We start from the raw sequence: 72,089 nt of genomic DNA, 5'->3' as shown, positions 1-72,089 counted from the left end.
CTCCGACCTTTAGCTCAGAGCCAACTGTGCCAGCCGAGGGCGGGTGGCTAGACCCCGCCGCGGGGGCTGCAGTCTCAACGGTGATCGAGTCGAATACCAGCCTTATCCTCTGCGAAGCCCGTGACTCCAAAGTGCCGGACTTTTCCCCGGACTCCGCGCCCCTGCCAATCGAATCCGATTGGGCGCCGATCATGGAATTCACCGCCACGGATATCTTTTAGCACTCGCCCTTCGGTGACATTCTGAATTCACTAAGGTCTTTCTCTTTGTCAGGAGAGTCCTGGCTGGATTATGACCGGCAGGATTGGGATGCAGATGACGAAGAAATTCGACGCCCACCCACCACCCACTTCGTAGCCACTGTCGATGATTTAACCGACATGCTAGACTTCGACTCCGAAGACATCGACGGTATGGACGACGATGTAGGAGACGAACAGGAACCAATGCCTATAGGGCACTGGACAGCCACCCCATCCTACGATGTATACATGGTGGACACACCCAAGGGAAACAACGACGAAGACGGGAGGACGCAACGAAGGATCGTTCCCTCGAAAAGCAGTCAAAGCGGCGGCGTAAGCGCCGCTCCAAGCCCCGCCTCGGCAGTGATAGCGGCTATACAGACCCAGCCACAGAGCAGAGCGAGCCGGCGGACGATGAACATGGCATCGAGCAACCGTCCGAACAAGGCAACTTGGATAAACAAACCGAACAACCCGTCCCTGGCGAAGATAACAGTCCGGACGACCTCACGCCGGACAAGTTCCTGGAGCAGAAGAATCTCCACAAAAGGCTCGTCGCCACTGCGCGTAGCCTGAAAAAGCAGAAGCGGAAGCTCAAAACTGCGGAAGATGCACTCAGAATCAGATGGAGCAAAGTACTCAACACCGCAGACAAATACGGCATCAGTCGCCACACAATGAGCTACCCGAAGCGAAAGCTACTACCTGAATTTGATGAGGAGGCCTTAGAGCCCCTGCAATCAAAAAAATAAGGAAGCCACCCGGTCGGATAGACGACCCCATGGCCAACATAGAGCGGCAAATGGCGCCACACACAAGTCGGCATGCGATCCACCCAAGGATTCACATAAAAAAGATGGCCCAGCCAGATCTATCTACGGGCCAAGAAAGCAAGCTCTAGTAAGCAATGCAATACAACAAATATACGAAGACCACGACACACCCAAATACCGGGGTGCCGCACCCCCCCTATGTTTCACCGATGAGGTGCTGGACCATGAATTTCCAGCGGGCTTCAAGCCGATAAACATAGAGGCATACGACGGAACAACAGACCCTAGAGTCTGGATTGAGGACTATATCCTCCATATCCGCATGGCCAGAGGAGACGACCTCCACGCCATAAAATACCTACCCCTCAAGCTCAAAGGGCCAGCCCGGCATTGGCTTAAAGGCCTTCCCGAAAACACCATTGGAAGTTGGGAAGAGCTCGAGGACGCTTTTCGGGCAAATTTTCAAGGGACCTATGTCCGACCACCGGATGCAGACGATTTAAGTCATATAACTCAACAACCCGAAGAGTCAGCCCGGAAGCTCTGGAACAGATTCCTTACTAAAAAGAACTAGATAGTTGACTGTCCGGACGCCGAAGCCTTAGCAGCTTTCAAACATAACGTTCGAGACGAATGGCTCACCAGACACCTCGGCCAAGAAAAGCCAAGAACAATGGCCGCATTAACAAGCCTCATGACCCGCTTTTGTGCGGGTGAGGACAGCTGGCTGGTAAGATGCAGCACCAACGACCCAAGTACATCCAAAGTCAGGGATGGAAACGGGAAGCCACGACGCAGCAAAGACCAACGCCGGAATAAGGGAAACAACCCGAAGAGCACGGCGGTCAACGCCGGATTCAAAAGCTCCCGGCAAGATCGGCAAAAGCTGCCCCTTAAAGACAATAGGGACGAACTGTCTATCTAAACAAAATCCTGGACATGATATGTCAAATCCACAGCACCCCAGGGAAGCCTGCAAATCATTCCCACAGAGAATGTTGGGCCTTCAAGCAATCCGGCAAACTCAATGCCGAACACAAGGGGCTGGATACACCAAGTGAGGACGATGATGAACCCCACAAACAAAGCACCGGGGAACAAAAGAAATTCCCACAAGAAGTCAAAACAGTAAACTTCCAACATGTGACAAAAGGGAGAAACAAAGTGGCGCCTACAGAGATATGCGCCATGCGGCCTATCACAAAAGAGCCTCGCCACTGGTTGTCAAAACCAATCACCTTCGACCATCAGGACTACTCCGGAAGTATCCGGCACGCAGGCTGGGCTGCCTTGGTGTTAGATCCGATAATTGACGGATTCCACTTCACACGAGTCCTGATGGACGGTGGCAGTGGTTTAAACCTGCTATATCAGGACACAGTCCGCAAAATGGGGATGGACCCAACAAAAATTAGCCATAGCAATACTTCCTTTAAAGGAGTAATGCCAGGCCCAGAAGTCCATTGCACGGGCTCCCTCCTACTAGAAGTTATGTTCGGTTCCCCCGATAACTTCCGTAGCGAAAAGCTAACCTTCCACATCGCGCCGTTTCAAAGTGGCTATCAAGCACTACTGGGGCGCGAAGCTTTCGCCCACTTCAACGCAATACCGCATTATGCGTCTCTCATGTTTAAGATGCCCGGTCCACGAGGCATCATGTCACTAAAGGGAAATATTGAGTGTTCCTCGCGCACGGAAGACTGTGCGGCTGCCTTGACAGCCACACACTAAAACGGCTTCACCAACCAAAGCACCTAACAGGTCGTTAAGACCGCGGACGCGGCTAGACGAGTCCGGCGTAAACACACAATTGATACAGGCTTAATAGCCGTGTACCCCTATACAAGGGGCTCTGCACATGTAAAACAAGCGACAATAAGGCTCAATTTTACCCATCTCGAATTATACTTTGTTTATTTAGTATAAACGTACATTTCGAACGACCTTTTTCAACGAAGTTCCTCTCTTTTACAGATGAACACCGTGCTACACCCGTCCAGGACACGACACAACGGAGACACAGGCGCAGACGTGCAGCAGGGACCCGTTCCAAGGATTCTTTTTAGATTAAGACCCTGCGTAAACCTTTTTTACTGTCTCTTGTTGATACACATCCCCCGTATTCTCAGTATAACCGAGGAGGAGGCTGGCGTCTTGGCATGTGGCCACGTCAGAGTTTGGACGTACCTGGACACCAGGGGCTTATTATCAAGGGCACCGCTCGGCCCATTTTCATAAAGACCGAATACCTTAGGGAGTGCTCGGGGTCGCGAGTTTGGCCTTATATGCATCAGCTCCGAATCATGTCTTTGGTCAAATGTTGGGTTTGCCCAGCTCCTGTGTTTTGCCGCCTTACGTTCCGCTCTATCGGCTAAGGCGGCACCAGGAGAACTACTGTGATTGTGCCCCGGTTCAGCCAGGCGAGCACCTCAGTAGAGAAAGCCGAAAACTGACTATCATGATATAGCGTGAGACTGGTCAACCACTCGATGACCTATCGGAATCTTCGGGATTCCTCCGCATTAACGAAGGGCCGTTTCCCGGCCAGGCACACACGTGCCCCGAGTTCGGGCGAGCGCGGCACCACCAGGGGCTATATAGTAGCCTCACTGTCAAACTCCTATGGCTAAGTGAAAGTGATAAAGCATTATAGTCCAATTGCCCAGTTCGCTGCGCTATCACCTCCTTCATGGACCAAGACGTTGGATCAAGTGTGAAAATGCGCCTTCTGTGAACACCCCCGCATTATATGCGTGGGGGCTGAAGCCGACGACTGCCATCTTTCAGATTATATACACATATATCTTAACGGCCGCGCAGGAGGCATTATAATTCTTGCAGGCACAAGTATAAAAAGCTTCTACAATTCATCAAAATATTGTTTTACAACAATACATGTTATTCGAACATAATATCCTTCGAGCACTGCGTCTCTATTAAACGAGCGCCTTGCAGAACTTCCTGAAAATAGTGCTCGGCAGGTACTCGGCTTCCGTCCGAGTCTTGGGATGCAACAGCGGTGGCCTCCATCTCCGCCTAGTATGTCCTGACACGGGCAAGGGCCATCCGCGCACCCTCTATGCATGCTGACCTCTTCATCCTGTTGATATACGGCACCGCACCAAGGAACTGCTGCACCAAGCTAAAATAACTGTTCGGCTTTGGCCTTTCCGGCCACAGATGACCCACGACATACTTCATGGCGAGTCCGGATAACCTATTCAGCTCGGACCATTCGGCCAAACGATCAGTTAATGGAAGCGGACACTCTGGATTGTGGAACTGTGACTAGAAGAGCTTTTCCACTACGCGATCTTTCTGATCTCGGAAGTGTTCAGCCGCATCAGCGGCACTCGCCACTAAATCCAGATATGCGTCCGCCGAACTCCACATCCGGTCCAACGGAGCATATTTAGGATCCCCGATCTTCATCCACAGCATAAAGGGCTTTCCAGCCATGATATCTCCGGCCTGGCGTAGCTCCTCCTTCATCGCTCTCATTGCAGAACGAGCATCCTTGCCCGCTGTAGTGGCCTTCTCCAGGCCTGTCGACTCTGCCCGATCTTCTTTTTCAAGAAGCTTGCAGCGGTCGGTAGCGCTCTTCAACTTCACAGCCATCTCAACCATTTCCTTCTTGCTTCGGCAGTGAGCAGCCTGTTCGGCTTTCAGCTCTTCAACCGCCTTTAAGGCAGCCGCATCGCTTTTCCTGGCTTGCTCCTTAGCTCGGGCAAGTTCCGCCCAAGGTCCTCCACGGCGGCAGCCCCATCTGCATCAAGTGCACACATCGTAAGATACTGGCATCAAGCTCCTCTTACCAGGTGTCTCCGGAGAAATTGCATACCTTGTGCCTCGTCAAGCCGCTTGTTGACAAGCGCGATGTCGGCATCTGCCACGTCAAGTTGCCGCTTTAGCTTGGCAAATTCATCAGTCCGGCTGGCCACCGAACACTTGGCCACCTACATAGGAAGGCGGAAAATTATACCTGGGATTATGATCCTTTGTGTGCCGTCGCTTTCGATAGCACACAGAGTCTCAGGGGCTACTATCTACACAGGGCGCATCTTAAATATGCAGAACTGTCAAAAGGGACATCACTTCGCGTACCTCAAAACCTGTCAGTAAACTCCTGACAGCCTCGTGCAATCCGCTCTCCGCGGACGAAATCCTTTCAATTACCGTACCCATCAACGTACGATGTTCCTCTGAGATAGACGCTCGCCCTAGCAGATCCTTCAGAACCTCCGATCATGCACCAGGCGGTGCCGGACTTGTTTGATTGCCTTTTTTAAAGGACGGTCACGGAGGGCTTTGGGGGGCCATACGACTGCCTTCCGGCCCTGTCGTATTAGGAGAAACCCTCCGCGATGATACCTCGGGGTCGCCCGCCTCGTAAGGCGGTACGACAGGGGGAGGCGTTCCGCTCTCCATCATCTTCGGAAGAAGATCCCCCGAAGACGAGCTCTGCTGAGAAGGGTTGAGATCCGAACTACAAGGTAAATTTTCGGTTATTTTCCTCAGAAATAAAACAAGGATTTCTCTCATTTTAAACCTCCCCTTTCTACTTACGACTCGGTGGAGGGCTGATCCCCTTGAGGGCGTAGTACGATCGAGGTATCCCCCGGCGCAGGACCCTCTGGCGAAGATTTCTTCCCCTGCTTTGAGACCATGATCTCCAGGTCTTCAGAGGCGGTCCTCTTCTTCCCCTGAGTAAAGGAATTTTCGATTCCTCCTTTCCTGACAGCCTCCGTCGGGGAGGCAGTAACTTCCTTGTTCCCCCCTCCGCTTTCTTCCAAAGGCACGATCTCCAGCATCCCGGCTAACACGGAATCCGGCGAGGTCTCAGGAAGGGGGGCCAGACACCTGATTAACTTTGCTTTCGCTATCCACTCCTGTTTCAAGGATAGCTCTTTTAAGGGCGATGTTGTGATAAATGTACGGATAGCGTGTCAGGGCACATGGCTACTTACTTGAGTATCCGGACGATTGCAGCTCAGACCTGCGTCCTCAGTAGAGTCCGGACACACTGCTTGTGGTCCGAAGAACAATTTGTACATCTCCGCGGGCGTCGCGCCCATAAAATGTTGGAGAGCTCGTGGTCCCTCTGGACTAAACTCCCACAGGCGGAGGGGGTGACATTTGCAGGCCAAGGTTCAGCGAATCAACATGACCTGTGTCACCACGACCAGACTGATGTCTCTTTCCAGGAGATCTTGGATGCGGCCCTGCAATAGGGGCATGTCCTTTGCTGGCCCCCAGTTCAGCCCCTTGTTAACCCATGACACTAGTTGGGGCGGGGGACCCGAGCGAAAAACAGGCGGCGCCACCCACTTGGTGCCCCTGGGAGCTGTGATATAAAACCACTCTCGTTGCCATAAGCTGGACTCCTCTTGAAAAGAGCCCTCGGGCCATGGAGCGTCGGCATTCTTGCTTATGACGGCACCTCCACACCCCGCGTGCTGTCCCTCAATCATCTTCGGCTCTACTTTAAAGGTCTTGAGCCACCGTCTGAAGTGAGGAGTAGTACGGAGGAAAGCTTTGCACACGACGATGAACAATGAGATGTGGAGGATGGACTTCAGAGCTAAGTCGTGAAATTCCAGCCCGTAATAGAACATGAGCCCCCTCACGAAGGGATCCGTCGCGAAGCCTAGCCCTCGGAGGAAGTGAGGTACGAACACCATGCTCTCACCAAGCTTGGGAGTGGGAATAACCTGCCCTTGAGCAGGCAGCCTATGCGAGATTTCACCGGTCAAATACCTGGCCTCTCTCAGCTTTAGCACGTCTTCCTCCGTGACAGAGGAAGGCATCCATCGTCCTTGAAGGTCAGAGCCGGACATCATCGAAGGTTCGAGGCGCCTAAATCTAGAGCCCTGGGTGTTGGAACTCGAGGTGAGAGGAGGATTCGATTGAGATCGAAAGAAAGGAGTAAAGCCTTGGTCTCTTTATAAGAGGTTGAATACCTAGAGCCCTCCCCGTGATTGTTTGGGACTTACCTTTGATCGAGGAGACATACCAACGGGCACGACTGGGTTACCCACACCTGTATTGATGAGAATCCCGTAAATAAAGGGGACACGATCTCTGCTTCGACAAGACGTGCCAAGGAAACCACCTCGCAAAATGCGCTAAGGTGGGACAGTAAAAACGATTCGAATAAAGGCTTGGTTGTGGCGTGATGTCACACTGCAGAATACGTCAGCATATCAGATTTGTGTAAATATTATTCTCTCTATGGCAGTATGTGGAACTTACTTTGCAGAGCCGGACACTATCCTTGTGTTCAAAATCTTCTATGAAGTATTCGGAGAAGGAACCCGCCTTGCAATGCCGAAGACAATCTGCGCGCCGGACTCATCGTCATTGAAGCCTGGTTCAGGGGCTACTGAGGGAGTCCTGGATTAGGGGGTGTCCGAATAGCTGGACTATAACCTTTGGCCAAACTCTTGGACTATGAAGATACAAGATTGAAGACTTTGTCCCGTGTCCGGATGGGACTTTCCTTGGCGTGAAAGGCAAGCTTGGCAATACGGATATGTAGATCTCCTCCCATTGTAACCGACTCTGTGTAACCCTAGCCCTCTTTGGTGTCTATATAAACCGGAGGGTTTTAGTCCGTAGGACAACAACAATCATACCATAGGCTAGCTTCTAGGGTTTAGCCTCTCTGATCTCGTGGTAGATCTACTCTTGTACTACCCATATCATCAATATTAATCAAGCAGGAGTAGGGTTTTACCTCCATCGAGAGGGCCTGAACCTGGGTAAAAACACTGTGTCCCTTGTCTCCTGTTACCATCCGCGTAGACGCACAGTTCGAGACCCCCTACCCGAGATCCGCCGGTTTTGACACCGACACTTGTCTTGAGGATCACCAGAAGGCTTGTGAACCTCATCTTCACTAAGGCAAGCCAGAACAACATTTTCATGGTGTCATTTCAATATTTATGATTTTCTTAATTGAATGAAATGATTAATCCATGCATTTAAATAACTATTATGTTATTTATATTCTGTTAAGTGTTTGTTAGTTATGATGCTTCATTTACAGAATGTTGAAAGTAGTTTAGTTGATAAAGCAAAGTTAAGATCTACTTCTGGAAATGATAAAATGATTTGTTATGCATATGAGTAATTACTTAAAGTTATTTTCTTGCACAAATAAAATAGTAAAATTTGATAGAAAATATTCTGTTAAGTGCTTGTTTAGCCATTTTACTTGACTTACAGAATGTTTGAACCTAACTTGGTTGGTAAAGAAATTAGGATTTGCTTGTGGTGATGATAGTATAATTTTTGCTATGCATATGAGAAATTAATTGAAGTTATTTTCTTGCATGAGAAAATAATAATACTTGTTACAAAATATCTTGTTAAAGTGAGAGTTACCCTGACCAGGAAATTAATATAAGTTGTTGATGTTTAGTGTGAATATGGTTGACATCAGTCATTTCCGTTAATATGTGATGCATGTGTAGTATTGCATTTCATGGCATGCTATGCCACCGGTCATTTTCAGTTTAAGTTGAACCTGAATATAACTCAACTTTAATATATCGTTGACTGGGTCATGGTGCCGCTAAATCGAGTTTTTCCCGATGCAACCACATTTGCCTTTGTGGGAAGGCCTTGATTCGGTCCATTGACATGCCTCTGGTCGGTGCCTCCAACTAGGGAAGGTTATGGCATGCTTACCCTGGCCCGGTAAGCAAGCATAATCTTGTGTGCCCGTTGTTGAGATTATGGTACCGGGTCCCCGAGTGGGATCGTTTTGGCCACGACGGTGGTTATTGTGTCTTTGGTAGACACGGGGCCACCCAGGACTAGCCCGTTGGGATTGGGTCGGAGTGGCCGGGAGAGTGTCATGGCAATGGAAGGGTTTTGTTGGAATGTCGTTGATCCATCCAAATGGGAGTGCGAGGCCATGGGTTCCGTGGTGTGGGTACAGTGTGCTACCTCTGTAGAGTGTATAATCTATCGATAGCCGAGTCCACGGTCATGGACGCCTCGTAGTAGGTCCCACCATGAGTCAATGTTTAATAAACTTGCACACTAAGTTATGAACTTTGCACTGTTGATGATGGCGGAAAGGCCATCGAGATGTTCGAGACCAAATATTGGTTGTGGTTGTGATCGCCGTAAGGATCACGAGTTACTCTGGTCAAGACCATGATGGTGGTTTGTTTGTGATCCGAGAACGATCACGGTTGGTAAGTCGGTCCCGAGGGACGTTTATCACACGAGCATGATCACAGCATGTTGGAACATTATTGCATCATTAATTGGTTAATTATCATGATATTGCTTGTCATTATGATTATGCCTGTTGTGAGCTTGCAAGTACATTCAATGTACTGACCTGGCATGTCATGCCAGATTTCAGGAAAGTCTCGTTGGAAAGGAGTGCTGCTCGAGTCTAGATCGTGTCCACATTGGTGTCCCTGTGCTATGGAGTTTCCGCTACGACGTTGTTCCGCTGCCATGTAGTTTTTATGATCGAGGCCCTTTATGTTCACTAAATAATGTACATATTGTTTAGCCACACCGTGTGTGCCGCTTGGCCTCGACCCCTATTGTAATATAAACTCCGATCCGCTAGCATCAATAAAGAGGTTGTTTTCTGTACCGGGAAGATGTTGTGTGTTCCTGAATACAATGGTCTCTGGCTGGCAATGCATGTTAAACCAGTCGCTCATTGAGCCCAGGGTGCCCAATGCTTGGTGTCAGAGCCGCGCTGCACTGTAGCCACGCTAGACTACGACGTGTTAACTGACGTTAGATACGAGTTTAAGTTGAGTGCCAGTAGCAATAGGAGCTGATTGTTGAAATTGCATGCCTTGATTTTATTTTTATGCCTAACCGCTAATGGTTTGTGGAAGTGTAGATGCTCCGGTGCGTATCCTTGCAGTTGCAGCTGAATGTCAATACACGTCCCCGAACCTCCTCGCAACGTGTGCATCGGCTGTACCCCTCGAAGCGATCCAGTTATGCGTGTTACCGGGACGTCTACTAATTCAGTGTATGAGGTATCACGCAGTGGGTGTTTACTCTGCACCAATAGTTCTATTCAGCTTCTTACACTCCGACTTTCTCGGATCGGTTACGCCTCTACCGCTTGTCAGGCTGTCCAGTTTGCTGCATTCGAGGTCCTTGTCGAGCTTCGCTACAACGAGGTCCGAATGCAAAACCACCCAGGTTTCTATTACTACCCTTCTCTGGACGACAATGGTCGTGTCCGTTTCCCTATCATTGATCCTAAGTCTGATAGTGTTGCTAGCCTCCTTGCTCGTTATGTCACTGCTAGCTATCTTATGATCCACGAGCTGACTCGAGAGCTGACTCGTGCCCGTACTGCTTTAGCCGCTGCTTTAGTCACTACTAGATCTGCCACTACTCCATCCTCTCTAGGATTTACTCCTTATATTCCAGCCAGTTCTAGTTCCCCTATTTCGCCCGTTACTCCTCCGAGTAACACGGGCGTCTTGGCCGTGAATCCTCCCAGTACTCCTGCCGAGTGGGTTTCACTTCTCATTACTCCTGTAGCTCCGATGATTCACCCTACCCCTGCCCCTGAGGGAGAGCCCTCGAGGCAGCGTCGTTGTGTTACCTTTAACCCGGAGGTTTCCGTTAACCTCGCCAGCTCAGGATCCGAGTTCGCTTCAGGGGAGGACACTGCAGCACCAGTAGAGCAGTAGTACCTCTGAGTATTTGCAGTCAGCCGGATGATGTACGGATGTAGTCGTATGAGTCATGATGTTTCGTTGCATGTATGAGAGTAGTTGAACCTGGCATGTTGATTATCTTTCATGTATGAGTCTATGTATAATTATGTTGGGACTTTATTCGCCATATTTTCTTCGCTCGGGATTTGTTGCTGGATTTCCCCCAAATTTATTCTTGGATGTTTCTCATCTCGATTGCGTTGTCTTGGAAAAAATCCACAATAGGATGACGCAGGGAGGCAGCAGTAGCAACATTCGTGAGGGAACTCCTGTTCGTCGTTCCGCACGATAGGCAGGACATTCTCCCGAGCCGTACGTTCCGCCACCTCGTCCACCGCCAAATCCGCCCTCCGCCGAGCAAATTCTGCGTATGTTTGAGGAAAGAAGGAACAATGATCTGATTGAAATATTAAGAAGTGTGCAAGCTATGGTTGGACATAATGGAAATCAGAACGGTCATTACTCAAAGCTGTCAGATTTTCAAAGGACCAAGCCACCCAGTTTCAGTCAGATTGTTGACCCATTGGATGCAGACGATTGGTTGCGTACCATTGAGAAAAAGCTTGAGATTGCTCGTACTGAAGAAAATGATAAAATTCCATTTGCAACTCATTACCTTGAAGGCGTTGCTGCCATAAGGTGGGAAAATGCAAAAGCCATGTGGCCTGTTGATGAAGAAATCACCTGGGAAAAATTTAAGGATCAATTCTGGAAATATCATATCCCTACTAGAGTTATGAAGACTAAGCAGTGTGAATTTCTTGCACTCATCCAAGGAAGTCAGTCAGTGGGTGAATATTTGCAAAAATTTAATCATCTGGACTGTTACTCCCTTTATGACGTGGCCACCGAAGAAAGGAAGATTGACAGATTTCTTGGAGGCTTAAATCCGCAACTCCGGTGTACTCTCAGTATGTTTGATTTCCCAGATTTCCAAACTCTGGTGAACAAGGCTTTCATTGCTAAACGGGAGCACAAGCTTATATCAGATAATAGGCCTGTTAACAACGAAAACAAGCGTAAGTTTGAGCCAAAGAAGGATGGACAACCAGTGCAAAAGGCTCGTACCTGGCAGCAGACTCAGGTGGAATAGAAGCCCAATTGGCAACAAAATGTTAATAAGACCACCACGCAAGTCAAGAATGTCGTGACCAACCCAGTGCACGAGGAGCGTCAGCGCAATAATTCTTGCTTTAGTTGTGGGAAGAACGGGCATTATGCCATACAGTGCCCCAAGAACAACAAGGCGAATGCCCCATTCAGACCACAAGTCAACTTTATAGAGTCATGCCCGACCCAGCAAAACTTTACTGGGCACGTGCATCATCTCTCAGCCGACGAAGCCCAAGAGAACCTGGAAGTCATCATTGGTATGTTTTCTGTTAGTGACATACCTGCCATAATTTTATTTGACTCTGGGGCTTCCCATTCTTTTATTTCTCAGAGTTTTGCTGCCCAAAACAAATTTCTTTGTTCGCTTTTGGGCAAAAATATGCTGGTACAAACCCCGGGATCTTTAATCAAGAGCAATTTGGTCTGCCGTGATCTGGAAATCAATATCAATGGAGTCTACTTTCCAACCTCTCTGATAATTATTGAGTCTGAAAAGTTGGATATTATATTGGGTATGAATTGGTTGACCCAATATCAAGTTTGCATAAACTGCACAACATAAGAAGTCACTTTGACCAGTCTGAATGGGCAGACTACCAAATTCTATGCTCGCAAGAATATACCCAAGCAAGAATTGGTTTTCACCGCTGTGGCTGAGTTGGAATTAATTCATGTGGTCAGCGAGTACCCTGATGTATTTCCAGAAGAACTGCCAGGCATGCCACCAGATCGAGAGCTGGAATTTGCAATAGATCTTGTGCCCGAAACTGCACCATTATACAAGAAGTATTACCGGATGCCCTCATCAGAATTAGTGGAGCTAAAGAAACAGCTTGATGAATTGCTCCAGAAAGGATATATTCGTCCCAGCTCTTCACCATGGGGATCACCTGCTATTTTCGTGGACAAAAAGGATGGCAGCCTCCGCATGTGCGTAGATTACCGCCAGCTGAATGAGTTCACCATCAAAAATAAATATCCGCTGCCAAGGATTGATGATCTATTTGATTAGCTCAGTGGGGCTAAAATATTCTCTAAGATCGATTTACGAACCAGATATCATCAGCTCAAGATTAAAAAGGAAGATATTCCTAAGACCGCATTCACTACTCGGTACGGTCTTTATGAATATACAGTGATGTCCTTTGGTCTCACCAATGCCCCTGCTTTCTTCATGCATATGATGAACAAAGTATTCATGGACTTGCTCGAAAAATTCGTGGTAGTCTTCATCGATGACATCCTCATTTACTCCAAGGGTGAAGAAGAGCACAAGGATCACCTCCGAGCAGTGCTACAACGACTCCGCGACCATTAGCTATACGCCAAATTCAGTAATTGTGAATTTTGGCTCAAGCAAGTTGGGTTTCTCGGTCATGTACTATCCGCCGAAGGTATAGCCGTGGACCCGAGCAAAGTAAAGGATGTGCTCGATTGGTTGCCGCCAACGACCGTGACGCAGATCAAGAGTTTTCTCAGATTAGTTGGATATTACCGTCGTTTCATTGAAGGGTTTTCCAAGATTGCTAAACCCATGACGGAGCTGCTCAAAAAGGATAAGAAGTTTGAATGGACGGAGGACTGTGAGAAAAGTTTCAATGAGCTAAAGATACGGCCGACGACCGCACCTATATTCACTCTTCCAGACATTTATAGCAATTTTGATGTGTATTGTGACGCCTCCAGGAAAGGCCTTGGTTGCGTACTTATGCAAGACAGCAAGGTAGTAGCGTATGCATCGCGATAGCTGCAACCCCATGAGGGAAATTATCCTACTCATGATTTGGAACTGGCTGCGGTGGTTCATGCGCTAAAAATTTGGAGACACTACCTCATTGGAAAAAGGTGCCAAATTTTTACCGATCACAAAAGTCTTAAATACATATTTACTCAGCCAGATTTAAATCTCCGTCAACGAAGATGGCTAGAGTTGGTCAAGGATTATGATCATGGAATAAATTACCACCCGGGTAAGGCCAACATGGTTGCCGATGCACTCAGTCGAAAGCCTGTCAGCTTAAATGTCATATTAAAATCCTTGCCTCCTGAACTCCAAGAGGAGATTGCTCAGCTCAACCTGGTCATAGTGGATGCTGGCCTCGCTAATATTTTGGAAGTCACCCCCACACTTGAGGAAGAGATCCGCAAGGCCCAGCCAGCTGACATCAAGCTTCAAAAACGTGCCAAGAGCCAGATGGCAGAGCAGACCCCAGATTTCTCCAAGGACAAATTCGGTACCCTTCGATTCCGTGGACGGATTTGTGTACCCAATCAGCCGGACTTAAAGAAGAAAATACTGTCGGAAGCACACGAATCCTCATATTCCATTCACCCGGGAGGTACGAAAATGTATGAGGACCTTAGACAAATATTCTGGTGGGATGGAATGAAGAAAGACATTGCCTATTTTGTGGCCTGTTGTGACATATGTAACAAGGTGAAGGCAGAGCATCAGAAGCCAGCCGGACTCCTCCAACCGCTGCCGGTTTCGCAATGGAAATGGGATGACGTTTGTATGGATTTCATTACGGGATTGCCTAAGACTCAGCGAGGCAAGGATACAATCTGAGTCATAGTGGACACCCTAACCAAGGTTGCTCACTTCATTCCGATCAGCACCAGATATCGAGCAAATCAACTGGCACAACTATATGTATCCAGAATAGTCAATCTGCATGGACACTATCACCTCCGACCGAGGATCCATGTTTACCTCCGCTTTTTGGTCACGTCTCCATCAAACCTTGGGGACAACACTGAAATATAGTATTGCTTATCATCCTCAGATGGATGGACAGACACAGCGGGTAAATCAAATACTCGAAGATATGTTGCGAGCCTGTGCTTTAGCCCAAGAACCTAAATGGGAAGACTGCTTGCCATATGCCGAGTTTTCATATAACAACAGTTTCCAGACCAGTCTAAAGATGTCATCGTATGAAGCTCTGTATGGCCGTAAGTGCCGCACTCCTTTAAATTGGTCTCAAACTGGAGATAGCCGTATCTTCGGAACATATCTCATGATGGAAGCTGAGAAACAAGTTAAGGAAATCAGAGACAGATTGCAATTGGCCAAATCTCGACAGAAAAGTTATTATGATGCAAAGCACCGGCAGGTTAGTTTTGAACCCGGAGAACACGTATACCTCCGAGTCACTCGTATGAAAGGAGTCAAGAGATTTCAGACTCATGGAAAGTTGGCACCTAGATTTATCAGTCCATTTCCGGTTATGTCCCGAGTGGGTACTGTTGCATATCAGTTGGAACTACCCGCTGAATTGGCAGACGTGCATAACGTGTTTCATGTTTCACAATTAAGACGTTGCATATCCCCGCCTGAGAAAAGGACTGCTATGGCTGAGGTAGAATTGGCAAATGATTTGACCTATGAAGAAAGACCGTTTAGAATTTTGGATCAGATGGAAAGGGTCACTCGCAGTAAAGTAAGAAAATTCTACAAAGTTTAGTGGGAGCATCACACAGAGTCAGAATCAACTTGGGAGCGGGAAGAATTTTTACAGTCACATTATCCAGAGTGGTTTTCCCAAGCAACCGAATCTCGAGGACAAGATTCATTCTAAGTGGGGGAGGTTTGTGACAACCTGATTTTTGCCCTCTCTTATTTGCCTGATTTTCATTTGGCTTTATTTTGAAATTTGGAGTTTTTGAATCTTTTCATATGGACTTAAACACTTGGGTACCCTTAGCTTTCACCCAAGTGCATCATTCCCCTCTCTAATCATCATTCCCCTTCTGATCCACCTCAAAATAATCTTGGGAAAAATATTCATTTTTCCTCTCTAAAACCCTAGCTAGTTCAATGAGCTCCAAAGCAACCCTAATTTTTCTTGCCCACAAAAATCCGAGAAAATTCACAAATATTCTTTGAACCCTAGGGCATCTTCCCGAGCAAAAATATTTCATCACTTTTTGGAATATTTTTGCTATAGAAAATATTTTCTGTTCTGGACAAAAATGGTGGTTTCTACAGCAACTACCATTTTACTTGCTCCATTGTGCCTGAATTTTCTTGTGCATCATCACCTTAGTAGATGATGGCTAGCCTCCAAAGCATAGCCCCCAACTCCCAGCCATTTGACCTCAGTAATCTCTCAAAGTTACTGATCAAAAACTTACCTGGCTTGTAAAACCTTCTCTACTGCATTTGGAGCCAAACCAAAGCGTGGTAATCTTCAAAACAACCACGAACAACAAGCCAGACATGATCTTTGGATGTTGGTCGGCCTGAGGGGAGAGTTCACGCCGTGACCATGCGTGTCCATGATGCCAGCATGCGTGTCGACGCGCTCTGAGTCCCGCCGAGCGCTCTGTTCGCGCGTGCTCGCTTCCCCCGTCTGCCCGAGCGTGCCAAACTTCGCCACCATCCTCGTCTCAACGCCATTAACTCCCCCCTGGCGCTTGCCGACACAGGAGCTCGCCGCAGCGAGCACTGGCGCGGTCCGGCCAACGCCACAATGCGCTTTGCACTGTGCTCGTCACCTTCCTCTTGATCCTGTGTTCGTCCCCGTTCGCCCACAGTCCCCGCGTGAGCTCCATCGCCTTCTCCCCCTCACTGACGCCGCTCGTCGCCGGGCGCAGCATCCAGGTGTCGCCGGCGGAGCCCCGATCCACCCCCGATGCTCGCCTATAAAAGGAGCAACCCCCAGCCTCCTCGAGCACCATCCTCCACTCCCACACACTCCACAAGCGTGTAGATAGCCGTAGCCTGGCCGGGCAGGTCGCGGGCCGCCGTCCCCGAGCTCGCCGGCGATCCCCTTGGGTCGTTGCGGTAGCTCCAGCCCCTCCCAGGCCAGGGCGACCCTTCCAGAGCCTCCGCCTCTCTCCGATGAAGCCATCTCGTCCCCTTGGAGCCCCTGAAGTTGCCTCTGCTCGCCGTCTTCCTCGTCTCTCACGACCACCGCCCTTTGCCTCCGCTTGCAAGGCCGATTCCGACACCGTCCGACCACCCTAGCTATGCTACGGGTACGGGCAGGTGCGCCTCCGTCCCCTCTCTAAATCCCTCCCTCTCGTTTTGGCCAAGGAGCCCTCGTCGCCGGCGAGAGCTCCGGCGAAGCCGCGACCCCCTCTGTTTCCTTCTCCCCCTCCACCTCACCTGACTAGCAGGCCCCGCTAGTCAGCCACTCTGTACGCGTGTGAAGCGGTACGAGTGGTGGCACCCTAAGGCTTTACGCCTTCGACGTCACTCCCTAGTCTGTTTTATTTAAATTCAATTTCAATTAATTTCCAGAGAGCTTCAAACAGCTATAACTCTTCAACCATAAGTCCAAATGAATTGATTCTTTTTGCATTGTGTTCTTTGCAAAGAAATCTAGGAGCTCACCAAATATGAGATTTTTCTGAGCTGTCTAGAATTTGTGGTGATTTTCAGAAGTGTTCTTGATCTTTTCTTCTTGTGCTTATATTTATTTTCAGAGGATGAGGCTTGTCTTGAGGATCACCAGAAGGCTTGTGAACCTCATCTGCACTAAGGTAAGCCACAGCAACATTTTCATGGTGTCATTTCAATATTTATGATTTTCTTACTTCAATGAAATGATTAATCCATGCATTTAAATAACTATTATGTTATTTATATTCTATTAAGTGTTTATTAGTTATTATGCTTGATTTACAGAATGTTGCAACTAGTTTAGTTGATAAAGCAAAGTTAAGATCTACTTGTGGAAATGATAAAATGATTTGTTATGCATATGAGTAATTACTTAAAGTTATTTTCTTGCATAAATAAAATAGTAAAATTTGATAGAAATATTTTGTTAAGTGCTTGTTTAGCCATTTTACTTGACTTACAGAATGTTTGAACCTAACTTGGTTGGTAAAGAAAATAGGATTTGCTTGTGGTGATGATAGTATAATTTTTGCTATGCATATGAGAAATTAATCGAAGTTATTTTCTTGCATGAGAAAATAATAATACTTGTTACAAAATATCTTGTTAAAGTGATTGTTACCCTGACCAGGAAAGTAATATAAGTTGTTGATGTTTAGTGTGAATATGGTTGACATCAGTCATTTCCGTTAATATTTGATGCATGTGTAGTATTGCATTTCATGGCATGCTATGACACCAGTCATTTTCAGTTTAAGTTCAACCTGAATATAACTCAACTTTAATATATCGTTGACTGGGTCATGGTGCCGCTGAATCGAGTTTTTCCCAGTGCAACCACATTTGCCTTTGTGGGAAGGCCTTGATTCGGTCCATTGACATGCCTCTGGTTGGTGCCTCCAACTAGGGAAGGTTATGGCATGCTTACCCTGGCCTGGTAAGCAGGCATAATCTTGTGTGCCCGTTGTTGAGATTATGGTACCGGGTCCCCGAGTGGGATTGTTTTGGCCACGACGGTGGTCATTGTGTCTTTGGTAGACATGGGGCCACCCAGGACTAGCCCGTTGGGATTGGGTCGGAGTGGCCGGGAGAGTGTCATGGCAATGGAAGGGTTTTGTCGGAATGCCATTGGTCCACCCGAATGGGAGTGCGAGGCCATGGGTTCCGTGGTGTGGGTATAGTGTGCTACCTCTGCAGAGTGTATAATCTATCGATAGCCGAGTCCACGGTCACGGACGCCTCGTAGTAGGTCCCACCATGAGTCAACGTTTAATAAACTTGCACACTAAGTTATGAACTTTGCACTATTGATGATGGCGGAAAGGCCATCGAGATGTTCGAGACCAAATATTGGTTGTGGTTGTGATCGCCGTAAGGATCACGAGTTACTCTGGTAAAGACCATGATGGTGGTTTGTTTGTGATCCGAGAACGATCACGGTTGGTAAGTCGGTCCCGAGGGACGTTTATCACAAGAGCATGATCACAGCATGTTGGAACATTATTGCATTATTAATTGGTTAATTATCATGATATTGCTTGTCATTATGATTATGCCTGTTGTGAGCTTGCAAGTACATTCAATGTACTGACCTGGCGGGTCATGCCAGATTTCAGGAAAGTCTCGTTGGAAAGGAATGTTGCTCGAGTCTAGATCGTGTCCACATCGGTGTCCCTGTGCTATGGAGTTTCCGCTATGACATTGTTCCGCTGCCGCATAGTTGTTATGGTCGAGGCCCTTTATGTTCACTAAATAATGTACATATTGTTCAGCCGCATTGTGTGTGCCGCTTGGCCTCGACCCCTGTTGTAATATAAACTCTGATCCGCTAGCATCAATAAAGCGGTTGTTTTCTGTACCAAGATGTTGTGTGTTGCCAGAAGACATGGTCTCTGAGCTGGCAATGCATGGTAAACCGGTCGCTCTAAGCCGGGGTGCCACAACACTTGGTATCAGAGCCGCGTTGACTGTAGGTCACGGTAGACTACGACATGTTAACTGGACGTTAGATACGAGTTTAAGTTGAGTGCTGGTAGCAATAGGAGCTGATTGTTGCATTGCATGCACTTGATTTATATTTTTATGCTAACCTGCTAATGGTTGTGAGTGTAGATGGCTCCGGTGCCGTAACCTTGCCAGTTGCAGCTGATGCCGTACACGTCACCACACCTCCTTCGCAATGTGTGGCGTCGGTTGTACCCCCTCGGAGACGATCCAGTCTATCGTGTGTATCGGGAGTGTCTAGCTGATTCAGTGTATGAGTATCACGCAGTGGTTAGTCTGCGCACTAGTTTCGATTCCAGCTCTTACACTCGTACTTCTCAGAGCGGTTATGCCTCTACCGCTTCTCAGGCTGTCCAGTTTGCTGCAATCGAGGTCCTTGTCAAGCTTCGCTACAACGAGGTCCGAATGCAAAACCACCCAGGTTTCTGGGTCGTGTGGGAAGGACCCCCCTATCACCCACACTCACTTGGTGGCGGTTCGAAATGCCGTCGCGGAAAAGGGTTAAAAATCGTTTGTTTAGCACGTCACTGTACCAGTGTTATTACAACTCCAGACTTTTTTTGCATTCAGTATGCACCATTAAAAGCCACATCATCAATTTTCAACCCTTTCTGACATCATTTGCTATTTTTCATGCATTTACTGATTTCTTTGAGCTAAATGACCCTAAAATTGAAAAGCACTACAAATGAACTCTGAAAAGGTTGAAACTTGGCATGGTATCATCAATTCACCCACATAGAATGAGATAAAAAGTAGAGAGGGTTATGGCAAAAACTAGATGCACTTCGTGTACAAACTGGACAATCTCTTTCGAAGTATCAGGGTTTCGGACGAAAACTCATATGTTACAAAGGCACTTCATTTTTCTAAACTTATTACAACTCCAGACTTTTTACGTTCAATATGCACCATTCGAAGCCACATCATCAATTTTCAACCCTTTCTGACATCATTTGCTATTTTTCATGCATTTACTGATTTGTTTTGAGCTAAATGACCCTGAAATTGAAAAACACTACAAATGAACTCTGAAAAGGTTGAAACTTGGCATGGTATCATCATTTCACCCACATAACATGTGCAAAAAAGTAGAGAGGGTTACGACAAAAAACTGGATGCACTTCGTGTACAAACTGGACAATCTCTTTCGAAGTATCAAGGTTTCGGACGAAAACTCATCTGTTACAAAGGCACTCCATTTTTCTAAACTTATTACAACTCCAGACTTTTTTGCGTTCAGTATGCACCATTCAAAACCACGTCATCAGCTTTCACCCCTTTCTGCCTTCATTTGGTATTTTTCATGCATTTACTGATTTTTTGAGCTAAATGACCCTGAAATTGAAAAACACTACAAATGAACTCTAAAAAGGCTAAAAGTTAGCATGGTATCATTATTTCACCCACATAGCATGTGCAAAAAAGTAGAGAGGGTTACGACAAAAACTGGATGCACTTTGTGTACAAAATGGACAATCTCTTTCGAAGTATCAGGGTTTCGGACGAAAACTCATCTGTTACAAAGGCATTTCATTTTTTGTACACGCTAAAGCAAAAATATTCACAAAGAAACTCTAAACACAGCAAAAAACAACTCAGAAATAAATAAATGAAAAATAAATAAAGTAGAAAAGAAAAAAGAAAAATAAATAAAAAAGCCAGCCTACTGGGCCACAGCGGCCTGCATACGACTAGAAACCCAACCTGTAGTTGGGCCAGGATGCAGGCCCGCAAGCCTAGTAGGCCCCATAGGGTATGCAAGCAGAGGTAGGCCTAGAAGACCTGCAATAGAGAGGAGCTCGAGACAGCTGCCGCGGCGGGGCTTATAAGCAGGTGCGGGCGTCCCTCGGCTATCGAGGTGAGACTAAACTTGCCCGCACCGCACCTGCGCCAGCCCACACCTTTAGTACCAGTTGATGGCTCCAACCGGTACTAAAGGGGGGGGGGTCTTTAGTATCGATTGCTGCAACGAACCGGTACTAAATGGGGTGCGCTTCCGGCCGCTTGGCCTGGCCAAAATAGGCCTCTAGTATCGGTTGGTGGCTCCAACCGGTACTAAAGGCCCCTCCAATAAATATAGCACTTATGAAAATTTCAGTTAGTTTCTTCTTCATCTGCTTCTTCATCGTCGCGCCCGCGTCCCCGTCACCGCCGCGCCCGTCCCCGTCGCACGCTCGTCCCCGTAGGTCGTTGTCGCGCGCCCGTCCCCGTATGTCGTTGTCGCGCGCCCATCCTTGTACATCGACTTCGCAGGCGCCGCGCCCCCGGCCTGTCCTCGTCGCCGCCCCCGTATGTCGCCGCCCCAGCTCGTGGCCGCTCCCCGTCGCCTCGCATTGCCGGCCGTCGCCCCCGCGCTGTAAGACCGCTCCCCTGTCGTGCCATGGCCGGCGGCCCTCACACACAGAAAATACACACACACTCATGTACACACAGTACACACACATAGACATATTTTTCTTAATTATTTTCTATTTTTTAGTATTTTATACTTTTAGTTTAAATGTTAGATTAATGTCAATTGTTAGATGATTATATATATAGAAATGTTAGATATTAATGTCAAATGTTAGATGGATTAGATAGCAATGTTAGATAGTAATGTCAAATGTTAGATGAATTAGATGAATTAGCTAGATATTAATGTTAGATGAGTTAGTTTTTTATACTAATTTTCGTTATAGATGAATTAGATATATTAATGTTAGATGAATTAGATATATTAAATTTAGGTATATGCGATTTGATCATCTTATTAAAATTTTACTATATAGAACTAGCTACTTTATTTTTAGTAAGAAAATTAATAGAACTAGTTTATTTTTAGTAAGTGCTTAGTTGAATTAATTGAATTAATAGAACTAATTGAATTAATAGAACTAGTTGAATTAGTTGAATTAATAGAACTAGTAAGTGTTTATCAATTAATGTTTCAACTATGAACATAGGAAATGTCTGACGATGAAAATGATTTTGTTATGTGCGAATACTGCGAAGACGAGCGCGGCCTATGCGACAGAAATTTCCTAGTTGATGATATGTGCTTCAGCATCAAGCTGGATGAGACCTTCGAAGTGGATACAGTAAGTCACAACGACAAGTCTTTTTCGTAAGTAAGCATGACTTTTGCTTCATTTGCTTCAACTTATAAGTTTAATTTTTACTATTCTACTAGCGTATCCCCTGCCATGCAAGAATTTTTGTCTTGGATAAGATAGGTTTCAGTCCTAACAAAACTATGGAGGTAAAGAGAGTTTACTTGAAGACCGAGCATGGTTGTACTTTCGATGTCAAATTATACAATGCAGACACCTACACCTATTTTGAATGCAAAACTTGGCAAGCACTATGCAAGGCTTATGCATTTGAGCCTGACATGGTTATCACATTTATTATTCGTCCGAAAGATGATATTGAAGGTAATAGAGACATCTGGGTCGATGTGCAGACGCCTCCAGTTCTACCATTATGTGAGTTTCTCAACCATACTTATGTCTTCGATATTGTTTATTCAAAAATAGTTGACAACTAATTTCTATTGACAACTTATTTCCATTCAAGTAAACATATCCGATGCTTTGTAGACAGGACTGTCCACTGTCCCGGGGCTGAACTAAACTGCGAGGAGATAAGTCATTATGTTTCATGGCTTGAGGATCTTGATGCTGCCAAGAGAAAATATTTTCCTGAATTTGAAAATCTTAGTACTCAAAACGTGCGACCAACAGTGTTCGTATTAAACTACGGTCACATCTATTTAGGAAAGATGGTAAGATTTTTACTATTTGTCCTCAGTGCATCTTTTGCATACATTATTTTTTAAGCTAAACTTCATTGCTAAGTATGTTACTATATGATGTTCTTCAACATGGACTCCCGATGATAGTTGTGCCTCAGTGGATCGGTACTAAAGGTTGCATGTTAATGGTTAGCTTACGGCCAAGACATCCTACATCGCACATGAGTGCATTCAGGATTTCTAAAACCGAGGAATGCTTAATAGTGAAAGACTGCAGCAAAATTGTGAACGATCACAGAGAAGTACTAGGGGCAGCAATCAGAAGCGCAGCCCACAATTAGGAGACAGGTTCATCTACATGCTCCCATATGATGAATCAGGAGAGCTACACATGTTCTATGCTATTTTACCTGAGAGAGAGCAGCAGGAGTGATTAGCTAGTTCCTGCTCTTAGTACTTGTCCTCTCATGTCCGTGTTCTTTGTCCTGAACTTAATCTATCTCAAAGTGATTTGCTTTTGTGGTCTTATGAACGCTTATAATCTCATGACCATGTTGAACTCGATGATATCTTTTCTTCTGGTACAAGTGAATGTTTCTTCTTTAAGCTAGTGTTGGTGGTGTAGCGGTAATGACTATGATAATTAAATAGTGGTAATGACTATGATGATTATTAGCTAGTGTTGTTGGTGATGATATGATGCAAGAGTTTTTATATCAATATGATGATGATGAGTTATATATATATCGTTTATGAAAGAGCCGCATATTAGTTTCAACTGGATGGATCCTAGCTAAGTGATCGAGTAATATGGATTATCTATAATCCATATTACTTGATCACTTAGGATCCATCCACTTAAAACTAATCAGCGGTTCTTTCACCTAGTGATCTAGTAACTCATTATAATGTAAAAACAGTCTCTAAATTAAATGGAAAACACAAAATTAAAGGAAAAATAAATAATAAAACAAAAAACCCCAAACCTTTTTAGTACCAGTTGGTGTTAGAAACCGGTACTAAAGGTCTCCCTGCCCCTGGCGTTGGCTCGTGCCACATGGTGGCCCTTTAGTGTCGGTTTGTGTTGAACCGGTACTAAAGGGGGGACCTTTTGTCCCCACCCTTTAGTGCCGGTTACTGAACCGACACTAAAGGGCCTAACGAACCGGTGCTATAGCCCAGTTCTGCACTAGTGGTTGGCTTTCTGGCGTCGGCTTATCTGTAGGCGGCCCGTTTCAACCTTCGGCCCTCTCCTTGTAGTATGGTTGCTACCTTCGTCGAAGGTTCGGCCCTTCCCCGACTATGGTCCATCGCCCATCTCGCGCTCGGCAGCAGGACCGAGCTCGTCTCACGCCCGGTAGCAGGACTGACCTTGTCTCGCGCCCGACAGCAGGATCATGCTCGTCTTGGACCCGGTTGCAGGACCGTGCTCATCTCGCGCCCGACAGCAGAACAGTCGATGGAGGCCAATTTTGGCCGGCTTTGGGTTTCGGCATTAGGGGGAGCCCAGGGGTGCAAAAGGCGGTTCCTTTCCGCTCGTATCTTTGATTGGGGTAGCGATGTTATACGTCTCCAACTTATCTATAATTTTTGATTGTTCCATGTTGTTTTATTATAAATCTTGGATGTTTTATAATCATTTTTTGGTACTAACCTATTGACATAGTGCCTAGTGCTAGTTGATGTTTTCTGCATGTTTTTTACATCGCAGGAAATCAATATCAAATGGAGTCCAAATGCCCCGAAACTTTTTGGAGATTTTTTATGGGCCAGAAGAAGGAAGATGGGACCTGGTTGCACATGGGGGCTGTCTCGAGGAGGGGACAACCCACCAGGTCGCGCCAGGAGGCCCTGGCGCGCCCTGGTGGGTTGTGCCCACCTCGGGCACCCCCGGACCGCATCTTTGCTCTATAAATACCCCAATATTCCAGAAACCCTAAAAGCATCAATGAAATACTTATCCAGCCGCCGCAGAGTCCAGAACCACCAGATCCAATCTAGACACCATCACGGAGGGGTTCACCACTTCCATTGGTGCCTCTACGATGATGCGTGAGTAGTTCTTTGTAGACCTTCGGGTCCGTAGTTAGTAGCTAGATGGCTTCCTCTCTCTCTCTCTCTGACGCTGAATTCTCAATACAATGGTCTCTTGGAGATCCATATGATGTAACTCCTTTTGCGGTGTGTTTGTTGTGATCTGATGAACTTCGAGTTTATGACCAGTTATATCTTTTTATACCATGAAAGTTATTTGAGTTTGTTTGATCTCTTATATGCATGATCTTTTATAGCCTCATATTTCTTCTCCGATATTTGGGTTTTGTTTGGCCAACTTGATCTATTAATCTTGCAATGGGAAGAGGTGCCCGGTAGTGGGTTCGATCTTACGGTGCTTGATCCCAGTGAAAGAAAGGGAACCAACACGTATGTATCATTGCTACTAAGGATAAAAAGATGAGATCTATATCTACCGCCATATAGATAAATAGATCTTGTCTACATGATGTCATCGTTCTTATTGCATTACTCCGTTTTTCCCAAAACTTAATACACTAGATGCATGCTGGATAGTGGTCGACGTGCGGAGTAACAGTAGTAGATGCATGCAGGAGTCGGTCTACTTGTAGCGACCCGACCTCAGACGGTCAAATCTCTGTGCATAAGTGTCATCCCTGGATCGGTAATGCTGACACACACAGTACTCGAAGGATTTATAACAGACTGCAATCACACACTTATTACATCGAATGTCTCAAAAGAGAACTTATTACAACAAATATGACTTAAGGCCATCTAAATAAATAACAGCGGAAGGCCTGGAAGATAAAGTGAGTCCATCAACTCCAACGGCAGCTGAGTGCTCGACAACGACCTAGCTCACCTTACTCTTCGTCTGAAAAGTCTGCAACATGATACATTGCAGCCCGAAACGGGTCAGCACATGGAATATGCTGGCATAGTAACACAATAGAGCAATGAACATGATAAATAGCTATCACTACATGCATATATGGCTGGTGGAGGCTCTATGTTTACAATGTTTTGTGAAAAGCCAATTTTCCCTACAACAAAGGGATATATTTTATTTAACTATTATGGTAGTTAAACAACATTGGGAATGTTCCTCCAACTCAATCCCAACTAAAAGTAATTATCAACCCAACAAATTAAATTAGAGTGATGAGATCCATATGATAATCCAAGAACCAGATACTCAAGAAGTCCATAACCGGGGACACGGCTAACCATGATTAGATTGTACACTCTGCAGATGTTTGCGCACTTTTGCCCACAAGACTCGATCTCCTCCGTTGGATTTCTCGCAATACATGATGTTTGAGAAATGGATGACCGAGACACAGTCTTTCAGAAACATTAACTCTTTACTCTGGGTGGACAGTTACACCTACTTTCCCCTACATTTGCTAGCCCACCACTGAAAGAGGTCATGCAACATACTCGACTATGCTAGAGCCCATAATAGCTTGTGGTTGCACACGGAAGTTTCTAGCATGAATAATCTTATGATCCCTTTGAGCTTGGGTGGCGAACCATAGGATGATCACACGGGTACTCTGGGATATCCTAGGACAACACTGGATTCTCCACGTGCCCGCAACCAATCCATCCAGATGTGTATTAAAGTAGCCACCTTAAGTAAACCATTAATTTACAATCTCACATCTGTCATGGATCTCTCAAACCAACCCACGTCTACGAGCATAGCATAGCAATATAAGCATAACGTAGAAGTAACTCCCAGGGTTTGATAATAAACAGGGCAATAGGTTCTACCTCATCATCTACTTCCCAACACCCACAAGTTAATCAGATCCTAATCATGCAATGTTTGTGGATTGAAACTAATGCATAAAAAACTGGGTATGAAAAGAGTATGATCAATGTGTTACTTGCCTTGTTGACGATCCGCAAAACCTAGTGACTCGTAGTAGCACGCTTCGCACTCCGGGAATTCTATCACAAACAAACAATAGCATACATAAGCACTCAAGCAAATATGCATAGGTAAAACTCAAATTAGAAGATCAAATCTGAAAACTCAACTGAAGAGATTCGATCTGCAAAAAGAATCAATCAAGTCGAAGCTACGGAACTGAAACTACGGTCAAAAGAACTTCGAATACAAATCTGCTTGAAACCAAATTTTAAATTTTCAAAACCTTGTTAAGGATGATTAAATAGAAAGAGGGGCTCGAGATGAAGATTTTGGCGTTGGTTTCACTGGATTTGGACAAACGGTTAAGAAACGACGAGCGTTTGAAGATTAGGGGCTAATCTGCGATAAAAGTAATCATGGATAGGTCCCTGGGCGAAAATAAAATAAAAAGAAAAGACTAACGAACGAACGTTCGCTGTCTGAACCTAACCGGCGAATATTGTTCGTAAAAATGAACGAACGTCCGCTAAATAAATGAACCGACGAAAACCAAACCGATAAAATAAAAAATGCATCAAGTTTTTTTGTAAAACCGGGGTTTTTACGTAAAACCGAAAAAACTCGGGACGACGAGATCCGACGGCGGCGGCTCTGATTCCGGCGAGGTGCGGGCGGGGCGGCGGCGGGCGGCCCGGAGGCGTGTGGGGGCGCGAGGCGGCGACGCGGCTCGGCGGAGGTGCTGTGGTGCGGCTCGGGAGGCGGGCTGCGGTGCGGCGGCGGTGTGGGGCAAGGGGGGGCAGTATTTATTAGGGGGGGCAGAGGTGGCGTGGGGGTGGGGCGACGGCAGCGTGGCCGACTCGGCCACGGGCGGGCGTGCGTGCGCGGCGCGGACTCCGCGAGGGAGATGGCGGCGCGAGGTGGGCCGGCTCGGTTGGGCCACCGGCCCAGTCGGGCGTTGACCTTAAAAAAACAGATTCCGCCAAAAAATCCTAAATAAATAAAAATAAAAACCTAAAAATGCCAAAACAAATTTTCATCGTCTAAATAAAATATTTAGAACAAAGTGAACATTTTCTTGGCCTAAAAAATGCAATTTTGAAATAAATGCATATTTTTCTAATTCAAATAAAATAGTAATAAAATCCAAAAAAATTATTTATTTGATTTTAATATTTTTCCTCCAATATTTCATTTATTTTGGAGAAGTCATATTATCTCCTCTCATATATTTTAATATGAAATATTTTCGGAGAGAAAAATAATTAAAACCAAAATGATCCTTGTTTCGATATTTGAGAAAATTCAAATATGAAAACGGTGAAATCCCCAACTCTCTCCGTGGGTCCTTGAGTTGCTTAGAATTTCGAGGATCACGGAACCAAATGCAATAAAATATGATATGCATGAATGTCCTATGTATAACATTCCAAATTGAAAATTTGGGATGTTACAAACCTACCCCCCCCCCCCACTTAAGATGAATCTCGTCCTCGAGATTCGGGTTGGCTAGAGAATAGGTGTGGGTGGTCTTTGCGTAGATCATCCTCTCGTTCCTAGGTGGCTTCATCCTTGGTACAGTGGCTCCACTGAACTTTGCAAAACTTGATAACTTTGCTGCGAGTAACTCAGCTGGCAAACTCGAGAATCTTGACTGGTTTCTCCTCATAGGTCAAATCACTATCCAACTGAATTGCTTCCAGGGGCACTGTGTCTCTCAGAGGGATATCGGCCATCTCAGCATGACACTTCTTCAACTGAGAAACGTGAAACACATCATGAACTCCTGACAGTCCTTCGGGTAACTCCAACTTGTAGGCCACCTCTCCCATACGTTCCAAAACTCGGTATGGTCCTACAAATCTTGTGGCTAACTTTCCCTTAACTCCAAATCACTTAACTCCTCGCAGAGGTGATACACGAAGATAGGTTGTGTCTCCGATTTCATAGACTACCTCCTTGCGTTTCGAGTCTGCAAAACTCTTCTGCCGGGACTGTGCTACCTTCAGTCTATCTCGAATCAGCTTAACCTTCTCTTCTGACTCTTTGATCAAATCTAGTCCAAACAACTGACGGTCTCCAACTTTGTCCCACATCAACGGTGTCCTCCACCTTCGTCCATACAAGGCTTCGAAAGGGGCCATCTTCAAACTGGCTTGGTAGCTATTTGTTGTATGAGAACTCCGCGTAGGGCAAATTATCATCCTAATTAGACCCATAGTCTAGTGCAAAGGCTCTCATAATGTCCTCTAGAATCTGATTGACTCTCTCGGTTTGTCCACCTGTCTACGGATGAAAGGCTGTACTAAACTCTAGCCTGGTCCCCAAAGTCTGGTGCAGCTGATGCCAAAACTTTAAACTGAACTGTGTTCATCTATCTGATACGATGGTCCTCAGAACTCCATGCAGACATACGGTCCTGGTCATATATATCTTGGCCAACTTCGCACTCGTATAGGTGGTTTTCACTGGGATAAAGTGAGCCACTTTGGTCAGTCGATCAACTACTACCCATATAGAATCATATCCCGATCGAGTCCTGGGCAATCCGGTGATAAAATCCATGCCAAGCTCGTCCCACTTCCATTCGGGTATCGGCATAGGCTGCAGTAATCCTGCTGGCTTCTGATGTTCTGCCTTCACTCTCTGACAAACAGCACATACGGCTACATACTCGGCAATATCCTTTTTCATACCAGTCCACCAGAAATGCTCCTTCAAATCGAAATACATCTTGGTGTTTCCGGGGTGTATCGATTATGGCGAGTCATGAGCCTCCTGAAGTATTAACTTCCCGATCTCTGCATTATCGGGCACATATACACGATCCTCGAACCACAAGGTATCCTCATGAAAACCTTTGGCTTTTCCTTTTCTCATTCTCTCTTTTATCTCGACAATTTCCTGGTCATCCTTCTGAGCTTCTCGAATCTTTCCCAATAATGCAGACTGAACCTCCAATGCTGCAACAAAACCTCTAGGGACTATCTCCAAACGAAGCTCCCTGAGATCCTCGGCTAACTCCTTTGGCAACCCTCCTGTTAAGAGAGTATTAACATAACTCTTCCGGCTCAAAGCGTCTGCTATGGCATTGGCCTTTCCTGGATGATAATGCAGTTTCATATCATAATCCTTTACAAGCTCCAACGATCTCCGCTGCCTGAGATTCAGCTCCTTCTGTGTGAAAATGTACTTCAAACTCTTATGATCCGTGTACACATCACAACGGTTTCCAATAAGAAAATGTCTTCAGGTCTTGAGTGCATGCACTACGGCTGCTAAATCTAAATCATGAGTAGCATAATTCAACTCATGCGGTCGAAGTTGACGTAAGGCATATGAAACAACTTTTCTGTCTTGCATAAGTACACCTCCAAGTCCTAAGCGAGAAGCGTCGCAATACACTTGGAAATCCTTGCGTATATCCGGCAGAATCAACACTGGGGCTGTAGTCAATCGTTTCTTCAACTCCTGAAAAATGGCCTCACATTCTTCTGTCCATTTGAACTTCATATCCTTCTTCATCAACTCCGTCATGGGCTTCGCAATCTTGGCGAAATCCTCAATGAATCTCCGGTAGTACCCTGCAAGTCCAAGAAAACTGCGGATCTCTCCAATTAAGGTGGGTGCCAACCACTCAGTGACTGACTGAACCTTGGTGGGGTCTACTTCTATTCCTTCTCCTGATATAATGTGTCTAAGGAATCCCACTTCCTTCAACCAAAACTCACATTTACTGAACTTGGCATACAACTGGTGTTCTCTGAGCTTCTCGAGAACTAAACGCAGATGTTCCTTGTGCTCCTGTTCATTTTTCGAGTATACCAAGATATCATCAATGAACACCACAACAAACTTATCCAAGAAATCCATAAATACCTTATTCATCATACTCATGAAATATGCAGGGGCATTAGTCAACCCAAATGACATAACCATATACTCGTAAAGCCCGTACCGTGTGGTGAAAGCTGTATTAGGTATATCTTTTTCTCGAATCTTCAGCTGGTGGTATCCTAATCGTAGATTGATCTTCGAGAACACTTTAGCTCCTTGCAGCTGGTCAAACAAATCATTGATCATTGACAGTGGGTACTTGTTCTTGATCGTCACTTCATTCAGCGCATGATAATTGACAACCATCCTCAACGATCCATCCTTTTTCTCAACCAAGAGCACTGGGGCTCCCCAAGGTGATGAACTTCGTCGAATGTAACCCTTCTCCAATAACTCCTTAATTTGCTTCTTAATCTCCTCCAGATCATTTGCGGGCATCCGGTATGGTCTCTTCGATATTGGTCCGGTGCCTGGCAATAGGTCTATCAAAAACTCGATGTCTTGATCTGGCGGCATGCCTGGTAATTCCTCTGGAAGCACATCCGGGTAATCCTTCACAACAGGCACTTCCTCCTGAACAACTCCTGAGAGGGAATTTACTTGGGTTCTCCTTGGTGCATGCCTGGATACATACATGATCCTTTTTCCCTCCGGGGTGGTGAGCAGAATTGACTTACTGGCGTAAGTGATGTTTCCTCCATACATCGACAGCCAATCCATTCCTAGTATCACATCCAATCCTTGGGACTCCAGAATTATCAAGTCGGAGGGGAAAACATGACTACCTATGGTTAATGGCATCTGAAAACATCCACTGCTTGCCATATACTCAACTCCGGGTGAGGTTACTAACATAGGTGTCCTAAGAACTTCAGTGGGCAACTTATACTTATCCACAAATCCCCTTGATATGTATGAATGCGATGCACCAGTATCAAAAAGAACGAGAGCGGTAAAAGACTTAACCAAAAACTTACCGATAACTGCATCTGGCTGCTCTTCAACCTCCTCCACGTTTACATGGTTCACTTGTCCCCTGTTGAAAGGGTTGGGCTTCTTCCCAGAGCTTGCATTGCCATTTCTATTCTTCGCTTTAGGGCACTCAGTGGCATAGTGTCCAGTCTTCCCGTACTTGAAGCAAGTAATGTGACTTAGGTCCTTGGAGGGTGTGGCTGGATTGGAGCGGTTCTGATTGCTGCTTGCTCCATTCCCATTCCCATTCTTGGGGCCATTGTGATTATGAGAACTTCCTCCATTGTGGTTATGGCCTCCATGGTTGTGGGTGTATCCTCCCAAGTTCGGGGTAAAACGAGGCTTCTGCTGAGATCCTGAATTGTACTTCCCTTGTCCATACTTCCTCTTGCGGCTCTCAATCTGCTGCTGCTTCCCTTCAATCATAAGGGCCTTGTCTACCTACTCCTGGTAGTTGTTAAATGTTGCCACCATTAACTGCATGCTCATCTCATCATCCAGCCCTTCCATAAACTTCTCCTACTTTGCGGCATCTATGGCCACATCATCAGGGGCATAACGAGATAACTTACTAAAATCATCCACGTACTGAGCTACAGTACGGTTCCCCTGGCATAAGTTGCGAAACTCACGCTTCTTCATGCTCATAGCTCCAGTTGAGACATGAGCAGTGCAGAATGCTTGCTGAAACTGCTCCCAAGTGACATTGGCTATAGGGAAAGTGGTTGTGTAATTCTCCCACCATGAGGCTGCGGGTCCATCCAATTGATGTGCGGCAAAACGCACCTTCTCAGCATCTGTGCAACCTACGGTGGTCAACTCCCTTCCAATCTTGCGTAGCCATCGGCAACTATCGGCTCGGTGCTACTGGAAATCATCGGCGGTTGCAACCTCAAAAAACGAGCTAAGTTGTCAACTGGAGGTGGTGGTGGTGGGTTGTTGTAGTAGTAGTAGTAGTAGTAGTAGTAGTAGTAGTTGGTGTTGTTGTTGTTGTTGTTGTTGCCTTGGTTCTGGACTAGTTGCTGCATCAAGGCATTCTGCTGCTGGATCAACTGGGTGATCTCCGGTGGGAAAAAATCCAGTGTCACGTCTCGGAGGTATCTGGTGGGTTTAGAGGGGAGAGATTAGAATAGAGTGAGGTCTAAGGGGAAATCACTACCCATATGCACATGAGACAAACACAATCATATCACTCAATCATTCAAGCAAGGGCATACAAATGATCTAACTATCGTTACAGTGCTCGGACTATAGTATTTACATGGGGAAAATACTACTGATCATATGGTGGTCTACTAGAAATTTTGATCGGTGGAAGACTCCATGATATCCGCTCCAGCTTCGTCTTCATAGTCATCATCACTGCGGTCAGGGTCGGAGTCGGTGTCGTCGATGATGATGTAGTCTTCAGAACGAATGTCCTTGGATTGGTCGTCATCTCCTCCTGGCGCGGGGTCTCCCATGAATACTCCTAGCTTCCTTGTCAGGTCGTCATTCTTCTCCACTAGTATTGCAATTTCCTCCTCATATCCATCGCGTGTAGACTTGATTCCTCTTCAAGCTCCATGTTCCTGGTCATCACCTTCTTCAGATCTATCATGCTAGCACACATCTGGTTCTCCTGGTGACGAATGTGCTGGTTTAACTCCTGGATGAAAGCTGCAATGGACCTGTCCCTCCTGGTGCTGATCATCTCCCATTGCTCATCTCGGCGCCCACATATCTGGTAGATAGTGTCTTTCAGCTCCTGTTTGTAAACTTCTCCGATGCGTCCCATAGCAATGTGGACTGCCATGCTCTTTCCTAGACTCCAGGTGGGTGCATCAAAGGAAAACTCTATGGGCTCAGTTACTAGCATGAATATCCTTCCTGGAACTTGAAATCAAATCATCCAGCGCTCCTCTTCTGGTAAAGTGCGATGTAGGTCCCGGTGAAGCCTAGTATTCCTATGTTCAGGTACCTAGTGACTTCCTTCAAGTGTCTCCCGAAAGGTGTGTCTTCATCCGGTTGTGCAAGCTTGTTCCTTGAGTCCGCCATCCTATAGAGTAGAAAATGGAGAGGATTCAGAAAAGAGTAGAGAAGAGTGACCTATGGCTTATCTTAGTGGTCGTGTCCTACATTCAGCGTGTGCTCTGATACCATCTTGTAGCAACCCGACCTCAGACGGTCATGTCTCTGTGCATAAGTGTCATCCCTGGATCGGTAATGCTGACACACATAGTACTCAAAGGATTTATAACAGAGTGCAATCACACACTTATTACATCGAATGTCTCAAAAGAGAACTTATTACAATAAATATGACTTAAGGCCATCTAAATAAATAACAGCAGAAGACTTGGAAGATAAAGTGAGTCCATCAACTCCAACAGTATAGTTGAGTGCTCGACAACGACCTAGCGCACTTACTCTTCATCTGAAAAGTCTGCAACATGATACGTTGCAGCCCAAAATGGGTCAGCACATGGAATATGCTGGCATAGTAACACAATAGAGCAATGAACATGATAAAAAGCTATCACTACATGCATATATGACTGGTGGAGGCTCTATGTTTACAATGTTTTGCGAAAAGCCAATTTTTTCCTACAACAAAGGAATATATTTTATTTAACTATCATGGTAGTTGAACAACATTGAGAAGGTTCCTCCAACTCAATCCCAATTAAAAGTTATTATCAACCCAAAAAATTAAATTAGAGTGATGAGATCCATATGATAATCCAAGAACCAGATACTCAAGATGTCCATAATCGGGGACATGGCTAACCATGATTAGATTGTACACTCTGCAGAGTTTGCGCACTTTTCCCAACAAGACTCGATCTCCTCCGTTGGATTTCTCGCACTACATGATGTTTGAGAAATGGATGACCGAGACACAGTCTTTCAGAAACATTAACTCTTTAATCTGGGTGGACAGTTACACCTACTTTCCCCTACATCTGCTAGCCCACCACTGAAAGAGGTCATGCAACATACTCGACTATGCAAGAGCCCATAATAGCTTGTGGCTGCACACGGAAGTTTCTAGCATGAATAATCTTATGATCCCTTTGAGCCTGGGTGGCGAACCATAGGATGATCACACGGGTACTCCGGGATATCCTAGGACAACACTGGATTCTCCAGGAGCCCGCAACCAATCCACCCAGATGTGTATTAAAGTAGCCACCTTAAGTTAACCATTAATTTACAATCTCACATCTGTCATGGATCTCTCAAACCAACCCACGTCTACGAGCATGGCATAACAATATAAGCATAACGTAGAAGTAACTCCCAGGGTTTGATAATAAACAGGGCAATAGGTTCTACCTCATCATCTACTTCCCAACACCCACAAGTTAATCACATCCTAATCATGCAATGTTTGAGTATTGAAACTAATGCATAAAAAACTGGGTATGAAAAGAGTATGATCAATGTGTTACTTTGCCTTGCTGACGATCCGTAAAACCTAGTGACTCGTAGTAGCACCCTTCGCACTCCGGGAATTATATCGCAAACAAACAATAGCATACATAAGCACTCAAGAAAAGATGCATGGGTAAAAATAAAATAAGAAGATCAAATATGAAAACTCAACTGAAGAGATTCGATCTGCAAAAAGAATCAATCAAATCGGAGCTACGGAACTGAAACTACGGTCAACAGAACTTCAAATACAAATCTGCTTGAAACCAAATTTTAAATTGTCAAAACCTTGTTCAAGTTGATTAAACAGAAAGAGGGGCTCGAGACAAAGATTTTGGTGTTGGTTTCACTTTATTTGGACAAACGGTTAACAAACGGCGAGCGTTTGAAGATCAGGAGCTAATCTGCGATAAAAGTAATCGCGGATAGGTCCCTGGGCGAAAAAAAGACTAACGAATGAACAGTCACTGTCTGAACCTAACCGGCGAATATCGTTCGTAAAAATGAACGAATGGACGAACGGACGTCCGCTAAATAAATAAACCGATGAAAACCACACCGATAAAATAAAAAACGCATCTACGGTTTTAAAAAAACCCGGGGTTTTTACCTAAAAACCGAAAAAACCGGGACGAAGAGAACCGACGGCGGCGGCTCAAATTCCAGGGCGCAGGCAGGGCGGCGGCTCCGGCTGCTAGGCGACGGCGACGCAGCACGGCAGCAGCAGCGGCGGGCGGCGCGGAGGCGTGCGGCGGCGCGGCTGCGGTGCGGCTCGGGAGGCGGGTTGCGGTGCGGCGGTGGTGTGGGGCAAGGGGGGCGGCGACGGTATTTATTAGGGGGGGCAGAGGTGGTGTGGGGGAGGGGCGATGGCGGCATGGCCGACTCGGCCACGGCAGGGCTGGCGTGCGCGACGCAGACTCCGCGAGGTGGGCCGGCTCGGCTGCGCCGCTGGCCCAGTCGGGCGTTGACCTTTAAAAAAATAGATTCCGCCAAAAAAATCCTAAATAAATAAAAATAAAAATCTAAAAATGCCAAAACAAATTTGCACCGTCTAAATAAAATATTTAGAACGAAGTGAACATTTTCTTGGCTTAAAAATGCAATTTTGAAAAATGCATATTTTTCTAATTCAAATAAAATAGCAATAAAATCCAAATAAAATCATTTGTTTGATTTTAATATTTTTCTCCAATATTTCATTTATTTTGGAGAAGTCATATTATCTCCTCTCATTTATTTTAATATGAAGTATTTTTGGAGAGAAAAATAATTAAAAACAAAATGATCCTTGTTTTGATATTTGAGAAAATTCAAATATGAAAATGGTGAAATCCCCAACTCTCTTCGTGGGTCCTTGAGTTGCTTAGAATTTCGAGGATCGTGAAACGAAATGCAATAAAATATGATATGCATGAATGTCCTATGTATAAAATTCCAAATTGAAAAATTGGGATGTTACACTACTAATCTTGGACATGATGCCTATGTAATGATCATTGCCTGGATATCGTCATGACTATTTGAAGTTCTATCAATTGCCCAACAGTAATTTGTTTACCCACCGTTTGCTATTTTTCTCGAGAGAATCCACTAGTGAAACCTACGGCCCCCGGGTCTTCTTTCTCATACATTTGCCTTGCGATCTACTTTTCGTTTGTGTTTTCCTTTGCGATCTACTTATGCTTAATGCTTGCTTTACGAAATTATTCATTTCTTGGTTGGTCGCTTCTCAATATTTTTGCTAGCCTTCATTTTGCACCAAGTATGATCTCTACTTGTGCATCCAGAATCCTTTAAACCAGTTTTGTCACATGAGTCCAGTATACCTACCTATATGCGGTATTCTTTTGCCGTTCTAAGCAAATTTGCATGTGCCATCTCTAAATTTCAAAATAAACTTCTCTTTTGTGTATTTTGTTTCACTCACGGAACCGTAACGGGTGGCTAATATTTTCCATGCCGGATGTGTTATTCTCAGATGAGTGCTTATTCACTTGTCATTGCATGAGAGTAAGGCAAAGGTTTTAGGGATTCCCAGTCCCGAAATGCAAAAACGAATTTACTTTATGTTGTAAAATAATAAATTCCATGGAAAGTGTTAGTATGGAAGGCACCCGTGGATACAGTTAGCCATGGAAAGTGAAAGTATGGTGGAAAAAGGAATAAAATTTATTTTCTGTTTGAGAACCGCCTATGGCATATCTAACATGGAAAGTGCTCGTAGCTCTACATCGTTTTCGTTGGTGGGATGGATACACCTCCCAAAATGTATTTATCTCTAATTTTTCGCTTTGACCTCTGGCACCTCTACAAATCCCTACTTCCCTCTGCGAAGGGCCTTTCTTTACTTTATGCAATTTTAATTTTTGAATTTGAGTCTCCATCTTCTCTTACAAAAGCACCAACTAAGAGGCAATATGGGCATGAGTAACTATTGGGTATAGCTAGTATTCGAATGTGTTTCATGAATGGATCAATGTTTGAGCATGATGGGCTAGGGATAACTTACTTTCGCATTGATATTTTGAAAGACATGGTTGCTTGTTGATATGCTTGAGTATCTAAATTATTATGTCAAAACTAGACTATTGCTTTGAATCACATAAAAGTCCAAATGTCCATGCTATAAATAAAAGAATATGTTATGACTTGATGAACAACACTCCACATCAAAAATTATGTTTTTATCACTTACCTACTCGAGGACGAGCAAGAGTTAAGCTTGGGGATGCTGATACGTCTCCAACGTATCTATAATTTTTTATTGTTCCATGCTGTTTTATTATCAATCTTGGATGTTTTATAATCATTTTATAGTCATTTTATATCATATTTTGGTACTAACCTATTGACATAGTGCCCAGTGCCAGTTGCTGTTTTCTACATGTTTTTTACATCGCAGGAAATCAATATCAAACGGAGTCCAAATGCCCCAAAACTTTTTGGAGATTTTTTATGGGCCAGAAGAAAGAAGATGAGCCCTGGTTGCACCTGGGGGCTGTCCCGAGGAGGGGACAACCCACCAGGGCGCGCCAGGAGGCCCTAGCGCGCACTGGTGGGTTGTGCCCACCTCGGGCATCCCCGGGACCGCCTCTTTGCTCTATAAATACCCCAATATTCTAGAAACCCTAAAAGCATTGACGAAATACTCATCCAGCCACCGCAGAGTCCGTAACCACCAGATCCAATATAGACACCATCACAGAGGGGTTCACCACTTATATTGGTGCCTCTCTAATGATGCATGAGTAGTTCTTTGTAGACCTTCGGGTCCATAGTTAATAGCTAGATGGCTTCCTCTCTCTCTCCCTGAATTCTCAATACAATGATCTCTTGGAGATCCATATGATGTAACTCCTTTTTGCGGTGTGTTTGTTGGGATCTGATGAACTTTGAGTTTATGATCAGTTATATCTTTTTATATCCATAAAAGTTATTTGAGTTTCTTTGATCTTTTATATGCATGATCTCTTATAGTCTCGTATTTCTACTCCGATATTTGATTTTTGTTTTGCCAACTTCATCTATTTATCTTGCAATGGGAAGAGGTGCCCGGTAGTGGGTTCGATCTTACGGTGCTTGATCCAGTGAAAGAAAGGGAACCGGCACGTATGTATCGTTGCTACTATGGATAAAAAGATGAGATCTATATCTACCGCCATATAGATAAACAGATCTTGTCTACATCATGTCATTGTTATTATTGCATTACTCCATTTTTCCATGAACTTAATACACTAGATGCATGTTGGATAGCGGTCGACGTGTGGAGTAATAGTAGTAGATGCAGGCAGGACTCGGTCTACTAATCTTGTACGTGATGTCTATGTAATGATCATTGCCTAGATATCGTCATGATTATTTGAAGTTCTATCAATTGCCCAACAGTAATTTGTTTACCCATCGTTTGCCATTTTTCTCGAGAGAAGCCACTAGTGAAACCTATGGCCCCCGGGTCTTCTTTCTCATACATTTGCCTTGCGATCTACTTTTCCTTTGCATTTTTATTTACATCTACTAAACCAAAAAATACAAAAATACCTCTCTGCATTTTATTTCTATTTATTTTATTTGCAATCTATTATTTCAATCCAATACAATTTACCTCACGTCCTTTTGCCTATCTTGAGGCGCCGTACCCGAAAGGGATTGACAATCCCTTTAACACGTCGGGTTGCGAGGTGTTGTTGTTTGTGTGCAGGTGCTGCTTATGTTGTGTTTTCTTGGTTCTCCTACTGGTTCGATACCTTGGTTTCATAACTGAGAGAAATAACTACCATTGTTGTGCTACATCATCCTCTCCTCTTGGGGGAAATACCGAAGTAGTCCTAGTGACACCATCACGATGGGTCTCGAGTGAGGTGGTGTCTAGCTCTTGGATGCCAAAGCGGCGGCCCTGGTGGTGGCTCCGCGGTGCTCTTGGGCAGAGCCCGTGGTTAGGTGCTGCCTGGTGGCCATGGCCGTGTGGACGGCGTGGTCAATAGGATGTGGCGTCCGGTGGTGGTGAGTGTTGGTCTGGGTGAAAACCTGATCTATCTTTGGACGGACTGGCGGCGGCAAAGCTCACTCCCTTCTTGAAGGCGTATTCGCGGCTCTCATTGCCCTCGTGTTGCTCTGGGGGAAACTCTGATCCTTGGGTCGGGCGGTGACGGCGCTCTGGTGTCGTCACCTTCCTGAAGGCGCCGCCTTGGAACACATGGTTCGTCATATGCGGCTTCTTCTCTCCATGTTGGTGTATCCGCGGTTGAGGACTCCGGTTGCTCTTCTAGTACTATGGGTAGTGTTGCTGCGCTCGGCGCCTATGTCCAGCCTTGGGTGTGTGCGTGTGTTGTGGTGGCGTGCGTTTATATCTGAGATGTGGTCGGTCATTGCTTTATATATAAAGCGGGGCGAAAGCCTTTTTCATTACACACATTTGGTATTGCTATATTTAAAATGAATGTTGATAATATATATATACCTCTATTATACTCCCAAGAGTACATACTCCCACCTCTTAACCGACGCTTCAGTTTGGATATACCTAATCGCAAGAAACAAACAGCCAAAGAAGATAAAACAGAACTGATGCATGCAACAACCAGACACATGCATGCGTCTGGTTGATCCTAAACTTAAGGGATTCAATGCCAGATGCCTAATCCATCAAGGTCCATGCACCGTTCAACAACAAAAAAAGAATCCATACATTTGTTATGTCGGCACAAGAAAAAAGGGACATATACTGTTTTTATCGAGTACATACTAATTTTATCCAAACGAGTGCGTATTGTCCTTTTTAATTGAGTATATACTATTTTTCTTTTGCGTGTACAATATATACTGCTTGGTTTCATAATATGCATATACTGGGGCTTTTTTCATTTAGAATGAGTAGGTATTAATTTCTTGTGTGTTAAAAAAGGTATTAATTGCTTGTGATTAAAAGAGGTATGTACTGGTTTTATTGAGTATATACTACTTTTATATAAATGAGTCTGTACTGCCTTTTTTATCAGTATATGCTGCTTTTTTGGGTGGGGTAGAGTATATACTTCTTGGTTTCATAATAGATTAATAGGCATTATTTTTCCTTCGGAAGGACCTTGTACTACTTGTACTTCATCACCAAAAATTGAAAGAAGTATATATTGCTTGGCAACTTTATCCGCGTATGTTAATCTAATGGGTATATGCTACTTTCAAAACAAACGAGTATATTACAATTTGATAGAAATTAAATGACTGGTCAGTTTTAAGATCGATTGAGTATGAATACTACTTTGTAACAAACTAGTGTATATTTACATTTTTTTTGCTAAGACTGTATATTTACTTAGCAAACAGAGGATCGTCGATTAGTAGTATATATGCTAGGTATTTTTTGCAAGCAAGGAGAATACACAATGGAATTTCTCTGATATACTTCAAAAAGAAGTATCAATATTTTAAAATGAACAAAGGGTATAACAGTATTGTTCACTCTGTGTGTTATCTACATGTAAACAAAAATCACTGCTTCTTCAGAGATCTATCAAGTGGCACCATGGTTAACAAGATACTCGAAACATTGGTACATCATGTACAGAAATTTGCATCTTAATAGAAACATGTACACTGCCTAAGCAAAATGGACTATGCAGCTACTTGCTTACAATTTTGTTCTTGATAAATTTTTAAGTAAGCTGCCTTCTTACAAAGCAAACATGCTCTCTCATGCTGCTAGACTTGAACTAATTCGCTCAGTTTTTTCGGCTATTCCTGTTTATTACATGGCAAATATCTTGTTTTTTAAGAAATTCATTGCTAAACTCACGGCTGTTATAAGAAACTTCTGGTGGACAGGTGTTCGAGAGACTGACTCTAAAAAGAGTCTTTGCCTTAGAGCCTGGAAAGATATTTGTAATTCTAAAACAGAAGGTGGCTTGGGTATTAGGAATCTTAAAGCAATTAATGAAAGCCTCATTCTCTCAGCTGCTTGGAGGTTAGCTAAAGCCCCTTCTTCTCATCTATACCTTGTGCTTAAGGCTAAGTACTTCCCTGATACTTCAATTTGGAGAGCCACTACAACCCCTCCCAAATATGCTTTTTGGGCCTCTATTTTGAAAATGTTGCCTAAGCTGATATGTCATACTTTTTATCAACTCACGGGCGGTAATCTCTCTTTATGGAGCATGCCTTGGTGTAATTTGTGGCATACTATTTATGATTCTCTTATTCCCCAACAAGCTGGTTTTATTTACCCCTCTCTTGTTAGGGAGCTTTGGCTGCCTGGTCAAAAAAGTTGGAATCATGATATCATATTTTCTCTTTTCCAGCAGCCTCTTGCGTCTCAAATTGTTAACACTGAAATTATTGATGATGATGGTCCGGATTTGCTGTGTTGGGATCTCACCCCAAATGATATTTGCTCTTCTAAATCTGCTTACAAGCTTTGCCTCCAAGAGCTTCATAATAATCCTAGAAATGCTCCTATGGATATTCCTCGTGTTCAAACTTTTTCTGATGAGGACATCAATACAATTGGTACACCCACAGCCCCTGCTGCTATAAATACTGGACCAATTACTAGAGCTCGCGCATGCCAACTAAATTACCAGTTACTTTCGTTTCTTGGTAATGATTCTAATGTTCATGAGAATATGATGCTGCCTAAATTGGATACATTTGTTTTGCTTACAAATGAAGGACCTAGCTTGGAGAAGGATGAACATTGGATTAAGAACAAGCATGGAGATGATGGCATGCGCAAGGGGAACAAGAACTGAGTTACAAGTGATGATTTCAGGACTTTGAAGCCACCATAATGGGTGCATGAAGCCTTGGACGAAATATACAAGATGTCACTTCATAAATTTCGTCCCGAGGCTATTATAGGTGCTGCATCACCTTATTATTGGGCCAGGCCCATGTAATTTCGAAATACATAAGTATAGGCTATTTTTAGAGTCCGTATGTGTGGGGAAACAAGAGATAGGGTTGATTTCGGACCCCTCCACCAAGGGTCACGAAATTCCCCCCTCTTCCTCCATATATACAGCCCTTAGGGCATCGTTTAGACTTTGGGTTTTGTTTAGATTAAAAGTTCGCCATAGCTGCAACTTCGCGTACTTCGTTTGTGTTCAACGACCAGACAAAGGCGTCACAGAACCCCACCTTGATCAATAAAGGTTTCATCTTATATTCGCAATATCCAGATTGCAATCTCAGTTTCTTGCTTGTTCTTCGTTTGCTTGCAGGAAACAGACCCTCGTGGTCAGGTTGATCGTGCTCCGGCGTGGTCAATAACCTCTCGGAGTTGGTTTAGCGATTGCTAAGGTGCGACGTCCTCGCACGTTCTAGTCGGATCGTCAAAGTCGACTGCCACCAGAGCGATATCCATCATCTCATCGAAAGACGGGACACCTTTGCCTCTATCAAGTGGTATCAGATTTCCAGGTTGCTCGGTGAGATTTTACAGTTTTTCGTAGTTTAGATCGAGTCTGTTCTTCATACCTACAGTCCACGAAAAAGCCAGAAAAAAAATTAGGGTTAGTTCATCATATCCGAACCAATCTGAGCCTTTGCATAATCTTTTTAGGGTTTTGCTTTGTTGAATTTGCGGTTGCATCGTCGTGTCTAGTTGCTGGTCTTAGAGTCTAGTCTTTTAGAGTTTCGAGTTCTGGTCATAAGTTGTCACGCCGCCGCCGCACCATCATCATCGCCCCTGCCATCTACCACCACCGCTTATCCGCCACCGCTTCGAATCCGTATCCATATACCACCACCGCTGTCATATACCACCACCGCTGCCATCTACTACCATATATCCACCACCAATCCGAGTTCTTGTCATATTAGGTTTGTTTTCGAGATCCATCTAGATTCCGATTCGTGTTTCCTTGCCGGAGTAGGTTTCGAAAAAAAAGAGTCCGGAAACCACCCTCCGTTTAGGCCCAAAATTTTTCGAAAGCGCATTTTTCGAAAAAAATTTCTGGCTATCCTATTTTTAGGTGTTTCTGAGTGTTTTGAGACAGGTGCCATTATAGGAAGTTTTTTTTGACCCGTTTCCAGTTTTTGGGTCCGGGCAGTCGAAAAAAAAATTGGTCGAAAAAATTTCGTGCCCATCGTGTCAGTTTGACCTAGGAAGAGTTTTGAGACACTCGCCATTATAGTGATTTTTCGCAAAAAAAAGCAGCGCAAAAAAAACAGCACAAAAAAAGAGCGAAAAAAAATCCAGAGTGTGCTTTTCCCTTGTTTACGTGCCGCGCCGTGATTTTGTTGGTGTTCTAGGCTCGCGTCTCTAGCACAGTCTAGCCTAGGACCAGCACAGTACCGTCGTTGAGCGTTTATTCAACTTTGCATCTCTGAATTGATTATTGCTGACCCTTTTTGCTACCATATTATAAGCCTTCCCAGCTCCACATACATCTACGTCGTGCGTTTGACTCTCCCTGGTAATCGCTCTATCCAAGCTTTGAGAGTTTTTGACTACAACAGTTGCCGATCACCGCCTGCTGTTGGGTAAGAACTGGTAAGAATTTGAGATTTGCTTGACGGATTTGTGACACCCACCACCACCTCTTGTTAGTAGTCTGTAGGATCATATTCTTGTGTGTTTCTATTGCTGCTAACCATGCCAGGATCACAAGCCGACGAGACTGACTAGGAGAACATGACGAATAAGGATTTGCATGATAAATTTCAGCAAATGATGAGTGGACAGGTGCAAGATGTGCTAAACAGATTTGAAGAAGCCATGGAGAAGATAGATGGCATGGAGAAGATGTTCGAAACAAAGCTCGATAACAAGTTTAATGAATTGCTCGCGCGTCTTCCACCACCACCACCCGCTGCACCTAACGCACCTCTCCAACAACAACAACAACGACTACCTCCACGTCGCGAAACAGATCTCCGCCGAGCGAGCCGTGTTCCTCTTGCGTTTGGCCAAACTGTTGGTGCTGCTGTTGGTACTTCTGTGGCTCCTGCTGCTGATGCGGAGGAGGATGATTATGTGGGAGATTATGAGGATGAGGTTGCTCAAAATCAGAACTACGTGCAACCACCTGCACCACAACCACCAGGTCGTCCACATGCAAATAATCACAATGGTAGGGCTTTCCCTCAGGTACGATATCATGACCATCTTCCTAAACTGAAATTGAATATTCCACCTTTCGAGGGTAGATATGTTCTTGATATATATCTTACTTGGGAGTTAGAAACTGAACAACGATTTACATGTTTACAATATCCCGAGGAGAGACGGGTTGCCGCTGCTGTTTGTGCTTTCACTAGTTTTGCATGTGTATGGTGGTCTGAACATTGTAGATTATATCCTATTCCAACTACTTGGGCTGCTTTGAAAACTGCTATGCGTACTCGTTGGGTTCCACCATATTATCAACGTGAATTGCTTCAGAAATTACAGCGCTTAAGACAAGGAAAAAATTCTGTAGAAGAATATTATCAGGAATTACAAACCGGCATGATTAGATGTGGTATTGTTGAGGAGAATGAAGCTATGCTTGCACGTTTTCTGGGTGGATTAAATAGAGAGATTCAGACTATTCTAGACTATAAGGAGTATACTGATATCACTCGTTTATTCCATCTTGCTTGTAAAGCTGAACGTGAAGTGCAGGATCGACAAGCATTGGCGCGAACTAACTTTTCTGCAGGCCGACCTTCATCATGGACACCGCGTGCATCTTCTACTTCAACTGCACCAGCACCGCAATCAGGTGTCTCCTCCAGTCGTGATACAAGAAAATAGGCACAACCACCATTATCTGCGAAGAGCACACCTGCTGGGCCTGCACAGAGTTCTGCTTCTTCCATGGCATCAACAGGGCACACAAGTAATATTATTTGTCGTCGTTGTAAGGGAGGAGGTCATTATGCGAGAGAATGCAAATCTCCGCGTGTGATGATTGCTACCGCGGATGGTGGATATGAGTCCGCTAGTGACTATGATGAGGAGACTTTGGCTCTTATTACACGTGAAGAACATGGTGGAGATGATTCTGATCATGAGACGCAATACATGGCTCCTGAAGACGCTGACAGGTATGAATGTTTAGTTGCTCAACGTGTTTTGAGTGTGCAGGTCACACAAGCTGAGCAAAATCAGAGGCACAATTTGTTCCATACCAAGGGAGTTGTGAAAGAACGTTCTGTGCGTGTCATCATAGATGGAGGGAGCTGCAACAACTTGGCTAGCATGGAGATGGTGGAGAAGCTTTCTCTCACCACAAGACCACATCCACATCCTTACTACATCCAATGGTTCAACAACAGCGGCAAGGTTAAGGTAACACGTACTGTTCGTGTGCATTTTAGTATCTCTACATATGCTGATTATGTTGATTGTGATGTGGTACCTATGCAAGCATGTTCCTTATTACTTGGTAGACCATGTCAATTTGATAAAAATTCTGTACACCATGGTAGAAACAATCACTATACTCTTGTTCATAAGGATAAAAATATTACTTTGCTTCCTATGACTCCAGATTCCATTTTGAAAGATGATATTAATAGAGCTAATAAAGCAAAACAGGAGACGAATAAGAGTGAAAATCAGATTGTGGCAAAAGAATTTGAGCAACAAATGAAGCCTAATAATAAACCATCTAGTGTTGCTTCTGAAATTAAATTGAAAAGTGCATGTTTATTTGCCACCAAATCTGATATTGATGAGCTAGATTTCACCAAATCTGTTTGCTATGCTTTTGTGTGCAAAGAGGCATTATTTTCATTCGAGGACGTGCCTTCCTCTTTGCCTCCTGCTGTCACTAACATTTTGCAGGAGTTCGCTGACGTCTTTCCACAAGACGTGCCACCGGGATTACCGCCTATTCGAGGGATTGAGCATCAGATTGACTTAATTCCCGGTGCTTCACTGCCAAACCGTGCACCATACCGTACCAATCTAGAGGAGACGAAGGAGATTATGCGTCAAGTATAAGAGCTTCTCGACAAAGGTTATATACGCGAATCCCTTAGTCCTTGTGCTATTCCTATTATTCTAGTGCCGAAAAAGGATGGTACATCACGTATGTGTGTTGATTGTAGAGGCATTAATAATATTACTATTCATTATCGTCATCCTATTCCTAGGCTAGATGATATGCTTGATGAATTGAGTGGCTCTACAATATTCTCCAAAGTTGATTTGCGTAGTGGATACCATCAAATTCGTATGAAATTGGGAGATGAATGGAAAACAGCATTCAAAACTAAGTTTGGATTATATGAGTGGTTAGTCATGCCTTTTGGGTTAACTAATGCACCTAGTACTTTCATGAGATTAATGAACGAAGTTTTACGTACTTTCATTGGACGATTTGTGGTAGTTTACTTTGATGACATATTGATTTATAGCAGATCTTTGGAAGAACATTTGGAACATTTACGTGCTATCTTTATTGCTCTACGTGATGCACGTTTGTTTGGTAACCTTGGGAAGTGCACCTTTTGCACCGACCGAGTATCTTTTCTTGGCTATGTTGTTACTCCACAGGGAATTGAAGTTGATAAAGCCAAGATTGAAGCTATTGAGAGTTGGCCGCAACCCAAAATGCTCACACAAGTGAGGAGTTTTCTTGGCCTCGCTGGATTCTATAGGCGTTTTGTGAGAGATTTCAGCACCATTGCTGCACCTCTCAATGAGCTTACAAAGAAAGATGTGCCTTTTCTTTGGGGTACCGCACAGGAAGAAGCCTTCTCGGTATTGAAAGATAAGTTGACACATGCTCCTTTACTCCAACTTCCTGATTTTAATAAGACTTTTGAGCTTGAATGTGATGCTAGTGGAATTGGATTAGGCGGTGTGTTATTACAAGATGGCAAACCTGTTGCATACTTTTCTGAAAAATTGAGTGGGCCTAGTCTGAATTATTCTACTTATGATAAAGAATTATATGCTCTTGTTCGGACTCTAGAAACATGGCAACATTATTTATGGCCCAAAGAATTTGTTATACATTCTGATCATGAATCTTTGAAACGTATTAAAAGTCAAGCTAAACTGAATCGTAGACATGCTAAATGGGTTGAATTCATTGAGACTTTTCCTTATGTCATTAAACACAAGAAGGGAAAAGAAAATGTTATTGCTGATGCATTGTCTCGCCGCTATACTATGCTTTCACAACTTGACTTCAAAATATTTGGTTTGGAGACCATCAAAGATCAATATGTGCATGATGCTGATTTTAAAGATGTAATGCAGAATTGTAAAGAAGGAAGAATGTGGAACAAGTTCGTCGTTAATGATGGATTTGTGTTTCGTGCTAACAAGCTATGCATTCCAGCTAGCTCCGTTCGTCTTTTGTTGTTGCAGGAGGCGCATGGAGGAGGATTAATGGGACACTTTGGCATGAAGAAGACGGAGGACGTACTTGCTACACATTTCTTTTGGCCAAAGATGAGACGGGATGTTGAGCGTTTTATTGCTCGCTGCACTACATGTCAAAAAGCTAAGTCACGACTCAATCCTCATGGTTTATATATGCCTTTGCCTGTACCTAGTGTTCCTTGGGAGGATATATCTATGGACTTTGTTTTAGGTTTACCTCGAACAAAGAAGGGGAGGGATAGCATATTTGTTGTCGTGGATAGATTCTCGAAAATGGCACACTTTATACCATGTCATAAAAGCGATGATGCTGTTAATGTTGCTGATTTGTTCTTTCGTGAAATTATTCGCTTGCATGGTGTGCCAAATACTATTGTTTCAGATCGTGATACTAAATTTCTTAGCCACTTTTGGAGATGTTTATGGGCTAAGTTGGGGACTAAACTGTTTTTAGTACTACTTGTCACCCCCAAACTGATGGACAAACTGAAGTAGTCAATAGAACGTTGTCTACTATGCTTAGGGCTGTTTTGAAGAATAATAAGAAAATGTGGGAGGAATGCTTGCCTCATATTGAATTTGCTTATAATCGTTCATTGCATTCTACTACTAAGATGTGCCCTTTTGAAGTTGTGTATGGTTTCCTACCTCGTGCACCTATTGATTTGTTGCCTCTTCCATCTTCGGAGAAGGTTAATTTTGATGCTAAACAACGTGCTGAATTGATTTTAAAAATGCATGAGTTAACTAAGGAAAACATTGAGCGTATGAATGCTAAATATAAACTTGCTGGAGATAAGGGTAGAAAACATGTCGTGTTTGCACCTAGAGATCTTGTTTGGTTACATTTGCGTAAGGATAGATTTCCGGATTTGCGCAAATCAAAGTTAATGCCACGTGCTGATGGTCCCTTTAAGGTGTTAGAGAAAATAAATGATAATGCATATAAACTTGAGCTGCCTGCAGATTTTGGGGTTAGTCCCACTTTTAACATTGCAGATTTGAAGCCTTATTTGGGTGAGGAAGATGAACTTCCGTCGAGGACGACTTTATTTCAAGAAGGGAGGATGATGAGGACATCAATACAATTGTTACACCCACAGCCCCTGCTGCTATAAATACTGGACCAATTACTAGAGCTCGCGCATGCCAACTAAATTACCAGGTACTTTCGTTTCTTGGTAATGATTCTAATGTTCATGAGAATATGATGCTGCCTAAATTGGATACATTTGTTTTGCTTACAAATGAAGGGCCTAGCTTGGAGAAGGATGAACATTGGATTAAGAACAAGCATGGAGATGATGGCATGCGCAAGGGGAACAAGAACGGAGTTACAAGTGATGATTTCAGGACTTTGAAGCCACCATAATGGGTGCATGAAGCCTTGGACGAAATATACAAGATGCCACTTCATAAATTTCGTCCCGAGGCTATTATAGGTGCTGCCTCACCTTATTATTGGGCCAGGCCCATGTAATTTCGAAATACATAAGTATAGGCTATTTTTAGAGTCCGTATGTGTGGGGAAACAAGAGATAGGGTTGATTTCGGACCCCTCCACCAAGGGTCACGAAATTCCCCCCTCTTCCTCCATATATACAGCCCTTAGGGCATCGTTTAGACTTTGGGTTTTGTTTAGATTAAAGGTTCGCCATAGCTGCAACTTCGCGTACTTCGTTTGTGTTCAACGACCAGACAAAGGCGTCACAGAACCCCACCTTGATCAATAAAGCTTTCATCTTATATTCGCAATATCCAGATTGCAATCTCAGTTTCTTGCTTGTTCTTCGTTTGCTCGCAGGAAACAGACCCTCGTGGTCAGGTTGATCGTGCTCCGGCGTGGTCAATAACCTCTCGGAGTTGGTTTAGCGATTGCTAAGGCGCGACGTCCTCGCACGTTCGTAGTCGGATCGTCAAAGTCGACTGCCACCAAAGCGATATTCATCATCTCATCGAAAGACGGGACACCTTTGCCTCTATCATTTTCTTGGAGAATTCTTTGTAGGGCTTTGCCTACAGGCATGAGAGCTGGCCGCTTCTCTGTTCACATCTCTCCGTCTTGTTGTAGATGCAGACAGCAGGAGGATGAATTTCACCTCTTTTTCCTCTGCGACTTCGCGAGAGCAGCTTGGTTTTTTTCGCCTTGGTTTATTCGAGCGGATGTTCTTACTCAAGGGCACTCTTCTATGCATTCCATTCTCTTCTTTCTTATTAATATGAGTCACCCTCATGCTTCTGTTCAGAATGTTCTTAATTTTTTATGGTGCCTGTGGAAAGCTTGAAATGATTTTCTTTTTGATAGGAAAAATCATCGTCCTCATCAGGTTAATATTGCTGCTATAACTTTGGACTTTGGGCATTTGCGTAATCTTCACAATCCTTCTTCTGAGCAGCCTCTTTCTACTAATCATCATTCTACTGATATTTTACCTAAGCAGGGCAAAACGCTTAAATCGGATTTGTTAGTTTTTGGGACTAAAATTTTCTCCGATGCAGCATTTAGATCGTCCAAAATCCCAGGACTCGCTCGAGGACATGTGGGCACAGGTATAGGTGTTTATATTTCCATGCCTTCAGATCAAGGTGAGATTAGTATTCAGGTTCAAGCTTCGGCCTCTTCAACTTCAACTCCCCTTCAAGTCGAGGCAGTTGCCCTTTCTTGTGCAGCTCACCTTGCCGCTCAACTTAATATTACTAATCCCACATTTCTGATGGACTGTCTTTCTCTTGCTTCTGCTGCTGCCTCAAGAAATATTTCAGACTCTGCTGCTCATTGGAGCATTAGAAAAGAGTTGGCTACTTTTCTCAAAGTTACGTCTAATTTAGCTGCTCAAGTGTTTCATGTTTCCAAGGAAATCAATGGTGTCGCTCATAATCTAGCTCAGTAGGTTTCTGATCTGTCAGAGAGACGCAAGTTGCTTGTTTTGCTCATGCTCACTCAAATTCTCCATGTCCAGTGGTGGCCCTTCTTTCAAACTTTCAACTTGCAGGTATTCAACTGCACACGGTGCATTGCTTCTAAGGCAGGTCAAGCATCTCTGGCACAAAATGTTGTTGGCAGTTTTCTTGCAAAACAATTCATTCTTTGGGCTGCTTGTTCGGAGGAGATCAGAGTCTTCTTTGTTTTCTTTTTCTCAGATGTTTTCTCCTCTAGTTCTGATCATGTTGCTCACGGCATAGTTCTTTTGGCCACTTTGCCCTACTAGGATCCTTTCTTCAGCCCCGCCTCATAGTTTCTGCATCTTTTCTTTCCATCTTTGGCAGATCTATGTAACACACTTTGTTCAATCTCTTTGAGCTGAATGAAATATGTGGCACCTTTTGGTGCCTTTGCATGTTAAAAAAAAGACTATGCAGCTACTTTATTTACATCTTCAGAAAGGATTAATGCTAAAAAACTAAAGAAAAAAGAGGTATATCTTCCAGCAAGCTTCAGATAACACCACATGTACTTCTGGACGTGCTCCTCGGTCAAACAAATCTACAAATTTTACATACATGGATATTCAATGGAAAACAATTAGCAACATAGGTTAGACACGATTCAAGAAACATTGTAAATTTGTACATACCTAATATCTATCTATATAAACAAAAAATACTAAACTGGGTACTAAGAGAAAAGAAACAGAAAAAAGAGCTTAAAAACTGTTTACACCAGGAACTATAAGTTATCTGATCTACGGCCTTTGTTAAGGTGTTTAAGGATAAAAATTTAATTAGGTAGATTCGGTGAGACAAGATGCTTCTCATCTGGTTCTACAATTTTGGGCGGTGGCCGTGACAGTTAAACAAAGAACTGGACAATATACTCAATATACTGACGAACATACTCACTTGATTTACTAGAATTTGCACTAACGGGATGATGAATGGGGTCTCTTATCCTGACTAAACTTGAGATGAATATACCCGTTATTTGGTGTCGCTAATACAGTGACTACTCCATATTAGAAGAAAAAAATGCAGAAAATACTGCACGCAACCAATTCGTACTAGATCTATGACGGTTTACGCACGGTTGACTTAATGAAAGATTTAGAAGAAGAAGAGCGGCTAGATCTAACCAGTGATTGTTGGACTCCAAAGTTGCTTGCGGTTGGAGAACTTCAAGTAGAATTTTACGTTCACCAGCAAGAACTGGGTTCCATTTTCTCATGGATGGCATTCTGTTGTTGGCGACACGGAAGGTAATGATGACCGGATTCTAGCCACCTACAAACCAGCAGAAAATGAGAGTTGAATGTTGTGTCGATCTGGTTTCACACATGAGAGTCGCGCGCCAGAAACAAACCTGCTCAGTCAGGTCGCTGTTGACCGGTGAGAAGATGAGCCGCTGCCAATGGAGGCTGCTGCCGAGCAAAGCTCCTTCTCCTGGAGGTCGGTGTAGTCCTCCAGGCTCCAGCCGTGTGAGCCGTCGTCGCCGCCGCCGCTACCGGCGCATAACGCCAATGAGACGGGAGGAGAGATGGATAAGCATAACGCATATAAAAACGCCTAAAATGTCGGACCAATGACCTTTGTTTGTTTCAGATGGTGTTTTTCACTTATTATTTCATTAACTAAAAGCTGAGCGGTAGGATTTTTATGCGCCAGTGAGCAAACCACCCACCGACACGTGCTTAGGAGTACGTACTCTTAAGAGTACCAACCCATTTTCCTATAATTGAGTATGGACTTACAAATATATCGGAAACGTTTGAAGGTATCTAAAACCTAGAATAATCATAGGGTATATAGCTACCCAGGTACAAGTGTACGAGTATTTAAGAGAAGAAATCCTTTACGAGGGAACTAATACCATCCTTTTTTGAAAACCAATCAACAAGCAATGTCGTGAAGCTTATTAATGTATAAAATTAGAAAATGGAAAGAAAATTATATGGAAGGTACTACTGATTATTTATATTTATCAACAGAAAATGCATTAGCGGTTCGGGTCCGAACTAGGTGCCTGGGCACCTAGGTGCCCTACATAATTCACACACACATACACATATATATATAGACACACACACATTCGGTCTATTCTGCTAATATTAGCAGAATAATTATTCTGATAACACTTCCGCACTGCACACTCAATGCGAGGGCACTGCACTTTCAGTAGCAAGGGTACTGCAATACACACACTAGTGAACTTCCCGTCGCAAAAAACTGCACGCGGTGTTTTCTCGGTGCTGTTTTCGCTCCAGTTTTTAAACTGTTTGTCGGAACGAGGCGTGTAATATACCGATGAAAAGCTATGGATTAGGCGCAACTTCGCGATGTTGAAATTTTATCAAGATTCATCAAGGTTTAAGAGCAGTTTCAAAAACAGTGCAGCGCACGACAAGTGGCAGCGAGTGTTTTTTCATTTTTTTTCTAAACCGCTCGTTGGAATGAAGCAAATGACACACCGTTGGAAAGATATCGTCAAGGCGCATCTTTTTCATGTCTATTATTTTCTCTAATTCGTTATGGTTTAAGAGCAGTTTCAAATTTACTAAATCACGGAATTCTGTTTCTCAATTTTTTTCAAATTTTTGATACAATTTTCGCTCCAGTTTTTTAAATGTTTGTCAAAACTGGGTGTGTAATATACCATTGAAAAGCTATGGATTCATATGTTGAAATGTTTTTGAGATTCCTTACGGTTTTAAGTTAATTTTGAAAATCGTGCGGCTAACGACGAGTGGCAGCGGCGGTTTTTCGCGAAAATTTTACAAACCGCTGGTCAGAATGATTCAAATGACATGCCATTGGGAAGATATCAATGGGACGCAACTTTTTCGTGTAGAACGCTCTCTCTAATTCCCGACGGTTTAAAAAGCAGTTTTAAAATTAACGAAATGCGGGCACTCTGTTTTTCGCGACACCCGAATCGACAAGTGAACTCCATCCAAAAGAAAACCGCACTGCATAAGATAGAAAACCGCACTGCAATGTCGGACAGAGAGTACTGCATGCGTTTTTTGTTACTGTTTTTTTAAACCACGCTGCAATGTCGGATAGAGAGTACCGCATGTGTATTTTTGTTACTGTTTTTTTATATGATGCGAGTGCAGTTCACAAGAAAGAAAAAGTGAACCTCGACATAAGTTTAAGTGAACCACATTATGTTTTTCATTTCTTTTAACATTCTTTTTGCACTTCACAACGAAAGTGAACCACAACACTATCAAAAGTGAACAACATTAATGTTTTTGCTTCCCTAACATTTTTTGCACTTCACATAGAGCACAAGCGAACCTCGACACTCTTCAAAATGAACCACATTACTTTTTTCGCATAATTTAATGAATTAAATTTTTTCCATTGTTTTTTCGTGTGTATTTGATCTGAGTTGCGCATGACAAAAGTAGTGTACTGCATGTGTCTAAAATTTCTATTATATATCGAGCAAACCACCAGGATAGTCAAAAATAAATTGCACTTTTTACATAACGAGCAAACCACAACCAATTGGACCCCTAGTGTTCATCGAGTGCACTTCCTTTTCTACCAACAACCTCAAGATCTTCCTCCAATAGGATAATCACGGCCTGCAAAGAACAAAAAGTGATCTGCGTCCGACCGGCGAGGAGGGGAAGTAGGGGAGGAGGGGCTGGTTCTCGGCGGCGGCAGAGCCCGTGCTCACCTCGGACAGAGCAACAGGACAAGGCGCGGTGCGGTCAGTGCACATGAATCTCAGTGAATACAAAAAAAATTCAGTGAGCTTCAAAAGAAAATAAAATGAACTGCAAAACAGAGAAAACATGCGACGGGTGATAACCCACAAGTATAGGGGATCACAACAGTTTTCGAGGGTAGAGTATTCAACCCAAATTTATTGATTCGACACAAGGGGAGCCAATGAATATTCTTAAGTATTAGCAGTTGAGTTGTCAATTCAACCACACTTGGATAACTTAATATCTGTAGCAAAGTATTTAGTAGCAAAGTAGTATGGAAGTAACGGTAACGGTAGCAAAAGTAACAGTAGCAGTTCTGTAGTAATTGTAATAGTGGCAACGGTAAAGTAACTAAGTAGAGAGCAATATGTGAAAAGCTCATAGGCATTGGATCAGTGATGGATAATTATGTCGGATAAGATTCTTCATGCAACAATTATAACACGGGGTGACACGAAACTAGCTCCAGTTCATCAATGTAATGTAGGCATGTATTCTGAATATAGTCATACGTGCTTATGGAAAAGAACTTGCATGACATCTTTTGTCCTACCCTCCCGTGGCAGCAAGGTCCTATTGGAAACTAAGGAATATTAAGGCCTCCTTTTAATAGAGTACCAGACCAAATCATTAACACTTAGTGAATACATGAACTCCTCAAACTACGATCATCACCTGGAGTGGTCCCGTTTATTGTCACTTTGGGGTTACCGGATCATAACACATAATAGGTGACTAATGACTTGCAAGATAGGATCAAGAACTCACATATATTCATGAAAACATAATAGGTTCAGATCTGAATTCATGGCACTCGGGCCCTAGTGACAAGCATTAAGCATAGCAAAGTCATAGCAACATCAATCTCAGAACATAGTGGATACTAGGGATCAAACCCTAACAAAAATAACTCGATTACATGATAAATCTCATCCAACCCATCACCGTCCAGCAAGCCTACGATGGAATTACTCACGCACGGCGGTGAGCATCATGAAATTGGTGATGGAGGAAGGCTGATGATGACGACGGCGACGGATTCCCCTCTCCGGAGCCCCGAACGGACTCCGGATTAGCCCTCCCGGGAGAGTTTAGGGCTTGGCGGCGGCTCTGTATCGTAAAACACGATGAATCCTTCTCTCCGATTTTCTCTCTCCCCGAACATGAATATATGGAGTTGGAGTTGAGGTCGGTGGAGCACCAGGGAGCCCACGAGGCAGGGGGCGCGCCCAGGGGGACAGGCGCGCCCCCCACCCTCGTGGACAGGGTGTGGGCCCCCTGGTCTTGATTTTTTTGCCAGTATTTTTTATATATTCCAAAAATATTCTCTGTGAAGTTTCAGGTCATTCCGCGAACTTTTATTTCTGCACAAAAATAACACCATGGCAATTCTGCTAAAACAGCGTCAGTCTGGGTTAGTTCCATTCAAATCATGCAAGTTAGAGTCCAAAACAAGGGCAACAATGTTTGGAAAAGTAGATATGATGGAGACGTATCAACGGGGAGCCATGGCGCGACCGTTCGCTGGTGGCCGGGATCTAGCAGATCCGGGGATGGGGAGAGGTGGTTGTCCCACGCGTTCCTGCAACCTGTAGCTGAGTCAACCGACGAGGAGAGGAAGTAGGGGGAGGAGGGGGTCTTGGGCCAACGAATTCGACGACAAATGAGGTCGCGAGATCGACAAGAGGCCGGGGAGCCGCTCCTTCCCGTCTCGGGCAAGCTAGACCTTGCCAGCCCTCCCATCCGGCCACCATACGCGGGAGGGCGTACATCGATGGGAGCGGGGCCGCGCACTGCCATGTTGGAGGTGGTGGAACGCGGTGGCCGCGACCTAGAGCAGTGGCGCAGAGGAAGATAGGGGCAATGGGGAAGCTCCGCATCGGTAGTCATGGGGGAGCTCCGCACCGCAGTGGGTTGGATCCGTCGGCTGTCAGCGCGGGGACGAGGGGGGCAGTGGAGAGTTGGATGGGGTGGGGTGGCGGAGGGGTGTCGCAGGGGTGGGAGGTGGTGGCTCATCGGAGGGAGTGGGGGATGGAGTGGCGTCGGAGGGGTGGGGGTAGTGGGGGGCCGCGACGGAGGGGTGGGGGTGGTGGGGGGCCGCCGGAGTGTGGGGGGGGGAGGGGGGCGGGGCCGCCGGTGGGTGGGTTGATTGGGCGTCGGGTGGTGGTGAAGAAGGTGGGAAAGAGGGGGCGGGTGGGTATACGTGCAGTTTGTTTGCGTTGCGACGGTTGTTTGGAGAGGTGTTAGCAGAATAAGAGGTACTGTTAGTAGAATAAGTCTTAAGAGGTGTTATTAGAATAGACCCACCCTATATATAGAGAGGGAAACTTTATTAATAACCCTGGGTGAGGAATAAGTAATTCCTCACCCGAGTTAGATCGACCGAGAGATGGTCCAGCTTAATAACCGATGTAAAATTACGTCCATGGAAACAGTTGGGAGCTAGCCCACTCACCCCGTACATGATGAGCCGGAACCTTTTCCAATCACGGGCTCAGACAGACGTTCCTCTCTCCCGAACCCTCTCCTCTGCTGATTGCGGAGGCAGCGACAGCGGCGACACCGGAGGGGCCAACCGGAGGCGAGGGCTACCCCCTCTATCACGTGCGAAGTACTCCCCTTTACCTTTCTCATGCGGTAGTGACCAGGAGGCATGCAGGCAGTGCAACGATCGGACGCGAGCTCGGCGTCGACTATGGCCTTCTCAATCTCTCCGGTGTTGCTCTCCACCATCGGTTTTCTTCTCGCTGGTAAGATCTCCCTCCTCTTCCACCTCCTACACGAATTTCTGAATTTCTCAGGTTAGGGTTCTTGGTTTTTGGGAGCGAGGCAAAACAAGAGAAAGAAGACAAAGAAAGGTAAAGAAACAGAAGAGAGCATGTTGCATACTGAAAGGGTGATATAGGTTGATGGTGGAGACCCGTGCTGGGCGGTGGGGTCAATTCTAGGACGTGCATATCATGGTGTAGGAGGAGAAGAAGGCCATATGGATGGTGGAGAGAAAGAGGAGGAGCTCAAGGCTGCGAAGGTGGAAAAACGGTACAGTATCTTCTTAGATTCAGCCAAAGGCGATGGCCATGTTTCTAGTCTGTTATATATAAATTGTTCCTTCTTTTATTCCTTGGAGCTCCACCGTTTTGAACGAACTAGACTATCACCTAGTACTGAAAAATACGATGCTCGGGCATTTTAACTTTTGATGGAGTTGGGATGCTGCTAGCCTGCCACTGAATATGCTCTATTGCAGAAGGCACATAAGGAACTCAGAAAAGGCAAAGTACAACAAAATGTGAAAACAAGCCCCAAAAAGAAGCACAGAGCAGTCAAGCTCAAGCATAAATGAGTATTTATTAATTTTTGAGTTACCCGAGCCACTGCCATCGGGGCCGGTCATAATCTGAATAGATCAAAATTTAAACCTTTCGATTAGCTAGTCTTGCTTAAGAACACAAATGTCCGATTTAGTTTAACTTAGTTGTGAAATGATCCAATTTAGTTGAACTTTGTTGCAAGAGCTTGTCTTAGGTAAATCAATTAGCCAACTTAACTGAAAGAAATTTAAAGGAGGTTAATCAGAATCTGATTTGCATGATAGTATTCTGAAAAGAAACTTGCAGCCTGTTATTGCAAATGGCAACAGTATGCACTTAATTCTTTTACTACTGGTCTTGTTTCCTTTTGGAGTAGGTTACTACTTTATTATGTAGTTAGTTTGTTTTCTTTTGGGTTCAAGCGAATCATTGTTTCTGAAATCATAATGATCATTTTGTTTTCACCAGATGGAAAGGGTCTGTCTCAACTGATAAACCTGATAGAATAAACCTATGAGGCAGAATCCAGTTTTTTGTTTGAGCCCTGGGAGTTTAGTTTCTACAATACTTCAACACATATTCGTTGGAAAATATTTTTGTGTTCTTCAATTCATTTTGTGTGTTGCCTACTAGCTATTTTAATGCATTGGAAGGAGCCAATAAATTACAGATTTTCAGTGTTGTTTCTGTTTATGTTGTAGCCTGGTGTGGCAGGAGAGCTCAAGCCTAATTTATTTCGTCTGAATCTGGTGAACTTTGTTTACTTAACATTGTGTTACAGTTTTTATCTGGGGTTATTTGTTTTAGAAATAAAAAATTTGGTCATCAGATTTCAACCGGCAAGGCAAATTTTCATAAAAGAAGCCAGAAAAGAAATGATGAGAGAAGTCAGACAACTGATCGAAGAAAGCAAAATGAAAATAAAACATTGAGAGAATCTGCATTTATTTCCCAAAGGTTAGGTTTATCTTCTATGATTTTTATCAGTATGATCCTCCTTCTCTTGTGCTAGTTACCGCTGAACAGTTTTTATTTTTGTTTCAAGAGAACACTTCAAGTCCATCTCAGTCTGTCATGCCTATCAATGGGGATAATGAGGTTGATCATATGGCCACATATTTAGAGGTACATAATTTCTGTTGTTTTACGTCTTACTAAAAATAACATATCCGTCCATTTTTACTTAGAATGGGGCTGGAAAGCTGTCACTCTATTAGGATGGTCATCCCAACATTGTAAATCTGCTCGTTTGTCGAAAGAGGGAATTCAAAGAGGGTAAAACACAATAAAATTGGGAAAACATGCTGCACACTGCAAGCAATGAAGTATCCCACCCCAAGAAGCATGAATCATCCAAGCCTAAGTAACCATTATCTGAATGTGCAATGCCACTGAATCGATAATAAAGAGTATAATGTTTTGTTAGTTTTTGTGTTAGGAAAACTACTGCCATCGAGGCTGATCATACCTCAGAATAGATCAAAATTTAAACCTTTCAGTGGACTTATCTTGCTAAAGAGCAAAAATGTGTTATGTGTGCTTGTCTATTGGTTGCCTCTACACGTTTGTTGTACTTCTGAGAACTGAAAAATATTATGATTTTCTGGTATCTTTTCAAGTGGCTAACGACTAATCTATGAGGGATAGAGAGTAGCATCTTTGTATTTATGGTGGGTATGAGTAAAGTTAAATTGAAGACCTTCTTTTAAAAATAACCAGTAGCAAAACTCAGGTTTGGGTGAGAAGAAAAGTGAATCTAAAGGCTACAGTACAATAATAGGATACTTTATTGCTTCCAGCCCAAGGATATGAATGTTTTCATCTCTAGTCCTGGAGGGATTGGTGAACAAATGAAATTGGTGGGAAATCTCCGGTCACCTGCAAATTAAGCTAATTCAAGATCAAGTTCGGTCGTACTTAGTTTTCAAGTTCGGCCGTACTTAGTTTTCAAGTTCGGCAGCTGATACGTCTCCAATGTATCTATAATTTTTGATTGCTCCATGCTATATTATCTACTGTTTTGGACCATATTGGGATTTATTTTTCACTTTATATTATTTTTAGGACTAACCTATTAACCGGAGGCCCAGCCCAGAATTGTTGTTTTTTTGCCTATTTCAGTGTTTCGAAGAAACGGAATATCAAACGGAGTCCAAACGGAATGAAACCTTCGGGAACGTGATTTTCTCACCGAATATGATCCAGGAGACTTGGACCCCACGTCAAGAAAGAAGGGAGGTGGCCACGAGGGTGGGGGCGCGCCCACCCCCTAGGGCGCGCCCCCTGCCTCGTGGGCCCCCCTTTGCTCCACTGATGTACTCCTTCCTCCTATATATACCTACATACCCCCAAACGATCAGATATGGAGCCAAAAACCTAATTCCACCGCCGCAACCTTCTGTACCCACGAGATCCCATCTTGGGGCCTGTTCTGGAGCTCCGCCGGAAGGGGAATCCACCATGGAGGGCTTCTACATCATCGCCATAGCCCTTCCGATGAAGTGTGAGTAGTTTACCTAAGACCTTCGGGTCCATAGTTAGTAGCTAGATGGCTTCTTCTCTCTTTTTGGATCTCTATACAATGTTCTCCCCCTCGCTCGTGGAGATCTATTCGATGTAATCTTCTTTTTGCGGTGTGTTTGTTGAGATCGATGAATTGTGGGTTTATGATCAAGTCTATCTATGAACAATATTTGAATCTTCTCTGAATTCTTTTATGTATGATTGGTTATCTTTGCAAGTCTCTTCGAATTATAAGTTTGGTTTGGCCTACTAGATTGGTTTTTCTTGCAATGGGAGGAGTGCTTAGCTTTGGGTTCAATCTTGCGGTGTCCTTTCCCAGTGACAGTAGGGGCAGCAAGGCACGTATTGTATTGTTGCCATCGAGGATAACAAGATGGGGTTTTTATCATATTGCATGAATTTATCCCTCTACATCATGTCATCTTGCTTAAGGTGTTACTCTGTTTTCTTGAACTTAATACTCTAGATGCATGCTGGATAGCGGTCGATGAGTGGAGTAATAGTAGTAGATGCAGGCAGGAGTCGGTCTACTTGTCTCAGACGTGATGCCTATATACATGATCATACCTAGATATTCTCATAACTATGCTCAATTCTGTCAATTGCTCAACAGTAATTCGTTCACCCACCGCAAAATACTTATGCTCTTGAGATAAGCCACTAGTGAAATCTATGGCCCCCAGGTCTATCTTTATCATATTAATCTCCCAACACTTTATTATTGCTTTTGCTTTTTTACTTTGCTTTTATTTTACCTTGCATCTTTATATCAAAAATACCAAAAATATTATCTATCATATCTACCAGATCTCACTCTCGTAAGTGACTGTGAAGGGATTGAGAACCCCTAATCGCGTTGGTTACGAGGAGTTATTTGTTTTGTGTAGGTACGAGGGACTTGCGTGTAGCCTCCTACTGGATTGATACCTTGGTTCTCAAAAATTGAGGGAAATACTTACTCTACTCTGCTGCATCACCCTTTCCTCTTCAAGGAAATCCAACGCAGTGCTCAAGAGGTAGCAGGAAGATTTTTGGCGCCGTTGCCGGGGAGGTCTACGCAAAAGTCAACATACCAAGTAGCCATCACAATCCCTTATCTCTCGCATTACATTATTTTCCATTTGCCTCTCGTTTTCCTCTCCCCCACTTCACCCTTGCCGTTTTATTCGCCCTCTCTTTCCCGTTTGCCTTTTTCTCACTTGCTTTTTGTTTGCTCGTGTGTTGGATTGCTTGTTTGTCGCGATCGCTCTACCTAGATTTGGTGATCTTCACCTTAAAAGGTTAGAAGAGATAGAAAGTAACGTTAGGAGTTTTATGGTTTTGCAATTTGAGCATAATAATTTCTTCAGAAACGAGCTTAAGGAACAAAAAAGTTTTATGAGTTATATGAATAAAGAGCTCGATGATATGTCTAAAGAATTTGATGGTATAAGATCCCAAATTGCTCGTCTTGAGAAGTTGACTGCTGAAATTTCGGATAAGCAGGCTACCTTAGTCAATAAGATGGCCACTAAACCGGACTTCCATGAAAATCAAGATGAAGATCTAAAAGTTATTGATGTGTCCCCTATTAAATCTTTGTTTTGCAATATGAATCTTGATGAGACTGAATATGATCCACCTTTACCTAGAAGGCGTTCCAAAAATTCAGAGTTTTTAGATCTTGATGATGAAATTGATAAAAGTGGGATTGAAAATATTAAAACCCTAGATGTTGCTAAACCCACTATATTGGATTTCAAGGAATTTAATTATAAAAGTTGTTCTTTAATTGATTGTATTTACTTGTTGCAATCCATGCTAAATTCTCCTCATGCTTATAGTCAAAATAAAGCGTTTACTAAACATATTGTTGATGCCTTGATGCAATCTTATGAAGAAAAACTTGAGTTGGAAGTTTCTATCCGTAGAAAACTTTATGATGAGTGAGAACCAACTATTAAAATTAAGATTAAGGATCATGAATTTTATGCTTTATGTTATTTGGGTGCTAGTGTTTCCACTATTCCCAAAACTTTGTGTGATTTGCTAGATTTCCGCGATTTTGATGATTGCTCTCTAAACTTGCACCTTGCGGATTCCACTATTAAGAAACCTATGGGAAGAATTAATGATGTTCTTATTGTTGCAACTAGGAATTATGTGCCCGTAGATTTTATCGTTTTTGATATAGATTGCAATCCTATTCTTGGTAGACCATTTCTTAGAACGATTGGTGCAATTATTGATATAAAGGAAGGGAATATTAGATTCCAATTTCCATTAAAGAATGGCATGGAACACTTCCCTAGGAATAAAATAAAACTACCATATGAATCTATCATGAGAGCCACTTATGGATTACCTACAAAAGATGGCAATACCTAGATTTATCCTTGCTTTTATGCCTAGCTAGGGGCGTTAAACGATAGCGCTTGTTGGGAGACAACCCAATTTTATTTTTTGTGTTTTTGCTTTTGCTTCTGTTTGGGAATAAATAATCCATCTACCTTCTGTTTAGATGTTGTTTTATGTTTTAATTAGTGTTTGTGCCAAGTCAAACCTATAGGATCTTCTTGGATGATAGTTATTTGATCTTGCTGTAATTTCCAGAAACTTTCTGTTCACGAAAACAATTGTTAAAAATCACCAGAACTTGATAAAATAGTTATTCCAATTGATGATGATCAATAAACAAATTTCCTATGTCATCCTATTTTGGCTGAATTTTTGGAGTTCCAGAAGTTTGCATTAGTTACAGATTACTACAGACTGTTCTGTTTTTGACAGATTCTGTTTTTGTGTGTTGTTTGCTTATTTTGATGAATCTATGGTTAGTAAAATAGTTTATAATCCATAAAGAAGTTGGAATAAAGTAGGTTTAACACCAATATAAATAAAGAATGAGTTCATTACAGTACCTTGAACTAGTCTTTTGTTTTTTTCGCTAACGGAGCTCACGAGATTTCTGTTGAGTTTTGTGTTGTGAAGTTTTCAAGTTTTGGGTGAAATCTTTTGATGGATTATGGAACAAGGAGTGAAAAGAGCCTAAGTTTGGGGATGCCCATGGCACCCCCAAGATAATCTAAGGACACCAAAAAGTCAAAGCTTGGGGATGCCCCGGAAGGCATCCCCTCTTTCGTCTACTTCCATCGGTAACTTTACTTGGAGCTATATTCTTATTCACCACATGATATGTGTTTTGATTGAAGCGTCTTGTATGATCTGAGTCTTTGACTTTTAGTTTACCACAATCATCCTTGCTGTACACACCTTTTGAGAGAGCCATACATGAATTGGAATTTGTTAGAATACTCTATGTGCTTCACTTATATCTTTTGAGCTTTATAGTTTTGCTCTAGTGCTTCACTTATATCTTTTAGAGCACGGTGGTGGATTTGTTTTATAGAAACTATTGATCTCTCATGCTTCACTTATATTATTTTGAGAGTCTTAAATAGCATGGTAATTTGCTTAAATCTTAATATGCTTGGTATTCAAGATTTGTACTCCCTCCGTCCGAAAATACTTGTCATCAAAATGAATAAAAGGGGATGTATCTAGATGTATTTTAGTTCTAGATACACCTCTTTTTGTCCATTTTGATGACAAGGTTTTCCGGACGGAGGGAGTAAAACTTTCTTTTGAGCGTGTTGAATACTAAGAAATGTTTGATGCTTGATAATTGTTTTGAGATATGGAGGTGATAATATCAAAGTTGTGCTAGTTGAGTAGTTGTGAATTTGAGAAATGCTTGTGTTGAAGTTTGCAAGTCCCGTAGCATGCACGTATGGTAAACGTTATGTAACAAATTTGAAACATGAGGTGTTATTTGATTGTCCTCCTTATGAGTGGCGGTCGGGGACGAGCGATGGTCTTTTCCTACCAATCTATCCCCCTAGGAGCATGCGCGTAGTACGTTGGTTTTTGATGGCTTGTAGATTTTTGCAATAAGTATGTGAGTTCTTTATGACTAATGTTGAGTCCATGGATTATACGCACTCTCACCCTTCCATCATTGCTAGCCTCTTCGGTATCGTGCATTGGCCTTTCTCACATTGAGAGTTGGTGCAAACTTCGCCGGTGCATCCAAACCCCGTGATATGATACGCTCTTTCACACACAAACCTCCTTATATCTTCCTCAAAACATCCACCATACCTACCTATTATGGCATTTCCATAGCCATTCCGAGATATATTGCCATGCAACTTTCCACCGTTCCGTTTTTCATGACATACTCATTATTATCATATTGCTTAGCATGATCATGTAGTTGACATGGTATTTGTGGCAAGGCCACCGTTCATAATTCTTTCATACATGTCACTCTTGATTCATTACATATCCCGGTACACCGCCGGAGGCATTCTAATAGAGTCATACTTTGTTCTAGTATCGAGTTGTAATCATTGAGCTGTAAATAATTAGAAGTGTGATGATCATCATTTAATAGAGCATTGTCCCAATAAAAAAGGCCAAAAGAAAAAAAAGAATATATATATATATATATATATAGGACAAATATTTCCTACAAGCAGTGGTAGTTACCACCACTTGCGTTTTGTATGTTGTATGTAGTATCTCTCGGAACCGAGAGTATGTACGTGTAGTATGTAGTATATAACAATGATTAGATAGTATATATGCTAATTTTTAGGTAGTATGTACCATTTTTTGAGTATGCTCATTTTTACGTATAAATATGTATGTATTTTACAAATATAACAAAAACTATGGGCTCGTATGCAATTTTTTCATGTAACTTGTTTTGAAATATCTTAGATATAGTATATGAACATATTTAAAATAATAAAATAGTATATATAGTACCGCATGGTAGTATATGAGACATGTGGGGTAACTACCACCGGGTGGTAGGATGGATTTTCCATATATATATATATGTATATATATATATATATATATATATATATAAAGGGGCAATGCTACTATCTTTTTTCCACACTTGTGCTTCAAAGTAGCACCATAATCTTCATGATAGAGAGTCTCTTGTTTTGTCACTTTCATATACTAGTGGGAATTTTTCATTATAGAACTTGGCTTGTATATTCCAACAGTGGGCCTCCTCAAGTGCCCTAGGTCTTCGTGAGCAAGCAAGTTGGATGCACACCCACTTAGTTTCTTTTGTTGAGCGTTCATACATTTATAGCTCTAGTGCATCCGTTGCATGACAATCCCTACTCCTTGCATTAACATCAATCGATGGGCATCTCCATAGCCCATTGATTAGCCTCGTTGATGTGAGACTTTCTCCTTTTTGTCTTCTCCATATAACCCCCATCATCATATTCTATTCCACCCCTATATCCATGGCTCACGCTCATGTATTGCGTGAAAGTTTATAAAGTTTGAGATTACTAAAGTATGAAACAATTTCTTGGCTTGTCATCGGGGTTGTGCATGATGAGAGCATTTTTATGTGACAAAAATGGAGCATGACTAAACTATATGATTTTGTAGGGATGAACTTTCTTTGGCCATGTTATTTTGAGAAGACATAATTGCTTAGTTAGTATGCTTGAAGTATTATTATTTTGATGTCAATATGAACTTTTGTCTTGAATCTTTCGGATCTGAATATTCATACCACAATTAAGAAGAATTACATTGAAAGTATGCCAAGTAGCACTCCGCATCAAAAATTCTTTTTTTATCATTTACCTACTCGAGGACGAGCAGGAATTAAGCTTGGGGATGCCTGATACGTCTCCAACGTACCTATAATTTTTGATTGCTCCATGCTATATTATCTACTGTTTTGGACCATATTGGGCTTTATTTTCCACATTTATATTATTTTTGGGACTAACCTATTAACTGGAGGCCCAACCCAGAATTGTTGTTTTTTGCCTGTTTCAGTGTTTCGAAGAAACGGAATATCAAACGGAGTCCAAACAGAATGAAACCTTCGGGAACGTGATTTACTCACCGAATATGATCCAGGAGACTTAAACCCCACGTCAACAAAGAAGGGAGGTGGCCATGTAACATCCCAAAATTCTAAATTTTGGAATGTTATAATAAATAAATAGATTTGATTGATTGTGTGATTAATTGAGTGAAACTGAGTGAAATTTGAAACTTTTAGAAAGTTAAATGAGAGGGAATAAAAGGACTTTCCCAAACTTTCATTTTGCATTCATGATCTCCGTGAATTCAAATTCTTTTCACCACAAAACCCTGGAGAGAAGATGACATGGCTTCTTCCATTTATTTAAATGACAAGGGGTGTTGAAAATATTTGAATTTCATTTGAAATTTATTTCAAATTCTGAAACTTTATGCAACTCAATGATTTTCACGAGCAAAGATAAAATGACTTCTTCAAAACATATGAAATATGAGTTGGGAGTTTCAAAGGATCAAATTCAAAGTCCTTTTGGAAATTATTTTTAATTTGGAGTTATTTGGATTTTATTCAAATTATTTTTCTCCAAAATAAAATATATGGAAAATAGGGTAACATGATTCCCTACATCAGAAAATTGGAGAGAAATAAATTTGAATTAATTTTGGTATTTTTAAAATGATTTTTACTGGATTTTACTAGAGCACTAGCACTCTTTGCTTTATTTGAATTTGTGTGGATATTATTTGACTCCAGAAAAATGTTAAACTTGTAGGAAATCGTTTTATGAACATTTTGATATATAATATGCCTATATAGAATTTTATTTTATTTTTGTTATTCAGTTTTCCTTTCCGTTTCTATTAAAAAAACCGCGTGCGTCCCTAAGTATTTGTTGCCTACATGCGCATCATAGTACCAGCGGGCACCTCATCTTTTTTTCTTTTACTATATGGGCCAGGCCCAGCCGGCCCTATTTCTCCCCATATTTTTTCCATAGTTTTTTTCATTCTTTTCAATTGCTCAAAAAAAAACTGCATTACACGCGGCTGGCCGAACCGCCTAAGGCCTTTAGGCCCATGCGAGGCGCCGCCTGTTTCTTTTCTTTTCGTCTACGTTTAGTCCCACATTGCCTAGCCTTTAACCCCTAAACCTCTTTTCCACCTATAAATATAGACCCATAGAGCATCCAAAAATCATCCGATTCGGGTTAAATCAATATTTTGATTTGACTAGATTCATATATAAAAATATATTTCTCCTCTCCGGCGGGAATTTTGGAAGTTGTCTCCTCACTCCGAAGTCGTCTTTTCTATACCATATAAAGGTATATTTATTCGTTCTATGTATTTATACGTTAGACCTAGAATTCTTTTCGCCGTATCTATTTTTTTTCCGTAAAACAGCTTGGCCATGATTTTTCAAATAGTCATAACTTTTTACTCGTCCATCCAAATTAGACCAGATTTGAGTTTGAACTTCGTTTGATCATAACTTGAGTTTCGTAACTCTGTTTGAGTTGATTCTTTTTGCAAATTAAAGCTCTTGACCTAAACTTTCTGATAAGGCCAAATTCACATAATTTTGGTACTGTTAGAAATTGTTTTATGTTGTAAGAGTTATTTGCTCGGTTTTAGTGTTTTTCGAATCGTCTTCTTCGATCTTTTTGATCTTTTGAGTGATTGCTTATGTGTGGTTACTATTGCTTGCTTACGATAGATTGACCGGAGTGTGACGAGTAGAACTATCAAGAGTTTTGAGTGCGCATCATCTTCATCAACATTGCAGGCAAGTTCACACTTTGATCATATCCCTTTTCATACCCAGTTTTTATGCATTAGTTTCACACTTAAACATTGCATGAGTAGGATTGATAACATGTGGGTATCGGGAAGTAGTTGATGAGGTAGGAACCTATTGCCCTGCATTCAAACCTTGGAAGTTACTATTACGCTATGCTTATATTGCCATGCTACGCTCGTACACGTGGATTGGGTTTGAGAGTATTCATGACAGATGTGAGATTGTTAATTAATGATTTACTTAAGGTGGCAACTTTAACACACATCTGGGTGGATTGAGGCACCTGGGTATTCCGGTGATTACCTCTCTAGGCACCTGGGTATTCCAGGATTGCCTGTATTTTTTTGGACTGTCACCCAGGCTCAAAGGGATCATGAGATTATTCATACTAGAAACTTCCGTGTGCAGCCACAAGCTACTATGGGCTCTGCATAGTTGATTAAGTCGTGCGAACTCTTACAGTGGTAGACTAGCAGATGTAGGGGAAAGTAGGTGTAACAGTCTACCCATCGTAAGGTGCTAGCGCTTCTGAAAGACTATGTCTCGGTCATCCGTTTCTCAAACACCATCTAGTGCGAGAATCCCAACGGAGGAGATCGAGTCTTGTGAGGAAAAGTGCACAAACCTCTGCAGAGTGTATAAACTAATCATGGTTAGCCGTGTCCCTGGTTATGGACGTCTTGAGTATCTAGTTCTTGGATTATCCTGTGGATCTCATCACATTACTTAAATAATTTGTCGGGTTGTTAATGATTACTTTTAATTGGGATTGAGAATGTTGTCAACCATTCTCAATGTTTAACACCAACCATGATAGTTAAATAAAATTTATTTCTTTGCAGTAGGGAAAAATTGGCTTAACGCAAAACCTTATAACCATAGAGCTTTTCCACCAGCCATATATGCATGTAGTGATAGCCATATTTCAGCATTGCTCTACAGTGTGAATTTGCCAGTACATTCAATGTACTGTCCGTTTGTGGCTGCAACGTCTCATGTTGCAGGATATCTTACGACGAGTAAGTGATACGTTAGGGTTACAAGTTCTACACTCAACTTTGCCGTTGCTGTTGATGAGAATTCACAACCTTGTTACTTTCGCTATTTGGATTGAGGTAATAATGTTTTACGTTACTTTCTACATGTGATTTACCTTTGTTATAAATCCTCGAGTACTGTGTGTGTCAGCATACCGATCCAGGGATGACACTTAAGCACAGAGACTTGACTGTCTGAGGTCGGGTCGCTACAAGATGGTATTAGAGCACATGTTGACTGTATGACGTGACCCTAGAAACTGGCAAGCCCATAGGAAGGACTTTCTCTAAAACTTTCTTTTCAAAATGGATCTTTTACCTCTTTCTCTTCTGAGCTTATTCAAATATTCCCTTTAGTGAGACCATATCCCTTTTCCCTTTTGACCACACGAAGATTCAGCTGATGAGACCACTCCAAGAAGTACAAATATCGAACAACTACGACCACTTCGGAATGAAGAGTATTTTACCGAGCATTGGAATAATTGGAACTACAACGGTTGAGACTCCGAAGACTAGGAGAATTTGAAGGCTCCGAAGAACTCCCAGAGTTGTATGACTTAGGAAGGCTACCCTTATGGAACTTGGCAGACTATGGAAGCTGTCAATACCCGAGATCAAGGTGTATCGGAGAAAGACTGGAACATGGAGCATTAGAACTCAACGTTATGTCAAGGAAAACCCTAAGGCAGGACATATCAACTATGGAGAGATAGCTCATGGAAATGACAAGAGCAGAAACATGGCTATCCATGATGTTATCGCCCGCTTATGCTATTGTCACCGTGCTGAGTTAAGGATGCATAGGCATGGAAGGATTGGATGGTATAAGGGTGATGGAGCACCTATCAGCAAGAGATGAAGTTTTAAACTTTGGATGGTGTATCACCAGGATCTAGAGAATTTCATCAGGAGTTTTAAGATGGACCTTCAGGAAGCTATAATTGACAAAGAAGTATTTCGTGAAGAACTCAGGACCCAGAAGCTGAAAGTAGCCAAACTGGAGGAGCAGAAGCTTGAGATACCGGAGATTCGTCAGGAACTGAAGGACAGTAGTACCATGGATGTTGAAACCCAGCAGTTAGGAACACGACCCCAACATATTAAAGGACATCACGAGAGATTTCGCGTCAACAGAGATGAGCTGGCAAAAAGACTTGAGAAAGACAAGCACGATCGGAAGAAGTCATCGGAGACATGAACACGACTTGAAGAGTTTGATGGCTTTGAAGATTTATTAACCTTTAGAAGACCAAACCCCTGTTATATACCTACGTTAGATGCGACGGTTGTGAGCTGTCATTTTGTTTGATGTTTTTCCGACAGCCACAAACTAAAATCTGTCTTTTCAAAACTATTGTTTGCATTGTGTGCATCCCTCTCTCTCTCTCTTATCCCACCCCAAACCCATGGACCTAATAGAGGATGAATGGAGATGAGCTTATATTTTCTGGATCGATGAGTCAGTTGGAGACAGACTGATGAATTCAGAACATGGAGGATCACATGGAGAATAACCCTGTAGCCGGAAAGGATATGACCCAACTTGCTCTTGAGTGCTTTGAAAGAGGTGCCACTACCTGGTAGAGGATGTACCAAATCATCAATGGATGGCAAGGAGTAACCACTTGGGAAGAATTTAAGTTGACTCTGCAAAGATCTCATCTTGTGTCCCAGAAGATGAGGCCTTATGGAAAGGATATGAAGAAACCTTGTGCATACAAGCTTTGTGGAGAAATAGGACACAACCATAAAGAAAACAAGGACGAATACCCTCATAATCATAGGATTACCAAAGGAGTTAGTCGAGGATCTCAGGGAACTTCGGTTGGAGATTGTTCCCAAAGGTTTTGTTGTAGCAATGGAAGTTTAGTCTACATTGTTGGGAAAGATCCGTGAAGCTCAGAAGGATGACAAAGAGATTGCTGAGGTAAAAGAGAGAATGAGCAAAGGAAAGGCCAAAGGTTTTCGTAAGGATGAGCACGACACCTTATGGTTCGAGGACCGTGTATATGTGCCCAACAATGCAAAGATCAGGAAGTTAATACTTCAGGAGGCTCATGACTCACCATACTCGATACATGCCGGAAACACCAAGATGTATTTGGATTTGAAGGAACGTTTCTGGTGGACGGGGATGAAGAAGGATATTGCCGAGTATGTAGCCGTATGTGATGTATGTCAGAGAGTGAAGGCAGAGCATCAAAAGCCAGCCGGATTGTTACAGCCTATGCCGATACCCGAATGGAAGTGGGATAAACTTGGCATGGATTTTATCACCGGATTACCCAGGACCAAATCAGGATATGATTCTATATGGGTAGTAGTTGACCGCTTGACCAAAGTGGCTCACTTTATCCCAGTGAGAACAACTTATACAAGTGCAAAGTTGGCCAAGATTATATGGACATGATCGTATGTATGCATGGAGTTCCGAGGACCATCGTATCAGATAGAGGAACACAGTTTACCTCAAAGTTTTGGAATCAGCTGCACCAGGCTTTGGGTACTAGGGTAGAGTTCAGTACAGCCTTTCATCCGCAGACAAATGGATAGACCGAGAGAGATTCTGGAGGACATGTTGAGAGCGTGTGCACTAGATTATGGATCTAGTAGGGATGATAATCTACCTTACGCGGAGTTCTCATACAACAACAGTTACCAAGCCAGTTTGAAGATGGCCCCTTTTGAAGCTTTGTGTTGGAGAAGGAGCCAGACACCATTGATGTGGGATGAAGTTGGAGACAGTCAGTTGTTTGGACCAAATGTGATCAAGGAGTCAGAAGAGAATGTTAAGTTGATTCGAGATAGACTGAAGGTAGCTCAGTCCTGGCAGAAGAGTTATGTAGACTCAAAAACGCAAGGAGGTAGTCTATGAAATTGGAGACAGAGCATGTCTTCGTGTGTCCCCTCTGCGAGGAGTTAAACGATTTGGAGTTAAGGGAAAGTTAGCCCCGAGATTGGTAGGACCATACCGAGTTTTGGAGCATATGTGAGAAGTGGCCAACAAGTTGGAGTCAC

General features: G+C 43.3%; 1 long non-coding RNA gene across 1 annotated transcript; it reads right to left on the bottom strand.

Moving 5' to 3' along the window:
- Positions 1-51,189: 51,189 nt before the first annotated feature.
- On the bottom strand, positions 51,190-52,413 carry LOC123094813 (uncharacterized). Its single transcript, XR_006445989.1, has 3 exons — positions 52,185-52,413; positions 51,958-52,105; positions 51,190-51,371 (listed from the first exon to the last, which is right to left on the bottom strand). It is a non-coding gene; the product is annotated as an uncharacterized lncRNA (long non-coding RNA).
- Between the last annotated feature and the right edge of the window lie 19,676 nt (positions 52,414-72,089).

The sequence above is a fragment of the Triticum aestivum genome, chromosome 4B (genome assembly GCF_018294505.1).
Source record: "Triticum aestivum cultivar Chinese Spring chromosome 4B, IWGSC CS RefSeq v2.1, whole genome shotgun sequence".
NCBI lineage: Eukaryota > Viridiplantae > Streptophyta > Magnoliopsida > Poales > Poaceae > Triticum > Triticum aestivum.
Note: the sequence above shows the minus strand (reverse complement) of the source record. Positions and strands in the feature narration are given on the sequence as shown.